General features: G+C 51.4%; 1 protein-coding gene across 3 annotated transcripts; it reads left to right on the forward strand.

Moving 5' to 3' along the window:
• Positions 1–11,267: 11,267 nt before the first annotated feature.
• On the forward strand, positions 11,268–16,005 carry PJA1 (praja ring finger ubiquitin ligase 1). 3 transcript variants are annotated; one of them, XM_044235064.1, is made up of 3 exons: positions 11,268–11,383; positions 13,345–13,865; positions 14,430–16,005. In XM_044235064.1, exons 2-3 carry the CDS (start codon positions 13,573–13,575, stop codon positions 15,556–15,558), a joined length of 1,422 nt encoding a protein of 473 aa, XP_044090999.1. In that variant the 5' UTR covers positions 11,268–11,383; positions 13,345–13,572; the 3' UTR covers positions 15,559–16,005. The 3 variants fall into 3 exon arrangements, with proteins under 3 accessions (XP_044090999.1, XP_044090997.1, XP_044090998.1); XM_044235062.1 differs by having other exon boundaries at positions 13,345–16,005; XM_044235063.1 differs by having other exon boundaries at positions 13,671–16,005.
• Positions 16,006–70,687: the final 54,682 nt, after the last annotated feature.

The raw sequence follows: 70,687 nt of genomic DNA on the forward strand, positions 1-70,687 counted from the left end.
GTCCAGTCTCTCTGTGACCTATTTCTTCTATGCTTCTTGGGTAAGAGCTCCAGAAGAGCCATAACTTTTTCAGCCATTTTCAGAAAATTAAAATAATCCTCCACCGATTGCTCTCAGGAATTAACATGTCCAGTCCAGTGTCACAGATGAAAGACACTCCGGACATCACTGAGAGTTAAAGTTTTCCCTTGTCCTCTGTTGGGCCTATGAGGCCCAGAAGCAAGGCTGTCATAGATGACGGTGCGGGGGGCTCCCTTGTTCCTTCCTTCTGGCTGCAGAGGAGGCCCCGGTAAGGATGCACCATTGTTTATTTACCCAAGTACTCATTAGTGGGTATTGAAGTCATTTCCAGTTTTTCACTTTTATAAATAATGTTGTGACATCCTCATACATATGCCTATCAATACACACTGGTTAAATAGTTTCTTTAGTGTAAATTCCCAGAAGTCAAGTTGCCAAGCTATGTGTATTTAAAACGATGAAACCTCGCCAAAGGCAAGGGAAGCAAGGGCAAAAATGAACTATTGGGACTTCATCAAGATCAAAAGGTTTTGCACAGCAAAGGAAGCAGTTAACAAAACCAAAAGACAACTGACAGAATGGAAGAAGATATTTGCAAACGACGTCAGTTAAAGGGCTGGTATCCAAAATCTATAAAGTGCTTAGCAAACTCAACACCCAAAGAACAAATAATCCAATCAAGAAATGGGCAGAGGACATAAACAGACATTTCTGCAAAGAAGACATCTAGATGGCCAACAGACACATGAAAAATTGCTCCACATCACTCGGCATCAGGGAAATACAAATCAAAACCACAATGAGATACCACCTCACATCAGTCAGAATGGCTAAAATTAACAAGTCAGGGAATGACAGATGCTGGCGAGGATGCAGAGAAAGGGGAACCCTCTAACACTGTTGGTGGGAATGCAAGCTGGTGCAACCACTGTGGCATACAGCAGGGAGGTTCCTCAAAAAGTTGAAAATAGAGCTACCCTATGACCCAGCAATTGCACTACTGGGTATTTACCCTAAAGATACAAACGTAGTGATACATAGGGTTACATGCACCTGAATGTTTATAGCAGCAATGTCCACAATAGCCAAACTATGGAAAGAACCTAGATGTCCATCAACAGATGAATGGATAAAGAAGATGTCATGTATATATACAATAGAATACTATGCAGCCATCAGAAGAAATAAAATCTTGCCATTTGCAACTACGTGGATGGACCTAGAGGATATTATGCTTAGCGAAATAAGTCAATCAGAGAAAGACAACTATCATATGATCTCCCCAATATGAGGAAGTGGAGATGCAACGTAGGGGGTCTTAGGGAAAAGAATAAATGAAACAAGATGGGATCAGGAGGGAGATAAACCAAAAGAGACTCTTAATTTCACAAAACAAACTGAGGGTTGCTGTGGGGAGGGGGCTGAGAGAGGGGGGTTGGGTTATGGACACTGGGGAGGGTATGTACTATGGTGAGTGCTGTGAAGTGTGTAAACCTGGCGATTCACAGACCTGTACTCCTGGGGCTAGTAATACACTATATGTTTATTAAAAAATTATTAAAATAAAAGGATTCTTTAAAAATAAATAAATACAATGAGGAAACCTCTTTCCAGAGTGTTCTCCACAGCAATGGTATCAGTCTATGCTCCTAAGAGCAGAGGATGAGAGGGCCTGTGAAAGGTCTGTGTATGTATTTCTGTCTCTGTCTCTCTTTCTCCTAACACAGATCCTGGCACATACAAAGAAGACTGGGCTGCATTACATATTGAATGAATGGCTGATGAGAGTGGGCTTGGCATCCTGAAGCCCACGAGGGAATTGTAAAGTCTCTCCCAACATCATCTTCCCTCCCTTGCCCCTCACACTTCTGTAGATCCAACATCCTGAACTGCTCTTGAACCTGTCCTTCCCTCTCCATCCATGACCAATGAATTCAGGCCTCGCCATCTCTTGCCCTGAAGAGTTCCTTGCTGGTCCTCCCATGTCCAATTGTGCTATCTCAGATCCGTTCTTGACACCCCCAGAGTGAAGGCCCTGAAATACCATCCAGTCAGCCTCCCTTCCCACCTCCAGAGACCGACTCCCTCGGGCCCTCTCCACAGGGCAGGCTGTTGCCCTGCTCCTGTCACATCTCCTGGGGGCTTCGCCTCCCCTGCCTTCTACTCCAGCCAGTCACATGATGCTGCCCACCTGCCTCCAGCACAGCAGGCTTTGGCTCTTTGCCCATGGTTCTCTCTGGCCGCACTTTCCTCCTCTTTTTTTCCTGTGAGCCGACATGCATTGGTTTGTAGCTCCGCAGCATTCATCCTCTCCTTTTCTTACACTCCTGCTTCTTTACAGTGACTCGCCTGCCTCACTGGGGTAAGGTTGGTGAAACACTCAATCTGTGTCTTCCTGCTACCATGGGAGCCAAAGGGACATAGCCTTCTTCTCCCCAGTCCGGTCTCGCCAGGGAGCAGCCATAGGATGAAGTTTGGTCACTAGACACTCTCTTTAGACTTTGGATCTGAAGCAGGTAGTGGAAGAATAGAAGAGATCATTTTTTAGCTTTATTTTATTTTATTATGTTATGTTAGTTAGCATACAGTACGTCATTAGTTTTTGATGAAATGGTCCAAGAGTCATTGTTTGCATTTAACACCCAGTGCTCCATGCTATCTGTGCCCTCCTTAATACCCATCACCAGGCTTACCCATCTCTCCACTGGGTTCCCCTCTGAAACCCTCAGTTTGTTTGTCAGAGCCTCTCATGGTTCGTCTTCCCCTCCGATGTCTCTTCCTTCATTTTCCCCTTTCTTCTCCTAATGCCCTTTGTGCTATTCCTTATATTCCTCAAGTAAGTGAAACCATATGATAGTTGTCTTTCTCTGCTTGACTTATTTCTCTCAGCATAATCTCCTCTAGTTCCTTCCATGTCGATGCAAATGTGGGGTATTCGTCCTTTCTGACGGCTGAGTAATATTCCTTTGTACATACGAACGGTATCTTCTTTACCCATTCGTCTGTTGAAGGGCATCTTGGCTCCTTCCACAGTTTGGCTATTGTGGACATCGCTGCTAGGAACATCAGGGTCATTTTCATCCATTTCAGTGGCAACTGTCGGCGTTGGTGGTATAATGGTGAGCGTGGCTGCCTTCCATTTCAGAGGCAATGCCTTCCTCTAACCCTCCCTACTTCCTACCCCTCCCCTACTCCTTCCCACCACTGCCTTTGCTTCTGTCTATACCGAAACCTGGTTCTGTAGCCTTTTCCTTGATTGTGTGAACTCCTTGAAGCCCACCCCCTCAGTTCCACAAATTCCTTTCTCTCGTCAGTTACTCAGAGATAGCTTCTGTTGCTCGTGACCAAAAGTTTCTGAGAGAAAGTCCAGCCCAGATGTCTCTTCCTCTGAAAAGCATTCCCTGGTTCTCTGAACATTCTCATAGCTCCCCGTGCAAAGTGCAACCCCCTCTAGGGTGTTTTTTTTTTTTTCTTTCTGTCCCTTCCACTAGAGTAAAAATTCATGTTGGTCTCACCATGGTAAACTCAGTACCTGATCCAGAGCCAAGCATTGAAGGCAACCAACATGGAAGGACTAAACTCATGAACAGGCTCTCGTCCTGCCACGAAAACGATGTCAGTGGCTGCCTCCTTTGTGGGACTTGTGGGAATAACATGAGCGGATTTCTGTTTGGGGCTCTCGTTCTGTCTGCGCTGGGGAAGATGGAGTGGGGGAAGGCAGGGAAACAGACAGGTGTGGGCGGTGGGAGTGGCAAGTGGGGCAGCTCAGGTGGGAGATGCAGGTGAACTGGATTAAGGTGGTTACAGTGGGAGCTGAGAGGGGAAGGGGCTGACTCTGGAGACCGTGAAGCAAGCACTGGAAGTGAACACAAAACTCAGTAGCTTCTGGTAATTCCCAAAGCACAGGCTGGCCATTTACAATGCCCCCCCTCACAAGGAGGTGGTGAGGGAGCACATGTGCATGTGCACAGGGGACCATTAGGGAGGGGGGTCACACCGTCTCCAGCATCCCCCTCCCGCCACCAGCCACCACGAAGGCTGCCTGGCCCATTTTCTAAAGAGCTTCCCCAGGATGCAGGGGAGAGAGGAGAAGGGGGGGCAGCCACCCACACCACTGAGCAGAGGTGAGCTGAGGAGCATCCAGTCCTCTTGTCCCGCTGCCCTCAGCCACCACAGGCTGCCAGGTGCCTTGTTTGGGATGAAAGCTTTTAAAAACCCATGTGTATGGATGGTCATGCATTCATTTTTGTTCATTTCACTAATACTCACTGAGCCTGAAGCACGCAATGCGCCATGGACCCTGATCTTAAGGAGCTCTGGAGCTGGCGGGGGAGAAGATGCGTAATCAGGCAATTAGGAACCAGTGTGAGCGGGAGGTAAGCACTGGTTGCTATGGGAACACGAGGAGAGGCCACAGCTGCTGCTCCTCTCTGAAGAGTGGTGGCAGGCGAAATCAGAGGCATGAGGCAGGCAGACCTGCTTGCCAGGCCCAGGTCCACACTGCCCGGGCGTCTAGTCCGGGACAAAATCTTTTGGCACAATGCAACCTGTCACCTCACTGCCTCTCCAAAGAAATGAGAAAGGCGAGCATGATGATACAAAGGTCAAATGAGACCCTGCGTGTTTGTGCATGGCCCCTAGCTGATTGAGGCTACATGGTCGGTGCTAGGAATTTTTTTTCAAAACCTATCTGTTGGGTGAGTGTTTCCCAGGCTACCAGCCACCAGAGGTAGAGCTGTGAACACGATGGACAAGGCCCCTGCCCTCACAGAGGTTATAATAGTAATTTGAGAGGAGAGGCTGATTAAAAAAAAATGCAGCACAAGTAATTACTCTTGTGATGAGGACCATGATGATGCTGCCAGAGTGGTTCAGAGTAGGAGTACGCCAGGGGGGCTGGGAAGAAAGACTTCCTGGACAAAGTGACATTTCAACAAAGATCAGGAGGAATTAGTCAGCAAGGAGGTGGGGACGCTGCATTCCAAGTATAGTGAACAGCATGGGCGATGGTGCTGAAGCAACAGGGAGTCTGGCATGTTCCAGGCAAGGAGAGGAGGTCAGCGGAAACTGGGGTGGGAGGGCACAGAAGAGGTGGGAATGGGGGAAGCAGGGCGCCAATGAATCCGAGCCTCTGGGCTGTGGTGAGTTCTCACTGGATCCTAGGAGGACACCAACCCCCCCCTCTGCCCAAAGTGCCAGTGTTACCCTGACTCCCATAGCTGATCAACTTACCTGTCAGTACCTGAGGTGGGGTCAAGATCAAGGGGCTTGAAACTGGTAGAAGTTTCTGGAGTACAAAAGGGCCATCTCAGTGAGATGTTTAGGCCCCAGCTTATTTTGTGAGTGGGAGCACGGAGGCCCAGAGAGGAAGAAAAACTTGTTCAGGGTCCCCTGACCAGCAAAATTGTCAGGTCTGGAACCAGAGCCCGGTCTGAGAGGCCACCCAGGGCTTCAGGCCTCAGCCCAAGTCTGAAGTGAAGTGGTTTTTGTTTTTGCTTTTGTCTTTTTCGGGAGATGCCCTTGTCTCTCCCTCTCAGTGTAACCAGCAGGGTTTCCAGTCCTTTCTTGCCTTCTTGCACTTCCCCAAGTGTTCTTCTTTTTAAAAAGGCACATTTTCCATAACCTCAGCTCCTCATTTGCTTATCCTCCACCCTTCTGCTGTGAATGGGGTAGCCAGGGGCAGGGCTTAGATCCCAGGCTGGGCCCAGAGAAACTATTCCTGTGCCAGCCACACATACATCGTCTAGGCTTACCATGACTTCTGCCCTCACCAGTCCCCCCAGTCATGTTCCATGAGCAAAGCTCTCCCTGATGACATGGCCACACCATTTTCCTGCCTGGGCAGGCCCCACCATACACTCACTCATTGGCTTTCAGCCACCATCTAATACCATCTCTCCATTGCCGAGATGAGAACAGTGAGGCCCGGGTGGGGGATGGGGATCCACCCAGGGTCCCGCCTGAAGGATCGCTGTGCTATGTTCTGGCCTTGTGACTCTACCTATCCCTACCCCCTGCCCTGCCCTACAACCTCCCAGTATCTTCGGCTGGCTCCCTTCTGTCTCTGTTGATAGAAGCACAGACGCACCAAGGGTCAAAGGAAAATTCTGTGGAGAGAGGGTGGCCCAGCACTTCCTGAGCAGAGGCTGCAGGGGGAAGAACAAGGGGAACCTGTTCTCTGCCTCTCTGGCTTAGCTGGTGTCACATGCCATCTAGTCCGCTACTTGCTCCCTGCCACTCGGGGCCTGCCGTTCAGCCATGGATAAAGTGCGCTGCTCTAGGCCTCCATCAGGAAATGCCCCACTTGGTAGGCCTCCTCTTCAGTCAGGAACTGAGGCCACCACACTCTTCCTGCCTCAGGCCTCGAAGTAGCCAGCTTTGGAGCTGATGGTCCTGGCCTCAAATTCCAGCTCTACCACCTCTAGCTGAGTAGCCTTGGACAAATCCCTTACAATCTCTGAGACTCGGCTTTCCCATTGGAATGTACAAATTGCTACCTTGCCAGCTAACTATGAAGATTAAATGAGCGAGCGTATGTAAAGAGCCTGGCAGATGATAGGGGTTTGACAAGTGTCAGTCTCCTCCCCAATGCTCTGGGCTTGCCTCTCCAACCCCACTCCCAGCAATCTCTACCTGGTTTCTGCCAGAGATCCTCGGGGAGAGGCTGGCACCAGGTCTTGGCGAGAGCTTCTTGGCTCTGGAGAGAAGAGAAGAGAGCTGTATCCCACAATAGACAGTCCTAATCCCTGACACTCAGCAGGAGGCACACAATGTGAAGTTAAGCCAGGGGAGAGGATGAAGGGCAGGAGACATTGGAGGGATGGAGAAGGCGGCAAGTGGCTTTGTAGCCTGTGGGAAGTCAGGACAGCAAGGAAAGGGCCAGACGGCATGGGGGTCCATCCTGCCCGGCCAGGCAGTACCAGACAGGAGAGACAAAGGAGGAAGCTTCTGAGCTGCAGGCTGCTTGAACCTCTTCTGATGGTAGCTACTCTTAGGCGATCCTGGGGCCCAGCATCTCTGTGTCATCGGGACCCATCCAGGCTCTAACATGAGACTCAGCCTAGCCCCATCCAGCTTCAGACATCTGGTCCCCCACCCCACATTCCTGCTCTGTCCCCTTTACCTTGAGCCAGGGTCAGAGTTGATTGCCCTCATTGTCTGTCTCCACAGCCAAACCCCTGATGCCCATTCCAATCAGAGTTCCCTTTGGATCCATTATTCCCTAACACACAGTCGTCCCCAACCATCACTGGCTTCGACCTTACAACTATTCTTCACAAGGAATTCCTCTCTGTCTCCAAAGTCATCAGCATTAATTGCTACAAAGAGTACTTAACTTTGAGGCTCTGATGCATGTGGCTGAAACGTATCCACTGGCTCCCCTGTCCCCTCTTTCAGCCCAGAGCATGGCCGGAAAGATGCCAAGCAGGGGTCAGTCGAGTCTGGGGCCAGCAGTGGCCCTCCATCTCCAGCTCTGGTGATGACTGAGTCTGTGGCATGGATCAGAGCTAACACTGCAGCTGGGATCAAGGCTGAGTTTGTGACCAGGTTCAGGGCTCAGCCTGACCAGGGTTTGTAAGTTTCTTTCAGTCGTCAACAACAGAGTTCAACTCTCGCTAACATGGGCAGAAGATAAGACTGTATTTCAAAGATCCTGGGGTGGTCTTCAGAATTGGTTGATTCAAACATGACTCAGCTCCAGTCCTCTCAGTGTCTGTGTGTCTCCTTCTGACTTTCAGATCCCTAGGAGAAGAGTCTAGTTGACCCAACATGGGTCAGGAGTCTGTGCTCCAGGCTCAGTCAGGCTAGCCATGGTGTAGGGCCATGCATTGACTGTGGAAATGGGAAGGGCCCCAGCCTTGCGGGGAAAAGCAATCTGGCATCATCTACTAAAATTAAAAGGCTACACATCATTCGATGTGGCAGTTCTAGTTTTGGGACATTATTCCATGGAAATGAAGGCCCTGACACCTCAGGACCTAGAAGTACAAAGACATGTAGCACAGCAGTGTTCACAGTGTCAAAAAACGAAACAGAAACAAAACATAGAATCATAATCATCTATCAATCAGTTGATGGCTGGACAGATTATGGCAAATCCACAACATAAATACTAGGCAGCCACTGAAGATTAGTAATTCAAGCCCTACCAGTTGATTTCAGGGTGTATTACTTAGTAAGTACAGCAAGAAGGGCAAAAATCTATAGATAATCCTATTTTAACAAAAAAGGACAAGCAAATACCCATGAACACAGCACACATGTACATATATACACATAGCATACATCTACCTGTATATGATTATTCACATATAAAGAAAAATATGAAATAATGGATACTAGTTACTGAACTATGGTTATGGGGAGCAGTGATACAGTTAGAGGAGAGAGACAAGTTCGCAGAAGAAAAGGCTGTAATATTCTATAGGCATATATATATATATCTCTATACATATATGTATATATATATACATATAGCAGTGTATATTGTCCCCAGGTTTTCATTTGTGCTTTACTTTACTTAGAATTGTTTATCTATCTCTATAAGTTTTGCCTATCAGGAGATGTAATTAAGTCTTTTCTTTTTTTGCTCCTGCATGTTTTGTCAAATTTATAGAGGTCCTGTCTCCAGGATGTTAAAGAACTTTCTCTTGTTTATTTTAAGTACTTTTATAAATTCATAAATTTCATATTAAAGAAAACACCAATTAGGAGAAGATATTTGCAACTGTACAAATATAACCGACATCTGGTCTCTGGGATATAGAAAGAATTCCTAGAAATAAATAAATTGGTGCAATCACTTTGGAAAATGGATTGGCAATACCTGTTGAAGCTGAGATGCTCCAATCCATGTCCTGGCCCAAGTGAGCCCCACTTCCTAGCATTTCTGCCCTTGTGTAATCCCCTCTCCATGAGTGTGAGCTAGACCTACTAATTTATTTTTAATAAGTAAAATATGGTAAAAAGTGTTAGGATGTCTCTCCTGAAATCTACCTTGAAGAAACGTTAAAAGAAATTATTCAGAAAGAAAAAAAATGATATAGGTCAGCAACTTGTATCTACATTTAAAAACAATAGGGGATTTGAGTAAGAATAAATGAAAGTATAAATAAGATAAAAGCTTGCATTTTTCTTCTTCTTAACTGAACTAACAAATAACAGTAAGTTCAAAAAAATAATAGCAATGTAATGGATGATAATGGTTTATGGACAAGTGAAATGAATGAAAGCAAAGTTATAAGGGGCAGGAGGGAAGAATTGGAAATACTCTCTTAAAAGGTACCCACACTACCCATGACTACACCAATTGTCACTTTAATTGTGAATGGTCTAACTACACCAGTTTAAAAAGCAAGGGACAATCAGAATGGATTTAAAAAAAGAGACCCAAGTATATGTTGTTTACAAGAAACCCATTTTAAATATAAAGACACAGAGAGATGAAAAGTAAATGGATAGAGGAAGGTATACACACTAACATTAATAAAAAGAAAGCTGGAATAACTGTTAATTCCAAACAAAGCAGATTTCAGAACAAGAAACGTTATCAGGGATAAATCTGGATAAATAATAATAAATAATAAATATTAAATTTTTTATTATTTAATAAAAAATAATGACATATTGTCATATATGTCATAACGAATGTCATATATGTCAATAACAAATATGATATATATATAAATAATGACATAATGATAAATAATGACAAAAGGTATCAGTTCAGATCTGAGAATCTGAAGAAAATAAATTTGCTCAATCTGTATGAAAGGTACATGCAAAAGTGCATTTTATACTCTACTTTCCTGTGTATTTGAAATATTTTAATTTTTTGATGAAAAATGCATCCTTTCTTGAGTACAGAAAATGTATATAGATTAGGTTTACTAACTGTGTTATTCAGTCTCTCTATATCCTTATTTATTTTATAGTCTATTTGGTTCATTTATTCCATAATATGTGTGGTTAAGTCTCCCACTATAATTGAAAATTTTCTGATCTCTCTTTATATTTTAACATATTAGCCTCATATACTTTGAAATCACACTGCTTGCCATAGAAAGTTTACTGACTGTGTCTTCTTTCTCTGTGAATGAAATGAACTGTTTTGTTCTCTTTAATGTTTTTTACTTTGAGTCCTTGGATTTTTTTGATATTAACTTTGCTACATGTCTCTTACCTTCTCTTTTCTTTTCTTCTTTTTAAAATTCCTTCCTTCCCCTCCCTCCCTCCCTCCTTCGTTCCTTCCAGTATTTAAGTGGCATATTTTCCATTTCTATATGTGCTTTACATGAAACTCATATAAACAGTGTATAACCAGATTTCGAAAAAACAAAATACTTAAAATGAGAGTCTGCTTTTTATAGGTGTTAATCCATACTACATACTGATATATTTGGATTTATTCCTGCCCTTTTAAAAAAACACCCTTTCTTGTTGCTTCCCACTCCATTTCTGCCCTTTGATAGATGGATTTTTCTCTTTGTTCTACATATTATTTCTTTAGTGGTTTGACAGTTACATATATATCCTATTTCTATTATGTTGTGACCCCTGATATTTCTTGTTCTTCTATTATGCATTTTATTTCCAAGAACAAAACTTTGCTATTGTTACATTAGATGTAAATACTAAAAATACGTTGTAAAGTGCAATTTTAAAAAACCAGGAGTTCAGTAAAATTATACAAATCCAGAAGGTATAGTTATAATATTTTTAAGCTGCAATGCGATTACCAGATCCTGATCAGGTATTGCGCTTTATGACTGATGATTTCTTTTGGATGGAGAAGCTTGATTTTGTAATTAACAGCAAGAAATTCTACTGTAAACAATTCAATTGCTTCAATTATCAGGTTGAAAAAAATTACAGCCCTAGATATAATTTCACATTTTCCATACTTCTAGTAAAAGCCATAACATATAACATAGGGTACGATATATTATTATAATTACTTTAATATTGGAATTAATCAGAAAGAATTTTTAGATTTCATCTTCAAAAAAAAGGACAACAGAAGGGAGTTTGGCGAAATGTTTAACATTTGTTAAAGCTGGCTGTTGGTTACATTTTTTGCTGTCCTTTTCAGTATCCTTGACGATTTCATCATTTAAAATGAAATAATGCTTTGGGGCCCACCCTGATTTGTCGAGAGCAGCTGCCGCCCCCGCCACATCAAGGGGGCGGGCCCCACCGACGCCACAATCACTTCCTCCGCCGCAGTCGCCGCCCGCCCTGTTGCTGTCTGCCGGGGGAGGAGCTGGAGACCAGGAGCAGCGGCTCTGGCGGTCGTTCGGTCGTGGCGGTCGGAGGTCCAAGAGCTCTGCGCCTCTCGAAAGTGTGACGGTGTCCGGACTGGGTGAGTGAAGGCTGTTTCCTTCCTCAATTCCTCCAGACGGGGCGGTGGGACGGGGGACCTGGCATGGGGACAAGGATTCGGGGTCCTCTTGTGAACAGATTTTTCAGGCTCGCCCCTCGGGAAGGGGTGGGGCGGACGCAAGACCTAACTGCAGAGTGAGGCCTGTGTCCCACGACCTGTCTGGAGGCTCCCTCCTCCGTCTCCCAGCCCCTTCCGTGTGGCGTGGCCCCCACTTGAAGGGCTTTAATCCCTGTTTGAGAGGGGAGTGGTGGTCGGGGCCCTCTCCTCCTTCCTCCCTTCTTGGTCCCTTTGCGGAGCACTCCACGGCCTTTCTTCCCCCATTTTGCAGTTGTTTTGCTGAATAGTAAATTGCTAAGATTTTTAGGTAAATATATTATTGTTCCCAGGAAAATAATTGTCGGAAAAACAAATTATTCCCAGGGAGAAACTAGACCCTCGCACGCCTTTTCTTTTTTCCCCTTTCCCTGGCCATCTGTTTGGATTTGCCGTTTGAGCCCATAACGTTTCCCCATCCCTCATTATGACATTGCGGCCCCCTCCCCCTGCCGTGTCTCGCGTGTGTGGGCAGGGACCTACACATACACGCATGCATGCATGGCACGCACACACGCATGCGCGCACGTGCCCGCAGGCGTACATACGTACACACACACACACACCCCCCTTCCATTGCAGCCCCCTCCCTGCACCCCCCCCACTTAAGGTTCTGGAACATCCCCTTCCCCTTGCACACATGGATACACACACATACATACCCTCTTGCACACTGTCACACCCTCAGTGCCTTTCCCTGCTTCTCACGGCCTGCCCCATACACACCTCCAGAAGCAGCCCCCTCCTTCTTCGGCCTCTGTATGCTCTGGTGAGTGCACACGCACACAGTACACACAGACACCACTTCGGGGGCTGCCTTAGCTCCTGCCTGCCACATACACACATTAGGATATCCTTTGATTGCTGGCCCCCTTTCACATGCCACATACGTACGTATGCACCCTCACGCTCTCATTCACACAGCCCTCACAAATGCTCCCAGCCCTGCTCCCTGCCTGCTGCATCTGTGCACAGACAGCCTTCCTCTGCTGTTCCTGGCCGTGCATGCACTCACATTCACACTCACACTCACAGAAATCCTCGCTCAGGGACAACAACCCCTCCTCCCTGCTATAGCCCCCTTCACAAACACATATTTCCCTAATTGCTGACCCCGTTCCACCCAGTGGCCACCCACACATCCCTCTCCCGTGCTGTCCCTCTCGTGGATGCATTTGCTTGCACTGACATGTCTCTATTGTTGCCTCCCATTTCACTGAACATGCACGTGCAGACCATAGGCCGCCCCTGGCCAGTGCCACCAAACCTTTTCTTGCCTGCCACAGACACGTACAAAGGCGTCCTTGCGCCGAGTTGCAGCAGCTGCACATACGACCACGCACGCACACTCTCTGTCATGCTTGCACACACCCCTCTCCTCTGAAGTCACCCCACCTGCACCTGTCGTTCTCCTGCCCGCATCCAGAACAAGTCTCATCCTGTCTGACGCTAATGCCTCTCCCCAATACACCTGTCCCCTCCCCCTACAAACACAGGCCTCTCTTCACAGCATGATGGCTGGTTCTGCCCCCACTTCCACCTGCCCCTCTCCTCCTGACAGGCACCTCAGCACTCACGAACATGTGGTGATCTATATTTTCCACCCTATTCCAATTTGCATTTCTCCTGTCTGTCTGCAGGGCTCAGAAAAGACACAGACACCCCATAAAATAACCGCACCAGTCTTTCCTCTTCCACGTTGGCATAATTCCACAGTGCTTCACCCACCTTCCCAGGGTCCAGTCACTGCCCCTGCCCCCAATCTTCTGTCAGATTCTCCCGTAAGTCTGGCTTTCCTATCAACCCAGTTTTGTAATCATTTTGCCAACATTAAAAATGTGTTCCAGGTCTACACCTGACAGTCACTGGAATGCTACTTCAGGCCTTAGAAGAAAGTGAAACTAATTGTAAAGGCCCCTTATTCTTTCTGTTACCTGCCTGCTGAAGTGGAAATAGATCTCCCTGCTCTCTTATTCCGAACTGAGTTGGCGCTCCCATCTCCAAAGCTTGTGCAGGGAGCAGGAGCCTTTCCACTCAAGGCCCAGCTGTATTGGAAACCCTGCTAAGGCAGAGCCATGGGTCAGGAATCTAGCAAGCCTGTGTGGCCCAAGCCAGCAGGAGGGTATCAGTCCAATACAGGCAGGAGGTATGGAAGAAGGCATGCTTATGTCAGTTTCAGGCCATCCACGAGCCAGCAGGAAAGGATTTCCAGCCAGAGAAAGACGACCTCGGAAGTCCCAATGCACAGATCAGCCCCCAGTCAAACCACCAAGAGGAGCCGGTCGCCATTTTCCATCACTCGTCGTAGTTGGGAAGACAGTGAGAGCTCTGGAGCCAGCCTGAATGTTGATAATGAGGACTACTCCAGGTACCCACCAAGAGAGTACAGGGCCTCGGGTAGCAGAAGAGGAATGGCTTATGGACATGTTGACTCTTTCGGGGCAGATGATAGTGAGGAGGAGGGGGCTGGGCCTGTTGAGCGAGTGCCAGTGAGAGGGAAAACTGGCAAGTTTAAAGATGATAAGCCGTATGACCCAGAGAAAGGGGCCAGGTCCTTGGCTGGGGTGCCCCCACAGTTCTCTAGCTTTAAGCGTGATGTGAGAGAGGAGCTTGACAAGTTAGATCCAGTCCCTGCGGCCAGACGCTCTGCTAGCAGAGCCGAGTTCCTGCAGCAAAGTAGCATGGCCTCTCAGACATCTGCTGAAGGCAAGGTGGCAACCACCGGCGACAGCCTGGAGAGGCAGAGGCGGGAGCAGAGTTTACCTGCACGTCCCAGCAGGGCTCCTGTGAGTATTTGTGGTGGGGGGGAAGACCCCCCAAAGAGTGCAGAGGAGCCGGTGGTGAGGCCCAAAATCAGAAATCTGGCCAGCCCCAACTGCGTGAAACCAAAAATATTTTTTGATACTGATGATGATGATGATATGCCACATAGTACTTCCAGGTGGAGGGATACGGCCAACACGGCTGAAGGCCGCTCGGACGGCCTGGCAAGAAGAGCCAGAGGCGAGAGTTCAAGCGGCTACTCTGAGCCGAAGTACCCCGAAGACAAGAGGGAGGCCAGGAAGGACCAAGTGAAGCCAGAGAAGGTGCCAAGACGCCGACGAACCATGGCCGACCCCGACTTCTGGACGTACAGCGATGACTACTACAAGTACTGCGACGAAGACTCCGACAGCGACAAAGAGTGGACTGCTGCTCTGCGTCGCAAGTATCGCGGACGGGAGCAAAATCTGTCATCCAGCGGGGAAAGCTGGGAAACTCTGCCGGGGAAGGAAGAGCACGAGGCTGAGCAGGTCAGGGGGAACACCCGCGCTGGGGCCAGCTCTGGTGCCGGGGCCAGTGGTGGTAGTGGTGGTGGCACTGGCGGTGGTGGTGGCGGCGGCAGCGGCGGCGGCGGTGGTGGCACTGGCGGTGGCGGCAGTGGCAGCGGCGGTGGCAATGGCCAACTTGAAGAAATCCAAGGAGCATGTCTTCGAGAGGAGGAGCAGGTGTCCCCGAGAGGAGGCGAAGTTCCTTGGCTCCAGTACAATGAAAATGAGAGTAGCAGTGAGGGGGATAATGAATCAGGTCAGGAGTTCCTGCAGCCCGGGGTGTTCATGCTGGATGGAAACAACAACCTTGAAGATGACTCCAGCGTGAGCGAAGACCTCGAAGTGGATTGGAGCCTCTTTGATGGGTTCGCAGACGGCTTGGGGGTGGCCGAAGCCATCTCCTACGTGGATCCTCAGTTTCTCACCTACATGGCACTTGAAGAACGCTTGGCCCAAGCGATGGAAACCGCCCTTGCGCACTTGGAGTCTCTCGCTGTGGATGTGGAGGTGGCCAATCCGCCGGCCAGCAAGGAGAGCATCGACACTCTCCCCGAGATCCTGGTCACTGAGGATCACAGTGCAGTGGGGCAGGAAATGTGTTGCCCCATCTGTTGTAGTGAATATGTGAAGGGGGAGGTGGCAACCGAGTTGCCTTGCCACCACTATTTCCACAAGCCGTGCGTGTCCATCTGGCTTCAGAAGTCGGGCACCTGCCCCGTGTGCCGCTGCATGTTCCCTCCCCCACTCTAAGACCAGGGCTCTTTACTCCTGGTCAGATGATTGTCCCCATCTGAAACCCGCAATACCGCCGGAGCCCTCTCGAAATTAACAATTGCAATGAAAGCCGTGATTAATCTGCACCTGTTGATTCCTTGTGATTATTTCCAATGTGAAAACGGTTGTGTGCGATTGCATTAAAAATCACACTGTCTATCTTAGAGGTTAGGAAAGGAAGACTAAACTTTCTAAACGCTACTTGAGATTGCAGTAAAAACATACATTTTCTAACCAGAAAGTTGAGATAAGTTGCATTTGTTTTCTTTGGTAGACTATGTTGCTGTTAACCGTAACGTCAAGTTTATCTGTTAACTATGTCCAGAAGGCATCATCATTTCTGTTGCATGTTATGGGTTAATGTTCCTGTAATTGCAGTGCCGTAAAAGCTTATTAAAGTTCTCCTTTTGGTTTTACATGGTACAGTGGAATTGTTTGGTTTTGTCTAAAATGGTGGTACTAAGTGACTTTATAATTGATCCCTTGCACCTGCATCAAAAATAGGGTTTCGTGGGTTGTTGTTTGTTTGTTTTCTGGCATTCCCAGTAGAAAAACTTGAGTGTCACTGGAAATGCTGACCCCAACAAGAGCAAGAAATTAAGGGTGACAATTTCTATAAGTAGGAATACAGTGTATGATTGTCAAACTACTCTAGGGGCAAAGGTCACATAGACAGTACCCTGTCAGTCTGTGGGAAGGAAAGAGACAATGAGAAAGTGTGTGGGAAAATAAAGAACAATGGTAGAAACATATCCAAAATGAGTATGAGTTAGGAGGAGAAGGAATTAAAAAATCCCCTTTTAGGAAATAGAAACGCTCAGAACAGGGCACCAGGCTGGTTCAGTTGGTAGAGCTTATGACTCTTGATCCTGGGGGCGGGTGGGGAGGTGTGTGAGTTGGAGCCCCATATCAGGTGTAGAGATCCCTTAAAAAAGTGAAACCTTAGAAAGAAAAGAAACTCTGAGAGGAAGTGGGCAACCCCTCCCCAAATAACAAATCTCTATGCTGACTGTATACATTGACACAGTGACACAAAAAGGATTAGATTAGAAAAATATATGGCAGACAAGTGCTGTGACAGATATTGATACCCACTTACACAGAGTGAACAGGTTTTAACATTTGGCCATATTGGCTTCCAGTCCTTCTTTCTCTCTCCACTAAATAGAATCAGGCACAAGTGATGTTCCTCACCTGTCACATTTACTTTCCCTCCTCCACAGAGGTAAGCACTACCCAGGAAATGGTATGTTTACTTCTCGTCTGTGTTTTTAGACGTATGTGTGTCTATGTATATGTATATGTGTACATATATATGTATATGTGTGTATATATCCGTAGCCAATATAGAATGTTTATGTTTTCTAAGTGGGCATAATTGATAGAAAGTATGTATTGTTCTGGAACATGATTTTTTTTTCAATGAGTATTGTTTTTGAGATTTAACCATTTTGATACATATAGCTCTAGTTTATGTACTGCTGTATGATAGACATTCAGTTGTATGAATCATCACAATTTATCCATCCCCTTATTGGTGGGCGTGTAGGTTCTTCCCAGTGTTTTGTGGCAATCAATATACTTAAAAGATGTCTCTCTGTGCACGTGTGTGAGTTTCTCTAGGGGTAAGGATGCGGAATTGGAGTTCCTGGGTCTTTAGGCTTGGAGGGGAATTTTGGGGTCCTGCAGGCTTAAGAGTCTTTCTCCTAACCACGTATCGCCAAACTGCTTTCCCGAGCAATTGTACTAATGCATGCTCCTGCTGACAGTTTATGGGAGCTGTTCTTAGCTCCAACAGCCTGGATATGGTTAATGTTCAACCTCACGGCTGATCAGTGACATACAAATGAACAGAACAGTGAAACACACTGTGTCCATCAGAAAGCCATGGTTTTTCTTCATGATAATATCTCATTTGCGCTAGGAGAAAACCAGGAAACACAAGTGATAGCAGGCTTGTTGGAGAAGGATTTGGGGGTTAGCTACCTTTCAAGATGCAAAATGGTGCATGTCTCTGAGCCCGACTTAGATCCTTGGTGGTACAGAGCTGATACCATATAGCCGTTAAAAATTATATGTGCTGATACGGAAATATCTCCAAGGCACACTGTTAAGTAGGAAAAAATATTGTGGAGCAGTTATATATTGTCTTCATGTAAAATAAAACCTTGCAAAACCAAACTATAGATCATAATGTACCGAAGTGTCTGGAAGGCTGCATACCTAACGGATGGCAGTGGTTACCTCTGGGGAGGGACAGGGGGTTGAGGAGCGAGGAAGGGGGCTTTAGATTTTTTTCACCTGCCCTCATTAATTTGCTTGATTTTCTAACAGTGGCACTGATTTTCATAAATATTAACAAAATAAGTAAAATCAAAACAATTCCCAATTAAAAGAGAGAGAGAGAGATGATGCTGATTCTCTCAGTGCAAGTCCAGAGACATGGGTGGAAGCCCTGGCAGTCCTTTGTTTCTGAAGTGGTCAAAGCTGATACTGTTATTTTGTCCCTCACAGCCATTGTGTGACCCCCCTTGGCCTTCAGCCAGCACCTCACCTGTCACGGTGAGTCAGAAATCTGTGACCTTAGAGGGCTCTTGACAGGCAGGCCTGTGGTGGTTTGCCTCAGGTTACCTTGGCTGTGCCCTGACTGGCACCACACCAGGGGGTATGGGAGAGGCACCCTTGGGGCTGCTCTTATTTCCCTTAGAGACATAATTAGTAAATCCACGGAAGTTGGTTGGGGAGCGGGGTGCAGGGAACTCCTCTCAGGGCCTGCAGCCCCCTGCTGGTCTTGGAGAGGCCTGTTGCCACAGTGGCTCCTGCTGGAGGTGAGGCGCTCCTGAGGAGGGACAACCCTAAGGCCTGAGACCCTGGGCCCCAGGCTCCGAGTTGCCTGGGCTTGGGCCTGGGACCTCAGTTAAGCACATCAGACCCTTGTGCCTAATACCTTAGGTCTGGAGGGGGAGGAAGTCAGAGGCATCAGGGTCATGAAGCATTTCCTCTCATGCCACCTTGGTGGCAGCCACAGTGGGGGACTATGCTGCCAATACCAGAGACCCAACAGTCTGTGTAAGACGTGGCTATGTCATTGGACGCCAAGTTCCCCTTTTCCCACCAGTTTCTGATTCCCCGGCCTCTCCAACTCTTCCCCAAGCTCCCCCATAGCTTTCCAATAAAACTGTTTTGCTTAAATTCACCAGGGTTGGTTTCTGTTGTTTCTAACTGGGAATCCCAAGTGGCACACTTGCCAACCCCATAACCCAGTTTTGTGCCTGCTTTTCAGTCAGATGAAATACCCAGAATGGCAAGGGGTCAGGCGATTTCTGTTGATAACACAGTGGACCCATTATTGGCACCTGGAGCCATGGTTCTAGAACATGCAGGCCTCGGGCTACTACACACGAAACAGTCCTTTCTAAGAGTCGGTGATTTGGTGTATTCATGAAAGGTGCTGCCTACCACGCTAGACTCCTTAGTGTCTGGACTTGTTTCCTGGCTGTGGGATAAAGAGCCCCACATTGTGGCCACTGATTTGGAATATAAAACACTATATCTTACAAGACAGGACCTCACATTCCTGAGGTGGTCCCCCTAGCTAACACTATAGCTGAACTGTTATGGGGCCTTTCCTGGCTCGAAGGCACTACCTTCTCTCAGCCCCTCTGTTCTAGCTACATCCTTCTACATTGGTGCCTGGACCTCTGACCTGAAATGCCCTTTCCAGCCCTTTCTAGTTAGTTCTATCCATCCTTTAAAAAGCCCTGTTCATGTGCCAGGTCCCGAGAATGGTATTTTCTGACACACCCAACTCCTTCACTCTCTTGGTCCCATCTCTGTGAGGTCTTGTCAGGAGCTCTTATTTCAGAGTAATTTCCACAGCCCAGGCTTCTCAGTGCTTGCCTCAGAAGTATTCAGCAACGTTTGCTGGCTGGAGGAATGAGCTCCTCTCCCAAGGCAGGCATAAGGCAGGGGTGTGTTAAGATGAGGCAGGAGAAACCATGGGGTCCTGGCCCAACCAGGAGCTTCTGAACTGGCCTTAGCCCCACGCCTACCCTCAGCTCCTGCTGGCCCTGCCCCCGCCCTGTCCCGCCCCTCCCTCCACCTCCTCTTGCCACCCTCTGTCCCATTTTCTGCTTGTCCTGCTGAGTTCCCCAGTGTTTCAGAGATGTTCTTCAGGCCCAGGGCCTATGGCTGAAAAGTGGTGCTCCTCTTGAAGATGGAGAAATAGGAGGAAACAAGCAGCCTCAAGACACCTTTCTTGGGCCTGGGTTGAACCTCTGTCAAACACGGAGTGAAGAGGGTGTCTGTCCATCTGTCACTAGTCCCGGCCTCGGATAAGCTGTGTCCTGGAGCCAGCTTTCAGCCTGACTTGGCATTCCTGTCTGTGCAATGGGACCTTGCCACTAGGCTGTTGCTGCTGGCTTCTGCTGCCCCCAGCCTGCCTCCCACCCTACTCCCTTCCTCCAGTTAGAATACCAGCGAGGCTTCCTAACCCCTTATATGTGGATACAATTTCACCCCAGACCCCTTCATATCCAGGGATGTCACTGGATCTTCCGTCCCCCCTGGAAGGTGAATGATAAGGATACCAAGGTTCAGAAAAGTGATGAGCGTTCTGAAGAGACAGAGTCTGTTTGGCCAGGGAGGGCAGCAGCCGTCCCGGCCCCAGAGTAGTGAGGAGCGGGTAGGGGTGTCGGGTCCTCAGCGTCAAAGTCCAGGCCGGCCCCAGCTGGACTCCACTCGGGTGCTCAGGTCACAGGCTGAATAGGCCGCCAGCTTCCTGACAGCATACTGCAGGCCCAGGGGCCACTCAGATAAGAGGGTGCCTGGCATCTGGATGGGAAGAGGAGAAACAAGACACAGGATTGTAGAGGGGTTCTTCCACAAGAGCTGGGGACTGGGAGACAGCCATAGCTTATAGTGGGAAGAGTGTGGCTGAAGCAGGGCATTGGAGCCAGCCTGAAGGGAGGTAGGGACTGGGCGCCAAATGCATGAAGACAAATCTCCAGGGACCCAGGGGACCCGAGGCCAAGGCGCTGCTCGGCCCAGACCATACTTGCATTCAGGCAACCCCGTCCAGCCCAGGCTGCACTCAGAGTGGAGGATTCAGAGCTGACTGGGTTAGAGCTGACTGGGTTAGTTCAACTGTGGTGTGTTGGACGGGAACCTGCAAGAGATGAATAAGGCTTACTTAGTCCTTCCCTCAAAGAGCTCATAGTCTAGTGCGGGGAAACAGATGTGTAAAGAGAGGATGGCAACCCTCGGTGAAAAGTGCTACACGGAGGCAAACACGGGGTGACGTGGAAGCAAAGAGCGTGGCTGGCCGCGCCGGGAAGGGAGGCTTGTCAGAGGCATCCCAGGTGTGGCCACTCTGAAGGCTCGGGCAGGCATTAGCCAGGTGAAGACAGGTGAAGAAAGGGAAGGAGGGAGGGTAGCATGGGCCCCTTGAAACATTATCTGTCGGGGAGCATGTCAACTGGTGTGTTTGAAGGGCCCTTCAGTGAAATGTATTAGCATTTAAAATCCGCACACCCTCTGACCCAGCAATTCCACTAGTAGCATTTCTCCTACATGAGCAAAAGCGCGAGGTTGTTTGTACAAAGATATTTACTGTTGCATTGTTTGTAGTAGCGAGAGACTGGCAAGCATTTCCCTGTCCATCACTAGCGGCCCGCTTAAATAAATCACAGCACAGCCATCAGAGGTTTCACTAGACAGCCTTTATCCAGATGAGGCAGAGCCACAGCTCTTGCCATGTAAGAATAGTCAAAACCCAAGGAGTTATAAGAAGGAGGCAAAGAAGAGTGAGGACAGGGGTGCCCGGGTGGCTCAGTTGGTTAAGCGTCTGCCTTTGGCTCCGGTCATGATTCCCAGGTCCTGGGATCAAGTCCTGCATCAGGCTCCCTGCTCAGCCAAGAGCCTGCTTCTCCTTCTGCCCCTCCCCTAACTTGTGCTCTCCCCCTCTCTCAAGCAAATAAAATCTTAAAAAAAAAAAACAGTAAGGACAGTTACCATGCATGTTTCACAAGAGATACACGTACATCTGTGCTTACCTGTACAAAGAATATCTGGAAAGATAAACAAGAAACAGGAGTTGAGGTCAGGGGTGAGGAGGAGCCTTGATTTGTAGCGTGTGCCCTTTTGTCCCTTTGGAGTTTGTGTGAATTAGATGGGTTGTTTTTGTTTTTTTGGTTTTTGACCATGTGTATACGTGATCAATAGAGAGAGCTAGAGGGAGAGAAACACACAGAGTCAGAGACAGAGAAGGGAGGGAGAGACCTCTGCAGGAGGACAGAGACCTCACACAAAGGGAACAAAGTGAACAAACTCACAGGGTATGAAATAGTATGGTGTGCGCATACACCCTGGGAATGGGCAATGTTGGCCCAAGCAGGCCCTACAGGGAGCAGAGGAAGCACAGTTCAGCTTTGCCTCATGAAGACATGGAGTGGGAGCTGGGGGGTGGCCCAGCATCCAGAGTGGGTCCACCATCATCTCAGATCTCCAGGTTTTGTACGTGCATAACATGCTCAGGAAATCTATCATCACCTTGGCTGACCGTGGTTCTCTGTGATGGGATGATAGGTAATTTTAAAGTTCTTTATGTTTGGACGGCATTTCTCAAATTTTCTTCAATAAGCAGGTGACCTTGGAGAAAAAGTGAAAACAAAATCGAAATGTCACTGGAACCCTGATTCAAGGCTCTCAAGGCGGGCTCTTCCTGAAGGAAGCCAGGCAAGGCCCTCCATAGTCAGCAGCAGAAGGGGCTGACAGAAAGACCAGGGCGTTAGGAGTCAGACCTTAATCTGAAACGGTTTTCATGCTAATTAACTGTGAGTGGTGAACAAGGCACATACCCTCTCCACCTCGGTTTGCTTATTTATAGAATGGGACAAAAGAACGCCTACCTCAAGGGGTGCTTAGAACGAACAAACGAAATAACAAGATGGACAAAACCCACTCTAAAAACCCAAGGTGATCGTTGTTGTTGGTTGTTACCATTTCTACTGGCTCTTTTTTCCCAGGCTGTAACAGCAGGAGCCCAGAACCCCGCAGAGAAACCACTACTCTCTGGGTGGAAAGAATCCCCCCCCCCACCACACACACACACACACACACACACACACACACTCATTCTCTCTTCAGCAATTCAGCAAGGCTGACTCCGGATGGCTGGGCCCCGGTCTGCCGAAAAATACTTAGCAGAAGCCCAACATTCCCTTTGGAAGTGGAGTGCGGCAAGATAGGGGAGGAGGAGGAAGCAAAATGTTTGCTATTTTTTTCTGTGCAATTGACTCTGCCGGCCGAGGCCCTTTGCTCACGGCTGTCTGTGTGCACAGATGGTGGTGGAGCCCCTCCTGGTGAAGGGCTTGGCTTCCTGTTGAGCATGCCCACCCCATTCAGGCCGGCTGAGGAATGTGGGCCGTCCTGGCTGGATGGGCTCAGTGTCTGCCCTGGCCCCTCCCTGAGGCCCGGCCTGACCCCTCCTCAGGCCTAGATGAAGGAGCTTCTGTGTCTTGGGGCCCTGCCTGATTAGATACGGCTGAAACATTGACTCCTCCCTCGTAGGCTAGGCACCAGGGAAAGAAAAGCACAAGGCTTGCCCAGAGTCCTCTCAGCTCCGAAAGTGGCTGGCCTCAGAGCTCATCTGGGTCTGTGGGAGTAGAAAGTTGATGCCAGTCTCTTTGTTCTAAGTGGATGAGTCCTGGAGTGCTGGCTAGGTTCAGGTCAGCGAGGGGTGGGGGATTTCCATGGGCCATGGGATTTCCATGGGAAAGCCTAGATCATGTATATACACAAACACACAGATCTGGTGGACTACCAATCGTGGTCCAATTCAGTTCTGCAGAGGTAGACCTTGTCTGTTGGTCACAGGTGGGTCACCTGAGGTAGCGGGTGGTGAGCCCCATGGGGACCAGAGCGGAGTATAAGGGGTTCTTTGCCCTTTCCGTTTTGTTTGTTTGTTTGTTTTTCCCCTCTTCTCTGCATCCGAAGAGCTGCTTGACTACTTCTTAGCTCTGGGCCTTGAGTGAGTCACATCACCTCTCTGAACGTCAGTCTCTTCATCTTTAACATGGGCATGATAACCTCATGGAGCCACCTCGAGGAGGACATGAAGGCATAGCGCAGTGGCATGATGCAGGAACCGCTTTAGAAGTGGCATTTCCTTCCTGTATATATTAAGCACTTCCTTTTGTGGAGTGCTGGGCAATCCAGAAGTGACCAAGATGGTCTCCACCCCCATGCAGTCTCAGGGGTTCCAGTCCCTTTGGCCTTTAGCCCCACTTAACCCCGTGCCCTGCTTCTGATCAGGGGATTCTGGCCTGTTCCCGAGACTCCGGCACTGCTCAGGTCAGATGTCTGAGGCCCAAACTGCTTCTTGCTGACCCAGGCCCTGCAGCCTCAGCCTAGCCACTAGAGCCTGTAGCCTAAAGACGGCCCTTCCTGGGCAGCCTGTCAGTCTGCTACCAAACACTTCCAGAAGTATATCCTGTGATTTTCACAATAGCTCTCCAACAAAGGTGCTCTAATCACTAGTCTCCAAGAGACCTGCTTTCAAGTCCCAGGGCTATCTTCTACAAGCATTGCAACCTTGGGCAAGTGCCTCCACCTCTCTGTGCCTCAGTGTTCTCATCTTCAAAATGGCAGTTAAATAAGAGTAGCTCCCTTTTGAAGAGGGCAGTTAAGTATTAAAACGCTGCCTGAGGCATATTAAGCTCTCAGTTCTTGTTAACTGCTATCCTTAGGAAACCAAGGCTCAGAAGAGGAAATGACCTGCTCAAGGTTACACAGCTGAGAAAGTGGCAGAGCTAGAGCTCTTACCCTAGCCTTCCTGATAGTAACGACTCTGCAACACAGTGCTTCATACCCTATTTCTAGATTCTGGGCCTGGACTTCCTATTTAATTTGCATTTCCATTTAACTTACTCCTCACAGGCTACTGCCAGCTAATCAGGCCTGTGTTGGATTTCCCATGCTGCCTTCTTGACAGGGCCATCGCAAGGGCCTGCTGCTATCAGCTCGCAATCCGATCCATTGCCCCTGCCCCCAGGCAGGCCTCCCTCCTCCCTCTTGGTTCCTATAATTTGGTTGATCATAGGGCTCTGCCCCACTCCCTACTTGAAAGAATAAAACTCACAATGCTAATAGAGAATAACATGCTGGCACCTTAAAATATCGACGTATTCAATCCTTGGAGGTAGGTGCTATGCTCACCCCCCTCTTCCATGTGAGACATTGAGGCACAGAGAGATTAAACGGTCTGCCCAAGGCCACACAGCTCTAAGTGGCAAAGTCAATTCAAATCTGAGCAGGCTAGCTACGGCGTCGATGTTCTTAACCATTACCCCCCAGAAGGAACAGTTTTAGAAGCTGGCTGGCCAGTCAGCCAGCCCTTTCCAACCTCCATGAGTCCAGCCACGGGTGACACAAAACTTCACAGGAGCATAGGCCAAGCCGGATCTGTTCACAGCTGAATCCTCAATGTCTAGCCGGTTCCCTGGCACAAGGTAGGTGCTTAGAACAGCGTTGCTGAATAAGTGAATGAATCAATGAATCAATGAATGAAACTAAAATAGGGTGGGGCCATGAGGTGGGGGAAGAGAGACAGATTGGAGAGATGAAAGGGAAAACTGAGCGGATTAGGACACTGATCCAATTCGGGGTGTGAGGAAGTCTTGGATGACTCCCAAGGTTTTGGCTTTTGGGTGACTCAATGGTGAGGTCATTTACTGAGATAGGAGGGACAGAATGCAGGGGTGGAGACAGCAGCACTGATAAACTTGGTTTAGGATATGGAGTTTGGGGGAGCCTTTGAGACATAGGGGGGTATGTCCAGGAGGATTGGAGCTTCCAAGAGGAATTTGGGTCTCCTGCCCAGCCCCCTCCCATGGCTCTGCCCCCTCCAATCACACTTGAAACCGCTGGCCCATTGGCCTTACCTCTTCCTACTGTGAAGGAAAGGAAGGAATCTTTGATGGTGGGAATGGGGGCGGTGCTTTTCTAAACCAAACAAACGCATACACAGTGCCTGCTTGTTGAGGATCAGCTTGCCTGGCTCTTGGCACATGTAGGCTGGCTTCCAGGGCGGACCCCCCTCCCACCACCCGCCGGCCCCTGCCGCCTGCTCCCTGCCAAGGTGAGCTCTGACAGGGCGACTTGTCATCTTTTCAACACCTCATTTTTCCCTCCTTACTCACTGCCCGGGGAGAGGTCCTTCCTGTTTGCACACCTCAGGGGCTAGGCCAGGAGGAGGAACAAAAACAGCCTTCATGGTGCAGGGGGGAGGGGAGGGCAGGAGAGGACTGGGGGGACAGGACGAGAGGGAAGAGCAAGTGGAGGAAGCGCAGAAGGTTGGGGACCCACCTTCTGTCTCCCGGCTCATCACGCTCACGCGCGCGCGCGCACACACACTGCACAGTGCACTCACTGCGTCCTGGAACTGGGAAGTCTGATTCCCAGGTCAGCCCAAAGGGGTCAGGATTCCAGCTGGGTTTAGAAACTAGCTATCCTGTCTTCTCTGCCTCCTGTCCCCGCCCGCTCAGCTTTGAGCTGCCCAGCCCAGAAACCGCTGCTCTGCTGTTTCAGCAGCCGGCCAAAGCCCAAGGCCTCCTTTTACCAGCCCCCCCAACCCTTTCTCTCTGGGTGTGCAGCTCCGCAGTTCTGCACCCCCTGGCCCCAAGCCCAAGGCTCCGAGAGCCGCAACCCCCCCGAACCCCGCCCCCATTCCCCCTCTGGCAGGACCCCTCCCGGGAGCCCCGCCCCCGTCAGCGGCGGACCCGCAGGTAATCCCCTCCCCCTTCCTGCCCCCGCAGCTCCAGCCCCTTCCAATTAGCGCAGTCTCGGATCCCCTCTGCTGGGAACTGGGCCCCCCCCACTCCGGCTCCCTCCCCCACTCGGGTCCCACGTGGGGAGTCCCGCTCCCAGGTCTGGCCGCCCCATTCACAGCGCCCTCCGCCATTGTCCGCGGCCTGTCACTCACGCATGGCATTAGCATTTCTAAAGCCCCCTTCTCCTAGTCGCTGCTTTGGCTTCAGCCTGGGCCGGGGAACTTAGCCCTATAGAACAAGGAACAATTACAACTAACCTTCAAGAGCACTTTAGAGTATATAATTCACGTCGCTATATAGCCATTTAATTTACTTCTCACAACAGCCCTTAGCAGTGGGACACGGACGTCCCGAGAAGCTCAGTGAGTTGTCCAAGGTCACAAAGTAATTTCTAAAGCCAAGATTTCAGCTCAGGTTTGTCTGCTGCCAAAGGCCACATTCTTTCACTACACCACCTTGCCTCTTTGTCAGGCTGAGCTTGCTTCTGCTTGGCTGGGCTTTCTTAAAAGGTGGGCATGGTGGCTTGATATTCCTGCCGAGGGAATGCCGGATTCAGCCTGCTGGGGAGGTCCTGGGCGGTTTCTGTGCTGCCACTAACCCAGGGATTCACTGGGCAGGCGGTGACCGCCACAGGCCGCCACCTGGAGAACAAAGCCTGGCCCAAAAGGAAGCAGGGGGAAGTTATGGCCACTTCCATATGAGCCAGATGCCAGGCTCATATCCCAGCCCTGCCCCTTGGCAGTGGGTTGGCCTTAGATAAGTGACTTCATTTCCTTGGCACCTATCTCGGAGGGTTATAGTGGAGTGGGAAGTGGGCTCATATGCATTGAGAGACATAGGGCAGTACCTGGATAGAAGTACATGAGTCAGGGGCGCCTGGATGGCTCAGTGGGTTAAAGCCTCTGCCTTTGGCTCATGTCATGATCTCAGGGTCCTGGGATGGAGCCCTGCATCGGGCTCTCTGCTCAGCGGGGAGCCTGCTTCCTCCTCTCTCTCTGTTTGCCTCTCTGCCTACTTGTGATCTCTGTCTGTCAAATAAATAAATAAAATCTTAAAAAAAAAAAAAAAGAAATACATGAGTCAGTTAGCATTACTACGCGCTCGGTCCACGATGCTCCTGGGGTCAGGAGCAGCATGGCGTGAGCAAAGAATGGCTCTATTACCAGACAGTCTAGGATTCCATTTCTGACTCTGCCCTTCACTGGCTGTGTAACTTTGGATAAATGACTTACACTCTCTGGTCTTCCGCTTCCTCGGCAGTAAAACAGAGATAGTGATAGTTCTCACTTTCCAGGGTTGTTACGAAGATTAGCATTTGCCCACGTGTTTTCTCAAAAGGTGGAATAACAGACACTATATGCTTTAACAGTCATTGCAAATGATTCTGTTCAAGATCGTATTCAACATCTGTAAATCCTTTGCCTCTTCTTGCCTCGCCTCTGACTCAGGGGTACCCCTCACCCCACCTGGGCTCCAGTTGCTCTCCAGATCTCTCTGCTTCTAGACCATAGTAGATGCAGCATTTTCTGAGCTTGCCCTTCTGACACTAAACATGCAGACGATGGTCAGAGGACACAGGAATCTCCATGTTTGTACCCTTGTTTTCCTCGGGGGTGGGGGTGGAATAATCCCTCACAGGGTCCCAATATGAAATTCACTCCCACCTATTAGGTCCAGCATGGGACCCTTATCCTCCCTGAGACAAACACTCTGGGCCACAGGAGGGCAGAGCAGGCTCTGTTTGGTTGTACCTGACCAGGAGAGGGGGCCAAAAATCTCAGAGGAGGGAATCGTTTTGGCTTTAGCATCTATAGCCGGAGCTTAGACCCAGTCTCAAAACAATGCCTTCAGGGGTAATATCCAACCAAAATGGCCCCCTCTTCTGTGTTCTGGTACCCACTGACAAGGTTCGATACCTACAGGTGCCTGTGTTGTTCTGTCCCACCTTCATAAACAACGCCTTGAATCACCAAAGAAAAATCACTTCATGAACTGGAAATAGAATCTCTATTTCAATTCTACAGATATTCGACCCTGGTGATAAGAAGGTCACTTTACTCCAATGGTGATTTTAAGCAGTCAGTATTTTCTTCAAAAGAATCATGAATTGGGACATCTAGGAGGCTCAGTCTGTTAAGCATCTGCCTTCAGCTCAGGTCATGATCTCAGGGTCCTGGGATGGAGTCTTTCACTGGGCTCTCTGCTCAGCGGGAGCCTGCTTCTCCTTATGCCTGCTTCTCCCCCTGCCTGTGCTCTCTCTGTCTGACAAATAAACAAAATCTTAAAAAAAAAAAAGAAAAAAAAAAAGAATCCTTTGACTAGGCCAACATTGTTCCAGTTGGGTTATACCTAGTCAAAATCACTTGGAAACTCCTTTGTTTCCTCAAATCTCTAGATCCCTACTAATAACATTTCTCTAATGGCTATAGGTTTTCCGTTTAGGCCAGTGACTCAGCTGGGCCAGGAGTTGGGGTGCGTGGAGGGGTAAATTACAGAATTCCCAAAGGTATGTGTGGTCGATAAAAGCATATTCAATATAACTATTTTTCCCCCCGGGTTGTCTAATGTCCAGAAAGCCAAGCTTATATCAAAATCATTTTGGTTGGTACGGGATACATAGAACATGGAAGGTGGTGTGCACAAATGAAGACTGAGAAGCTTTGAGCCAGCTGGGTTCTCTAAGAAGGTAAAGACCGACTGCCTGGCGTACCACTGGGCTGGCTCACTTCCGCTCAAACCACTCCTGTTACTGGAGAGATGACCTGACCCTCTTTGCATAGATCGAGGAGCATGTGGCAGTCTTAGGCCAAATCCCAGCTTCTAGTGGCCATGAGGAATGAGGGGCCAAGCTCCATGAAACCGGGTAACCGGGGAAGTTTCCAGAAGAGGCAGTAGAGACCACAGATTTATGTTCTGGAGACCACGAGGCTCTGCTGGTTTTCATCATGCTTGAGTGTTTTATCCTTTCCTGGACTTTCTCTCTACTGAGAACTGGGTACTGTGGGGATGTAGGGGAGATGGGAGGGATGTGGAGTAGGTAGGTAGGAGTAGAATGTTCAAGGTGGAAGAGTCTTCAGGCCAACCTTCTCGTTCTACTATCCAGAGAGAGCAAGGGGTTTACTCAAGCTCACTAGGGATCTGGTATCAGCACCAAGGGCAGAACTCAGGAGTTGTTTTACTTATCCTCTGTACCCAGGGCTTCTCTGAATCCAGACTCTGCTTCTAGATCTGTGCTGTTTAGTACTGCAGCCTCTCGCTGCCTGTGCCATCTGGGTGCTTCACGTGTGCCTAGGTGGAATTAAGATATGTATGAGATATGAGTGTAGGGGGTGCTTGGGTGGCTCAATCGGTTAAGTGTCTGCCTTTGGTTCAGGTCATGATCCCAGGATTCTGGGATCGAGTCCCGCATCAGGCTCCTTGCTTCAGGAGGAAGCCTGCTTCCCCCTCTCACTCTGCCTGCCATTCCCCCTGCTTGTGCTCTCTCTCTCTCTGTCAGTTAAATAAATAAATAAAATCTTGAAAAAAAAAAGACATGCTGGGATTACAAAGTACAGATGCTGAAATGATATTACTTGGGATATTTTGAGTGAAAGGAAAGGTATTAGGAAAAATTAATTCCACTTTTGAAAAATACATTTTAAACTTAGCTACTACAAAGTTCCCTGTGTGGCTGGCATGATATTTCTATGGAACAGTACAGTGCTAAATCTCCAGTGGACGTGACCAGGCTCTCCGTTCTGACTAGAGGCTGGGACAGGGCCGGGCAGGAAATGGAGAAAGGTCCCAGCAGACGCCAAGAAGCCAAGGCCTAGCTTGACAGCAGGAGGACTGGTGAGCCCAGGCTCAGCGGCTGGACAGGAGTCAGGCAGACAGGTCTTATCTGGTAACGAGACTCGGATGGAAGGTCGTGGAGGCAGAGCCACAGGACATCGGGCTGGGTGGGAGGCCTGACCTCAGTCCCGGGAAGCCCGGGCAGTAGCCTTTGAAAGCAGTGATTACATGTCGGAGAGCCCAGTCTCTAAACTGGGCTGCATTCCAGTTCTGCCACTCGCTAGCTATGTGACCTTGGACAAGTTACTTAACCTCTATTGCTCAGGTTCCTCATCTGTAAAATGAGAGTAACGGTAAGATTTCCTATGTCACAAGGTACATATCAAGCTCTTGGAACGGTGCCTGACACAGAGTCACTACTCAAAACGTATTAGTTAGCATTATTCTCCTTACCTGTCAGGGAAGCAGGCTGGGATCATAACCCTCTTCTGGCATCCTTCTGCAGTCCTAGAATGGGCCCAGATTTGTGGGACTAGCTCTGTCAGATCTGGGGTACCAAGCCAAGGTACAAGCTGATGAAGTGAAACCACTTCCAGAAGATGCTGACTGTCCTCGAGCCAGGCGTCCAGGTGAAGTTTCAGCCAAGGTTGGGGAATCAGGGGCCTGGAGGGGGGGTGGCTCCATGGCCACAGATGTGGTCACAAGAGGCTGCAGGCCCCGGAAATGGGGCAGCTCAGCCCCACTCAGGCTCCTGCTGCCCTTTCTGGGACCATCTGTAGATAGGAGAGGCTTTGTCCCAGCCCTGCCATACACAGGGATTCCACGCCTCAGCACTGTAAGGAAAAAATCACATGGAGACATATAAATCCCTCTGTCTATAGCTTAAATAACAAAACTCAGTTCTCACTGCAAAGCAAGAAGCAGCATTTAACTGCTCCAAATGCTGCCGTTTCTGTTTGTGCTTGTCTCTAGGCTTAGAGAGCTTGTATAGGCAGACACAACACTCCATTGATATTCTCAGTCATGTCCAGCAGTTGAGCTCTTCTTCCCCCTTGATAATGAGGTTGCAGCCCGGGTCTGGCCCAGGATTCTAGTTGAATCCCAGAAAGTATGTCCTGCTCCCCTCCCTCCCTCCTCCTCCACATGACGTCTGAGGCCCCGCACTGAGGAAAGCACAAGTGTCACTAGTAGACTTGGAACAAAAGGGTTTGAGGAAATACTTTTTAATATCTGACCTAATCCAGCGAGGTGTGAGACACTGGAATAGGAGACCAAGCGAGGCTGAGATGATCTACTCTGAGGAAGGGAGTGATTTCTGGTTTCCCCATGGCTGATATTCCCCTCAACTTCAGAAGTGGGAGAGAAGACTTGCCCATCTGTTTGGAATTTACTGTAAGAAAAAAGAGAGATGGGGAGGGAGGGAGGGAGGGAGGGGAAAAAAAAGGGAAAGAAAAATGAGGAAGATGTGTGTGTGTGAGAATGAGTGAGTGAGGGAGAGAAAGGAAGAGGATTCCTTCTCTTTGGCCACCAGCTCCCCAAACCTATCCCTTAGCAGCCCTGGCATGAACACCAATAGTCAGGAATTTTCTAAGTCTCCTGGGGCAAGGGCTTCAAGGGGAAAATGTGCCATTGGTGATTGCCAGGCTGGTTGTCTGAATGGTAGAGTGAGGCTTGGCTCATCCCCTAGACCAAAATAGCAGAGCAACAATCACCAGATGCTTCTAGAAAGAGGGTATGCACATACACTGTGTGTGTACTTGTGCAAGCACGTGTTTGTCATGGGGGACATCTTCAGCTGAGCCCCATCGGGAGCCTACAGGGCGCCCAGAGACAGCTTCAGCCTGGCCTCTGGTAGGCATGGGTGGAGATGACGGCTAGGGCAGGTTCGACAAGGTGACAGGCAGATCAGAGAGGAGGGATGAGTTGAGCTGAGACCACAACAGGGCTGGGCATGAGACTCATAGTGCCCTCGAAAAGGCTTAGCCAGTGGCAGGCTGGAAGCTCTGTTGTCGGCAACAAGGTAACCTAAGGCCGGGTGATTGCCACATGACCACACTGTCCACAACCAATTGTGGGTGTTTGAGGCTGGCCCCGGGGAAGGGGGAGCACTAGCAGAAACCTCCTTAGAGGGGCCCATGGTTGCCAAACAAATCCAGAGACTTCCAGACTTCAAAGATTTCCCATCAGAGAGTATGCCCAGACCCTAGGTTCGGGCTGGCATGAGACAGACTGAGAAGGGTAAGGGATCTGCTTTTTTAAAAAATGAGAACTGACAAAGGGGAACAATGTGAAGCCAAGGGAGCACTGGCTGGGGAGCAGGGAGGCCTCCATTTGAGATGACTGAATCCAGAGTCAGATCCACTGTGAGACCCTGGGCAATGACTTCCCCTCTCTGGGCCTCAGAGTATGTCTGAGTGAGGGGGCGGGCTCCATGATCTCTAATGCCAGGCCCGATGAAACCAGGGCTCACTGAATCAAGATATCTAGATTCTCCTCATGACAGCAGACATCTTTGAATCCTTCCCATGTGAGACTCAGTTGGACCTCCCAGAGCAATCATCCTTCCAAGCACACCCCCTCCCCACAACGACCGGACTCTTCACAAAAGTTATCTTTAAGGCAAGGGGTGAACTATGCCCCCACCTCTGCCATCTCACCTGCACTTCTGGAAGTCCTTCCTGTGTCTCCCTTTTATCCCTTCTTTATGTTAGGGCTCGCCTGAAAGTAGTGTCTCTAGGGTCCCATTTTTAATTTCTTTTGTTTCCCCCAACCAAGCAGAGGAAGAATCTGACTGCACATCTGTTTGGAATTTGGGGGTGGGGGGAGGGAAATGAGGCAGCTCGGCGGCTTCTCCTGTACTCCCTGAGTTCCAGGCTGGGGAGAACCGGGATGAGAGCCGGGGTGGGGGTCTCCCTGTGCTGCCCCCCACTCCCACTGCCTCCCACCCTCCATGGTCCTTGTCAGCTGCCTTCTCAGCCTGTCTCATCTCTGAGACAAACAAACAATCAGGAGGCAGACCTGAAACCTTTTGCTGAGGCGGCAAACAGCATGGCCGGGCTCCGGCCTTAATGGGCCCCAGTCCCGGCCTGTCTGCTCCCTCCCGGCCTGCCTGCCTCCAATGTGTTTCTGATTTGTACTGAGCTAGCGGCTCTGCCACGCTGAATGTGGCGGCTGCCTCGGCCCCGCCTCTCAGGGATCCAGGGGTGGGAAGGTTGGGAGAAGCCAGAAGCTTGGTGTAGAGGCCGTGGCAGGAATTCTGAGATATATACGCAGACATGGCCTGGGGAAGGGGGTGGAAGTAGGGATGGATTTCATCTAGCTATAAACAAACATGCTTCTCATTTAGGGACCTACGGGTGCCAGTCACCGGATCCTCCTTACCCATTTTCCAGCGGGCAGGCAGAGCAAGAGCAGGGATGGTGATGCTAGGGAAGTAGATTGGGCACTTTCCGAGGAGTGCCAGTCTCTAGGGTGGGTGGGATTCTCTGAGGATGCGAAAGGCAGAGGTGGGCATGAAGAGAAGTTCGGAGAACTATTGCCTCCAGAAAAGATGTAAGGGTATGGAGACAGGAAGTTCTGTTTGCAAAATAGCAGCAATCTTTTCGACTCCCCTTGCCCAGTCCTAGAATGGGAGAATGTGGGCTGTCACGTGGCCATTTACTGTACAGCCTACTTGTCCCAGGGAGCAAGTGATCATCAAGAAGGCAGTCTCTGGGGCTGGGTGGCCTGGCCCTGGGACACTAAGGGAGGGCATCATGTCATCCTTGCTCCTTTACCTTGCACGCTTACCCCCCCCCCACACACACGTATGTGTTTCCTTGCACAGCTGGGTTGAGCAACCTGGCACATTTTCCTTTGCCCTTTTGGCTTGGTCCTCCGTTTAGTGATACTGCCTGATGCTGAGGAGACAAAGAGGGTGGCCACTTTTGGGGGCCACAGTGGTTCTGAATGTGCTGATAAAATTGGTTTCCTTAACTGTGGGTTGCGGGGGGGAGGGGGGTTGGGAGAAGGGGGGTAGGCTTATGGACATTGGGGAGGGTATGTGCTTTTGGGTAAATTGGAAGGGGAGATGAACCATGAGAGACTATGGACTCTGAAAAACAATCTGAGGGGTTTGAAGTGGCGGGGGGGGTGGGAGGTTGGGGTACCAGGTGGTGGGTATTATAGAGGGCACAGCTTGCATGGAGCACTGGGTGTGGTGAAAAAATAATGAATACTGTTTTTCTGAAAATAAATAAATTGGAAAAAAAAAGAAAAAAAAATTGGTTTCCTTTATCGTTTGCCCCCCCTCCATCTTTTGTGAGTCCTTGAGGCCTGGCTTGTTCTCTACTGGATTGCTTTCTACCTGGAACTGGGGCTGAGACCGGAGTCAGGGTCAGACTTGAGTGGAAGCAACTGGCTTCACTCTGTAGACGTTACTAGGGTGGATAGAGACATCCCTTTGGCCCTGAATTTGACAGTCATCCGAGTCTTACCACTGCTCTCTCAGCCTGGACCCAGCCTATAGATGGGGTTTGGTGGCAAGCTGGGCCCAGAAGGTAGCGGGGTTCAAGGCCAGCTGGACAAAAAAAGGTGAGGGGCCGTGGACAGCCTCGGGTTGTGTTCACAGAGGAAAGCCCTGTGAGCTGATGAGGCCTGTCTGGGCCGCTGAGACATGAACGGGTTCTGTCCTCGAAACCTCCTTTCCAGAACCCCCATTCATGGGAGTGTCGGAGGGAGGGGGAACAGAGCATCCTCAGGAAAGCAGCCCCTGGGACCCTGTGGCTTTGTGGCTATTTATTCCTCCTCCTGCTTTTTCTTAAGCCCTAAACGTTTCTCACAGTGTCTAGCCAGTTCCAGTTATATAAGCAGCATTGTGTGTTAACGAGAAAAATATCCATTGGTGGTGTGTGGAATCCAATGGCCTTTGTCCCCCAAGCCACCCAGTACTTCCCTTCTAGCTGAGGCCAGGCCCCGCTGTGAGCTGGGGGATGGAGACTGTCTTCATAATCACTGTTTCTGTCACACGATGGGACATGGATGCCAGGACCCTGTGTGTGTATGTGTGTGCGTGTGCGTGCATACCTGTGCGTGTGGTGTGGTGTGTGAGGAACACACACCTTGCCCCATAGACTTTTGGGGGTGAGGGCCACCGGCCTTGACCTCAGCAGTGTTCCGGTGGACAGAAGGGTTCTGGCAGACACCTCCTTCTAGTATGTACTGTCCTAACAGGCAGGGGACCCTTCTTCTGCTTCCCAAGAGAAATTCACCTCTCCTCTTTCTGTATTCTTGTTCCCCTCCCTTCCTGGTTTCCCTATGGCTCTCCCGGGCCCCAGAGGCCACTGAGCCACTGGCTGAGGGTGCTGTGGTAGAGGCAACAGAAACAGACAGCAGCTAAGGTAAACGGCAGGCTCCCCAGGCCAGTGGAGAAAATCTTGAGGCTGAGCTGAGCCACCAGCGGGCTGCAGGATCAGGGAAAACTCATTCCTGGTCTGAATCTCAGTTTCTCCTTTTAAAGCATGTGGGAGGGGGAGAGATTAGATTAGATGGCTATGAGGGGCACCAAAGCCCAGGAGGATAATGAGCCAGGGCCCCACCTACCAAGCCCCACTGTGCCTGGCAACCTAGTATCCCTAGCGGTGCCAAAGTGCTCCGATCCTTTTCTCAAGGCAGCAGTCCCTTTAATCCTTCCTCAGGCCAGTAGCCACATCAAGCCCGCCCTGGCTGCGAGGGTGCCTCAGGCCCAAACTTCTAAAGGGAGACAGAACCCACTCATTCATTCATTCACTCATCCATTCATCCGTCCCTTTTTTCCATTTAGCCATCCTGCATGGACCCCCAGGGTGTCAGGCACTGTCCAACCCCACCCAGCCTGAGACACTAATTACCTTTGTACCTCTGCTGTCAGAGGCCTCTGTCTGGCCTCCCCTCAGCTCAGCAACTTCTCACCCCAGCTCTAGGGAGCTATACCCCCAACTCCCGCCCCTCCCCCACCCTGGCCCAGGCTTGTGTCCGGTGGCCCCTGAGCTCACACTTTCTGGATGGCTGCCTGGCAGCTTTTTTTCTAGGACAGGTCCCACCTCAGCCAGAACCAGCCTCCAGGACTCCACTCCTAGGCTTAACTTTTACAGGCTATTTAGCCCTGTCTCCATTTCTCTCCTGTTCTCTCTCCAAACGCTCCAAGACTCCTCCTCCCCTCGCTTTGCTTTATCTAAGGTGTGGAGAGGCTCCAGGCCTCCTGGCGGAGCCTTCTGGATCCAGCCTGCAGTCAGAGAAACACCACATAATGCACACCCCAGCCCCTTGGCCCTGAGCCTCCAGCTGCTCCCCCCTGCCCCCCGCCCAGGAGCACCCTCAAACCCAGCTTTTCTCAACCTCGCTGTGTACTGGCCTTTCCACAAAGCAAGACCCTTGGGGAGGGGCACCAGCAAGGAGGGGCCTGTGACTTGGTGCCAGGTGGGTTTTGCTCTAGGGCAAGGCTGGTGGAGAAGATGGGGTGGGGGTGGTGGGTAGGTGCTGGGGAGTGGGGCTGGAGGAGTCTGTCAGGGGACTGCCAGCTGGGGTATGTGTCAGAGTGAATGGGCCAGTGCTCGTCTCCATGTGTGACCCTCCCAGCAGCCGTCAGCCTGCATTAGCACACACATGGGCGAGCCTGCACGCGGGCACGGTAGGCAGCAGGGTGCGAGGGAGGGTGGGAAAAACAACAACAGCAAAATACTGGCTGCAGGGCCAGAAGAGGCCCTTATCCCCCGTCTAAGCCTCAGTTTCTCCATGTGTCACGTGAGAGGGCTGAATTGGAGGTCTTGAAGGGCTATTATAACTCTATCATGCTCTGGTTCTTTTATGTTCTGTGCACTGGGGCAGGCTCAGAAACTTCCTTTCTGGAGAAAGACATGACACGCAGAGTCACCTCTAAAATATCTATGATACGTCCTGTCCTTCACTCTTGTGTCCGTCTTAGACCCCCCCCCTTCTCATCTTTGTCTTCCTAGAGCCAGTGTAAGGGCAGAGGCGGAGGGGAGAAGGGTTGGGTTAGGTTGTGTTAGGCCTCCTAGTTCAGGAGGGCCGGGGGGCGGGGCAGGGGAGGTATCCAGGGATGCCATTCCTGCACAGACTCAGAGAGGAGGCTGCTGGAGGGAGCACGAGGAGCCCACACCTGTCGTGTCACCGCCACCCCTCCTCCAGGATGGCCTTGAGGGCCTTGGCAGTCTAGCATGGGCTGGGCATCTCTGGAGGCCAGAAAACCCTGTATTTACCCAGAGCATGGGTGTTATGTTATCTATAAAAATAGCAAAAATTGGGGGCACCTGGGTGGCTTGGTCGGTTAAGTGTCTGCCCTCAGCTCAGGTCATGATCCCCAGGTCCTGGGATCGAGCCCCACATTGGGCTTCCTGCTTAGCAGGGAGTCTGCCACTCTCTCTCCCTCTGCCCCTCCCCATTCTTTTCTTTCCCTCTTGCTTGGTCTCTCTCTCAAATAAGTAAATACAATCTTTAAAAAAAGTTGCAAAAATTTCTGAAGGTATTTTGAGTCACACTTTCTCTAGGAGTTTAAGCATGCATTTATTATTACTGTTTTATTGGGAATGGCTTATGGGGGCTGGCGGGGAAAATTATAGGAGGCTAAAATCTCCCATGCCAGCCTTGAGTGCCACCACAACAGAACTGGATTTTAATCCTGACCTTACGATTAGCTTCGGTGCATGACACTGGCCAAGTGACTCCCCTTTTCCTGTGCCTCAGTTTGCCTGTTCGTATGATGCTGGAGGGGCTGTCGGGGGTGGGGGTATGTTTTTCACTGTCCCCAAAGGGCCAACCTAGCCAGCTTTCATGTGCAACAAATCCACCACTTCTCCCAGGACCTGGGGCTGTGGAGGAGCTGCAAAAGGGAGGTCAGTTCTATTCATATTCCAGTGAAAACAAGAGGCCGGCAGGGAAGCATACTTTCTGAGTCTTCATTTGAGGTCAGAGAGGTGAAGGAACTTGCACAAGGTCACAGAGCAAGTGGGTGGCGAAGCCAGTCCAGACCAGTTCTTCTGGGTCCCAGGCCAGTGCTCCTCCATCGTTCCCCACCCTTACATAACTAAGTTACCATGGGGTGGGGGGGTTCTAGGAAAATGGGTGGGAGTGAAGAGAGCTCTTGAGATCCACAGCTGGGTCTGAGAAGGTTAAATTCCCAGCTGGAAGCATTCAGTGAGGCCTCCAGAAAACGGGCAGTCCTTACAACTTGCAAATAAGTACTTCAGGCCACAGGAAATGATCCCAGACCACAAGGCCCCAGGATTGCACCAGAACAGTCCTGCCTGCGTGTCAGCCAGCATGTGGGAGAGGCAGCCTGGGGTGGGGCGGGAAGAGGCATCCTACAGACCTCGGCCTTAGGCCCAGCTCTGGGATTCTGCTAGCTGAGCAAACTCGGGCTAGTGACTGCCCCACCTCCACTCCCCCCAGACCCATATGTAAACTGGTAATCATAGGCAGTAGCTCTGCCATGGATAAGTTATCTGCTGGATAACTAGGTGGACTGGCAGATGGGCAAAGACATTGCAAACTGTAAAATGCTGCTCAGACGGGAGGGACTGTTCTGTTTGCAGAATGGTTGCTTGTATGTATGCCTGACTTTTGGGTAACTTCGGAGGAGGTCACCCTGGAGGGCCCATGTTCCAGGACCAGACTCCCTCTTGGAAAGAGGGAGGAAAGTGGGTGATTATTCAGTGTGTGTGTATGGGGAGGTGGTGAACGGATGTGCCCCTGAGGTCGGAGACAGTGGAGCTAGGGGTCTGTGGAGCTGCCTTTCATGTGGAGGCTAAACGGATGGGTCCTGAGGGCAGAGATGAGGCCTGTGGGCACAAATGCCATTCCACAAAGCCCCCCCACATCGCCAAGCCTCGCAGTGACCACAGTGGAGCATGGGGGACTTGGGGGAGGGGAGCGGGGCTTCTGGCCTTTTCTCTGGGAAGAATCTCCTTCCAAGACTATCCCAGCTAGAACACAGGATTTCCATTTCAATGCTCCCTGGCAAGCTGCCCTCCCCAGAAATCTGCTAAAGGCTCACGGAAAAGCCTTTAAAAACACACTAATTACAAACAATTCTTCAGCTTCTCCTGATTTTCCTCCCGTGGTGCTTGGGGTGGAGGCGGGGGGGGGGGGCTCGGGTTGGGAGGGGTCACTAACTCAAGACAGCAGCTTTTGTGTGTGGAAACCCCACCGGAGCTCTGAGCACTGACCCAAGGGGCTCCTTGGGCTCCTGCTTCCTTTGGGGTGCCCAAAGCCTGAGTGAGACCTTGGTTTGGAGAATCCATGAAAGCCTAGAGCGGGTAACTGGGTCTCCAAGAGCCCTGTTGTAAATGAGGCCCTCACAGGAACATCAGGTGACACAACCTGCCCTCACCTGGCTAGGCCTGGACACCAGGTGCCGGTCCCCAGCCCTGCCCTGCCCTCTGCTGTTGCTGGGCCCAGTATGCCAAGCCCGTGTAGCCTCTCGGTCAGGGCGGTCAGAGTTACAAGGGTGAGAGAAGAATGGATTCTCTAATTTCTATCCGTGGCCCCTCAGGGAAGGAGGGGGATGTCAGGTAATGGTTTCTGAGCTCTCTAAATCCAACAAAGCTCTTTCTTTATAGTGGCTCTCCACAGTTCTGGCCTAATCTGGGAGAGAGCGTGGGGCATCTTGGCTAAGGTTTGGCTTGTCCACAGCAACCCTAAAAGCAGGGTGCCAGCCCTGGAGGGGGTCATTCTGGACCTTTAGGAAGCCAACTGAAAGGAAAGCCACTAATCTGTTCTGAGCAGCCTCAACTCATGTCTTTGTTTATGAAAGGATGCAGTGCCTTGGGAGAAGAGGGACGGGTACTATTTCATACCTCTCAGGCCTCTGTCTGATAGTAACAATAATGGCCAGCATGCCCAGAGCACGAACTCTGTGCCAGAAGCAGTCCTAAGCACTTGACATGTATTCCCTCATTTAATCTTTGCAACCAGCTCCACAAGGAAGAAACCAAGGCCCAGAGAAGTGACTTCTGAGGGGTCGGCTGGTCAAACAGCTGCCAGATGAAGAAGCTGGGCTTGGAACCGAAGTAGGTGGTCTGACTCCCAAATCCTAATTCCTGTGTCCGCCATGATTGGCACCTGCTCCCCACGCCAGCCACTCCACACATGTCCTCTCATGTAAAATTCTGTAAGACATGCACAAATCTTCTCTATTGCACAGACAGGGCAAGGAAGACGGGACAGATCTTTCTCAGGGTCCCACAATCGGGAACGGGCAGAGGCAGCATTTCAAAACCTGGCTCTGCCTGCTTCTTGACATGCTGACTTCCCTCCAACGCCTTTGTCACGGTTACATGGTTACAAGCATTCTAAGAATTCCGATGTAATGTTCTATCTGTTGAGAGCTCACCGTGCAGGAGGCATTTGTCTGTTCTTTTTTTTTTTTTTTTTTTAAGATATTTATTTATTTGACAGAGATTACAAGTAGGCAGAGAGGCAGGTAGAGGGAGGGGGAAGCAGGCTCCCTGCCGAGCAGAGAGCCTGATTTGGGGCTAGATCTCAGGACCCTGGGATCATGACCTGAGCCAAAGGCAGAGGCTTTAACCCACTGAGCCACCCAAGTGCCCCGCATTTGTCTGTTCTATTTGTGCCATTTCACTGGGACTTGCACCTGTGGTGTGAGGCTGGGGGTGTCACTGCCTTTGGTGGACAAGAACACTGAAGTCCTAGAGACCCTCTCTTTTGTCTCCTCCCTCTAGGCAAGACACCCCCAACCACTGCAGTATTCACATACCCGTTTCTTTGGGTAAGAACCCTCCCCAGTCATGGTCTGATTCTCCTGAGACTTCCAGCTGAAAGGAAATGGGGGTTTGTTCAAGACTTTATGTATCAATTCAATGGCGAAGCCCCAGCTCTCCCACTTCTGAGCTAGATGACTTGGGCTAAGTTGCTGCTCTGTCTGAGCCAAGGCTACCTCATCGCAGGTGTGTGAGGCTGACCAAATGACAAAATGGGATGGCAAAGCATTTTTAAACTCTGGAGGACCATACAAAGGTGAGTTAGGGTTTCTGAGATAAAGGTACTCATCTCTGGGTTTTCATCTCTAGCATTCTGGCATGACCTCATCACACACGTGTCCAACACATGCGTTGGCACTGCTATTGAAACCCACATACCAGCACCAGTAAGCTTCAAAAAGATCGGGGAGGGAGGGGGAGAGGATTGTCCTTGCCCCTGAGTTGTCTCTCTTTTAGACAGAGCATTCACTAGTTCCTTTAAGTCCTTCCTTCCAGGACAAGATTTCATGACCCTTTCCTCCAAGGCAGTTAGGTGAAGTAGAAAGATCATGGGCTTGGAATCATGCAGACCCGGGGTTGAAACCCATGTTTTGCCAGTGTCTAGCTGTGTGATCTTGGGATGTTCCCCTTACTTCCCTGAGCCTCAGTTTCTCTATCTGCAGAATGGAGATGATATCCCTACTCTCCGGCTAGCCCGAGTCTCAAATGATAGGTCCTGGCTAGGGGCTAGGGGCTAGGGGCTAGAGGTGCAGAGCTAAATTAGACCTCAGTCCTTTATATCAAGTAGTAGGAGGGGAAGGTCAAGCAGCGGGCAAATTGTCTCAAGTGCCATGATGGAATTTAGCCAGGGCTCTGGGGGCCCAGAAGAGGGCCGCTTATCCTAGTCTCAGAGGAGAAGGTGGCTTCAGAGGGATGGTAATGTCTAGGCTGGTCCTCGAGGAGGGAATAATAGCTAAGAACAGCTAACCCTTATGCAGCCCTGAATATGCATCGGGCACTATTCTAAGGGCTTTCCATGCATGATCTAATTAACAAGCATGCCCTTCGAGATGAATACAACTTTAGGCAAAAACACATGTTGATATCCCCATTTCACAGATATGGAAACCAAGGCGCAGAGAAGGTAAGTGACTTGCCCAGCTGGGCATCAGAACCTGCCCCCCACCAAGTTCACACTCTTAACAACGCCCACCAAGCTGGCGATGTGATTAGGAATTCCCTGGGTAAAGAGGAGGCTGGGGAGTATTGAGGTTGACATGAAGATTGTGGCACATGGCGGGACTAGGCTATCAGTTGGGTAAGCAGGGTCCTTTGTGCATCCGACTGAGGAACTTAGACTCAGACTCTGGGATGACCAGGAGTCACTGGTGGATTTTAATTGGGGAATTAAGTGCTCAGATTTGTCCGCAGAAAAAGTCTCTGTGGCTGCAGTAGGGAGGCTGGACAGAGGAGGACGCACTCTGGCGGCAGCGAAGTACAATAAAGGTTTGAATCAGGGCAGTGTTTGTGGGGATGGAATGCTCGGGATGGATTCCAGAGCTATTAAAGAGGTAAAATTGGCAGGTCATGGTAATTAATTAGATGCGAGGGATGAGGGAGAAGGAGGAGCAAAGGTTTCTAGGTTGAGAGCCTGGGTGGGTTGTGGGGCTGCCCCTTGAGAAACGAAAAAGGCAGAAATGTGCCCCCTGAGTATAAGGTTCTGTTTGGGGTGAGGTGGGTTTGACATGTCCTTGGAGACGACCACTAGGGAAATGTCAATACTGACTAAAGCTTGGGAGAGCGGTCCAGGCTGAGGGGACATTTGGAATTCACTTGCCTAGAGGAGGTGGTAGAAGCCACAGGAGTGGCTGAGCATGGTCAGGAAGCGTCTGTGAGGAGAGGCTTACGAGAGGCTGTTCGGGAAGCCCAGTCTTTAAGGGGCATGCTGAAGAAAAGGGGCCCAGGGAAGCGACTGACGAAGGTTGGTCAAAGAAGTAGGAGGAGAGCCAGGGAAACCACAGCTACATAGAGAGTATAGAATATGAGAGTAGAGATACTCAGGAAGCAGGAGGTGCTCACAGAGCCTCATGTAGCCGAGCAGTCCATGGAGTCAAGGATACAAAAGCATCCTCTGGGTTCTGTAATTAGATCTCTGAGGTCAGGTGACAGCCAAGTAGGGATGGGAGCCTGATGGCAGGGCGTCTCATGCAGTGAGTAAGGTGAAGAAGGAGGGACAGGCCGGCAAGGACCCTGGGAAAAGGAGATACAGAGCATCAGCTAGAGGGAGACACAGGGTCAAGGGGGAACCAAGAGCATATGATAGGAATATCAGGCCCTCCCCTCCCGGCTTCTTTGCTCCCTGCCCACCCCCCACCACCCCCAAATTGGGTCTTTGCCCTGGGCATGCTGGGGTTTGTCAATGCCTTTCAAAGTGCCGGGCCCTCCACCTCTCCTCAGGCTCCCTCAAGTCTCGTAAGCAGAAACCTCCCTTCGTTTGGCTCAGGAATAAGCCCCTGGGAAAGCCAATGAGACAGCAATTAGACCAGTTGCAACGGCCATCCGCTCACATCTCTGTGCCAGGGCAGGCCTGCTGGCACCCTGCCAAACTCTTCTGGGCCAGCCCCACTGCCTGGTCCTCCTGCGTAGGCCCCATGGCCGCCATCTGTGGAGGAGCCTCCAAAGGGCTGGAGACTTGGGAGGTGGCCTTGCTTATCTCTCCGGCTTCTGCCCCAGCCGGATGTCTGGGAAGCTAGCAGCCATCCAGAAGCCTATCAGCTTCAGGACCAGGCCGGGGCCCACCAGTTTCAGGACAAGGAAGGTAGAATGAAAGCTAAAGTGTGGGATTGGGGTTCCCCCCCAGCTCCGCCCTTTGCTTCTTGTGGAACTCAAGATGACACCCCCTTACCAGTCTCCTGGGTCTTCCTGGCCACGAAACTTCAGAGGATTCTGGTTCCTAGAAATAAATCTGCCTTTGTCTGCAGGGCTGGTCCTTTAGGGCTTGTGGCTTCTGCCTGCTATGCTCCGTGGCTGCTGGGACCTGATTTTTCCAGAGTCTTTTCAGCCTTGGTGGGAAGACGTCATTACCCTGGGAATCGTCCATGTCCCATCACTTACCCCAGCCATGGCACACTCTTCTCCTTTCCTGTTTCTAACTGGTACTGAGCTGATGCATTTTACAAATATAAAATGTTCCTTTATCTCAACAGCATTCTCTAGAATGAAGGCTATGAACACCCCAGTCTACTCTACAATGGAAAGACCCTCCCTCCCTTCCTCCCTCCCTTCCTTCTTTCCACAAACATCTCGGTGTCTAACTCTGCTGAGTCATGGAGAAATGTATCAGAGATCACTCCTGCCCTCATGGACTCACCATCTGGTGGGATACACAGACATAGCCACTGGTAATGCGACTGTCCTAGTTAGGTATCATGCTGGGAGATCGTTCCAAGCGCAGGGAGGGAGTGCGAGGGAGGCAGTGACAGAGTTCTCACTAGGCACCAGGGAGAACTGCAAGGTTAGTAGGTGTGTGGGAGGCGGACAAGGAGGCAGAGGAAGGGCTGTGGGAAGAGACCCAATGGTACACAACAGCCTGGTGCTGTTGGGGGATAAGGCTTGAGTTCTGGGTACCATTTATGATATAGATGGGGGAGGCTAAGCTGTGGAAAAAACGTCCATCCCCAGGGTTTTACCCTCATGAGGTGGTGGTGAAGAAGCAGGGGAGAGCTCCATGAGCCACAAGTTTAAAACTGGGGTCACTGCGGTGGCTGTGGGTGTCAAGGGCATCTGGGCCCAGCGGAGATGGAAGGTTGGGTGGCCTGGAGCTGGGCTGTGGCTGTAGAGTAATCTGGTACCTGAACCTTGAAACCCTCAGTCTTCTCATCTCTAACATGGGCATAATAGCACACAGTTTATAAGATCGGTGTGTAGGAGAAATGACATCATGCCTATAAAAGGGCATTGAAAATTGGAAGCCCTGTATCCATGGGAAAGATTGTTGTGATTGGGACCCCTCTTCTGGCCCCCAGCTTAGAAACTACCACCCGAAGGAAGCCTGCCCTGCTTCTTGCCAGTGGGAAGGCATCACCCTATTTCTGAATGCTCCATGTAGAGCATCCGTGAGTGCCTCGAAGGCGAGTCCCTGTCTGATGTCTCTCAGCATCAACAGGTTGTAGCCCTGCAGAAAGAATCTCATGTGCACTTCTCTTCCGGGCACCACTCCCCCACCCCGACACGGCTAAACAGATGAGGTCAGGCAAAGGTCCAGGGACCCACACTTGGAGATGCCCCTGTGGATGCAGGTGTTCTCAGGCATGGCCCACGAATGCCCACATTCACATCTACCTCTCCCCTGTGCATAGCCTGCCACCATGCATGTGTGTGTGCCCTTCCGGTTGCTCCCCCTGGAATCTACTGGACCCAGTACCACCGGCTCCAGCTTACAGATGATGAAGGTAAGGCTCAGAGAGGTACCCACAGCCAGAAAAGCCTCTTAGGGGAGTCCCACTGCGCACAGACTTCCCCAGGGCACCATTTGTGCCCACAAGCCTTCCTGGGCTGACTGATTTCTGTCCCACACTGGACACCAGAAGGCTCCTGTTTCATCCTGGGAAGCACTCACTGAACTGGTCACTTGCTGTGAGGGTGTTGCTGCTGCTGCGGGTGGGGGGTTCGGGAGGATGGGGTGGTCAGGCGGTGGTGGAGTTGAAGGGGGGGGGCGCCTGGGTGGCTCAGTGGGTTAAGCCTCTGCCTTCCGCTCAGGTCATGATCCCAGGGTGCTGGCATTGAGCCCCGCATCGCGCTCTCTGCTCAGCGGGGAGCCTGCTTCCTCCTCTCTGCCTGCCTCTCTGCCTACTTGTGATCTCTCTCTGTGTCCAATAAATAAATAAAATCTTAAAAAAAAAAAGAAAGGGGGGAAGCCTGATCAAAACCATGTCACAAAGGAGGGGCAGAGTGGGGGAGAAAGAAAGAGAGAGGAGAGAGAGAGAGGTGTTTCCATTCACAAAGAAATCATTATGGTTAATTTAATTCATTGTAGCGTTTAATACAGAAAAGCTTTTCTACAGAGACTGGGCATCAGGCCAACATTTATATATAAATGGGTTTTATTTTAAAAGGGAATGCAGTGAGGGGAATAGACTAGGCTTATCCCTCTCGTTCCCTCTCCTCTTTCTGGAGCTACCTTTCTGAACTTGTGTAGATGAAGAATTGATTCTCCCACTAGGCAGGAACCCCCTACTCCTCACTCCTGTGGCCCAGAGGGTTTTTTTCTTATTCCTCTTACTAAGACTGTTTCCCCTGCTTTCCTCAGGAGCATATGGAAACCCCAGGCTAGGCCCAACTCAGAGCTGCACTGAGAAATGCAAATCCTTGAATGCTATCCTTAAGAGAGCTCTCATCCACGACAGGCTCTTCCGCTGAAGCTCAGAAGAGGGGAATGACCTGACTGTGATCATGGAACTTGGTCTGTGCCAGTAACGGCAGAACTCAAACTCAGGTCTTCTGTTTCTCTGTCCAGCATCCCAGAACGTCAGCCCCCTGCCCTGTCAGCTCTTCAGTCTGTGCCCAGAGTTTCAGGGGCCTAGCACTGCTTCCCCCTGCACCTGACTCAGGACCAGATCCACCTTTCTAGGCAATTTCTCATGCCTCTGAAATGTTCCCCTACCCCCATTACTCCTAAAACTGCAGCCCGCTAATCAACTAGTTCACACCATGGGGTCAATAGCAAATAACAACTTGCTGTAAAGTGCTGGGGGTGCAATTTCAGGCTCTCTGGACTTCTCAGAGGCTGGACAAGAGCTGTAGGGGAGAGGGAGACCTGTTAAGAGCCCATCTCATTATGTGACGAACCATTTATCCAGCAGCCTGTTTTGCCACATGTTCCCGGAGTGCTGCTGGTCTGGGATCACGGTGTATATTTTTTTAAAGATTTTATTTATTTATTTGAGAGCGCAGGCGCAAGAGTGTGAGTCAGAGAGGGGGCAGAGGGAGAAGCAGTCTCCCCAGTGAGCTGAGCAGGGAGCTTGAAGCGGGGCTTGATCCTGGGACTCCGGGATCATGACCTGAGCCGAAGGCAGACACATAACCAGCTGAGCCCCGCCCCCCAAGGTGCCCCTGGGATCACAACATATTGATGAACACACTGCCATGGGTTGAGTGGCACTAGCTCTTAAAAGAAGGTGGCCAAGGAGGCCCTCCGGGATTTTCTTCTCAGCCCTTGGGCTCCAGCAATAGGGGTCCAAGACACACCTGGCCAGCCCCCTTCCTCCCCCTTTATGTAGCCTGGCCCCCAGGGCAAAGGAAGCAAGTAAGATGAGGGGACATGGAACCAACATGAGCTCCTTTCCCTCTGTGCCACGGGGTCTTCCTGTGATAGACCCACCCGCACATGGCCTTATCACGGGGATTGCATAATGGACCTCTAAAAAAATGAAAGGCCATGCCCAGGGCCATGGCACTAAGATATAGGGGATCTGGACTGATATGGAAGTTTGGTGACCTTGAACCTCATAGCCAGCCAGAGCCCCTCCATCCCTAGACGGAAAGGACCAGCTTGGGGGTTCACCAGTGTCAGGGGATGGAGCTTCTGCTGCACACAGGAGCAAATAACCTCTTGGGTGGGCCTCCTTGAGCTCCCCTCCAGACTCACCAACTATCCATGGGGAGGGAGCTGATTTGCCCAGCAGGCTGAGCATGAGAATGAAGCCCAGACTCAAAAGAAGGGGCTGAGGCCTGGCCAAGGGGCTCTTAAGGTCCAAGAGGGCCACTGGAGAACAACTAGAGGGGGTTGGGGGGGCTGGCTTCCAGGCCCTCAAGGAGGCCAGGAGTCCCCGGCAGCCCTTCTGTGTATCCCCAGGTTTCTCAGTGGCCTGGCTGGTATGTGGGGTATTTGGGGTTCAAGCCCAGCACAGTCCCACATCTGGATCCTGTTAGCTCTCCACGTTCCTTCTTGGCCAGGAAGAATGTGTGCAACGCCCGAGGAGCTGCTGGACTGCGGTCTTGCCACTCAGACCAGGCTATCCAAGCAGAGTGGCGGGCAGCAGGGCCCCTGGGGAGGGGCTTCCCAGGCTCTCCATCATCGCGCCGCCACCACCACCAGTAGCTCCCGGGTGGAGCAGGGCCCTTTCAGCAGGCGCTGGCTGCTGCATCAGAGGGAGCCAAGCGGTTGGGCTGCACCCGGGGAAGGCCTGCTGCTTCTGATTATTGGCTCACCCGCTGCTCTTGCCCCACCACCCTTCCCTCTGCAACCAGAGCGGATGGGAGGCACCGAGATGCCCCCTGCCCCACCAAATACAAGGATCTGGAGGGGAAGGGGTCCTCTGCCCTAGTCAGGGCAAGGCAGAGCTGACCTCCGCCGACCTCTACCAGCTTCAGAAAGCAGGCTCTATTTTCTCCGTTCCAAAGCTTCCCGAACAGTCTCCTCTCTGAAGAGCTCCAGCCACAAGCAGCCTCAGTTAGAGGCAGCTATTACAAAACAACACGGAGGCCGTGCAGTCTTGTATAGTAGAGCACAGCGGTTACTGAGGGAAGGTTCAGGAGCCAGGCCCACCTGGGTTTGCACGTGGGCCCAGCTCCTCCTTAGTCCTGTGACATGGGGCAAGTGACTGAGGCTCTCTGTGCCTTCGATCTCTTTCAAACCTTCATAAGATCACAAGAGCAAGAGGTCCCTGGGTCATGGGGCTGCTGTGAGGCTTAAATGCGTTAACACTCGTAAAGTGCTTAGAATAGTGCCTGGCCCATAGGGAGCACCCGGCCGCTTATTATCGTTAGAGTTTATGTACATCCTTTGATTCACCAGAGTGTACAGCAACTTTGTGACCTCGGGGTGGCCAGAGGAAGCTAGCTAGGGGAGGGCCTCACCCCAGGTCGCATCACCAGTAGGGGCAGGGTTGGGACCCGGCAGGTGTCTGTGCCCTGTTTCTTTCCCACCACCTGCCCTGGCACACACCTCCTCCCATCGCCTGTGGTGGCCCTGGAGAACAACAGCAGGAAGGAACTTTCACCCAGGCTGAGATTTGCCGCTTTTGCCACCCAGCTGGGGGGCCATGGAGAATGACAGGTCAAGCATTTCTACAAGTTGAGTCCAGAGAACTGCTAATCCCTCGGGGCCATGGCTGCAGAGAGATAATGTAAACCTCAATGCCAGAGGCCAAGATCTGCCTGGGGCCCTGGAAGGACCCACCCAGGGTCCCCCAAGGCTCATCTCGCTAAATTGCAACACGCCAAGTAGGAGTGAGGAGCCAGGAGTCCACGATGCAGTTGGGTGTCTGGAAAGGACTTGTGTTCTGATAGTTGTGCCCTGCCAGTCATGGGGGAGAGGATGGAGGCAGTGTGCCACGGCCAAGGGATCCCGGGCAGTATTGCAGGGAGCTGGTGGGAGAGCCTCCAGGGAATGTGACCACAACTTACCTTGTCTCTGCCCACAAGTCGGCTGGCAACAAAGGCCTCCAGCACCCATTCTAAATAGAGGTCAGAGATTTGCTGAGGATTGAGTTCTGGAAGCAGGAGATGGAAAAGGAGGGCAAAGAGAAAGACAAGAGGATGCTGTTGATAGAGAGCTCTCAAGGCAGATCCCCGAAGGGCTGCTCAGACAGCAGCTGCAGCTCCTCCCACACCACTGGGTGGGGGCGGGGGGCGGCGGAGCAGAGCATAGCCGGAATCCTGGATTCAAGTCCAGATTCAGCCACTTGGTAAACGATGACACTGGACAAGTCACTCCCTATCTCTGAGCCTTCAGGTCCTCATCTGTATATGGAGGTAATAATGCCTATTTCTCAGGGCTGAAGATGGTGACATGAGCAAAGAGCCAGGTATGGAGCCAGCCCCAAAGAGGAGCTCAACACTGACTCCCCCACGGGCCCCGTGCAGCCAGTGCCCATACTCTCAAGCACAGACAGCTTTTTGGGTCTGTGTCCTAGCTTCCCTTGTCATGGTCATTTGTCATTTTGGGCATCCTGTTTTTTTGTTTTGTTTTGTTTTGTTTTTGTTTTTGTTTGTTAGAAAGAGAGAGCACACAAGTAGGGGGAGTGGCAGGCAGAAGGAGAGGGAGAAGCAGGCTCCCCACTGAGCAAGGAGTTCAACATGGGACTCGATCCCACAGCTCTGGTCTTATGACCTGATCTGAAGGCAGGCACTTAACTGACTGAGCAATCCAGGTGTCCTGGCATCCTGAGATCTTTTGGAGAATTTAACCTGTCTCGCTTTATGTTGTCTTAGTAGGGGGTGATAGAAGGCAACTGCTTCAGATGTCAATTGGGCTGACACATGATCGGAACTCAGCCAAAAAGATGCTCCCTCTTCCAGCAAGAGCCATGGCAGAAGGGTGGGGACTGGCTATGCATGCTGCCTGGCAGCTAAGGTATCCTGGCCAGGCCATGCTGATTACAAGACAAGGACGGCCCTTCCCGTGTCTTGGATGCTCAAATCTTCCCTGCCTTCCACTCACTCTGAAGTCTGCTTTTGTAGCTTCCGTGAGTTCTGAGAGTGCCCCTCTAGGAGCCTCAGTACAAATTTCCTTTCTGCTCCAGGTGACCCAGTCTGGTTTCTGCGTGTGCCCTCCAATCCCTCTCTCCTCCATCCCTCAGCAGACTGCAGGGGCAGACACCATCCTCTTGTCCCCCAGTTCCCCCATCAGTGCCCAGCATGGTTCGCAGAACACACACTCCCTCGCACACTCCTGGCCTCCAACTAGGGAAGGAAGCTATGCTTTGCAGATGCCTTCAGCTGGGGGAGACCCTGCTTGGCAGGCAAGGGAGGAAGCCATCTGGTGTGGAGGCAGGGGTCGGGACGGATGACTTCCGGAGGTGTTTGGGCACCTCAGCCACCCCCGGGGAAACACATGTTCAGTCCTAGCAAGGGTCTGGCCCAGAGTGGGCGCTTTCTTACTTCTTGAAAGAAGTAAGTGGTTTTGTAGTTTTCCTCTTGTTGCACCAAAAAGACAAGGGTCAGTAAAGAAGCATCAGGCTCCCAACTAAGGGCCGGCACCTAGCGGAGTAGTGCAGGGGGCCAAGGAAAAGCAAGAAATTTGTTCTGTGCATCTGCACACATACATAAGGAAATGCATAGATGTAGAACTGGCTTCATTCGTCACAAATCGGGTCCTCCTTTATATGCGTGCATGTTTTACAACTTATTTTTTGATCTCAGCTGTGGGCGTGGGGCATCTTTCCATTCTGCATGTGTAGATCTATCTTGGGCTTTTGAACAGCCTTGTTTGGATCCCCAAGTGTGGAATAGTTTATTTAGTCGGTCCCCTATTGATGGCCATTTAGGCTGTATGCAATCTGCCTGTCTTCTATGCGCCGTGATTTTCCATCTATCACTGTGCACGTTTGAGTCTATTATCTGTAGGATAATGACCCAGGAGAGGAATACAGGGTTAAATAATCATACAGTATCTCCTTACAGCTCTGTCCCCCCAGCTAGACTGTAAGCTCTGGGTCCACTGGGAGAGAGGGTGATAGATGAGGAAGAGGTTAAGGAAGTGACTACAGAAACCCTCTGACTTGCAGGTAGAAGGAAATTTGTTTTCCACCTGTCTTTACTGGGTAGAAGCATCTCCAACACGATTCCGGCCTTCTGAGGACACAAGGCATCGAATCAAGAGCCATTTTTTGGTCCTCTAGATGAGGCCCACCATAGAGGCACATCGTGGGAGAATCCTGGCTGGCTTGAGCTGAGCAGGGAGCCAGCAGCCTCCCTCCCCATGATGAGCTGGGCTCACAGGCAGGATGTCTGAGTCGCACATCCACCCTCCTCTCTATGTGGACCCTGGGATCTGTACTGCCTCCAGCCCGGGGCCTTCCTCTTCTTCCCTATTTGCCTGCCAGAAACCAGGGTCTCAGCCACCCCACCCCCCAACCAGGGCTGCACACCTTCAGAAAGCACGCCTGGACATGGTACAGGGCATGGAGTCCAGAAAGCTTGCAAAGTGAGGAAGCCACTGGCAGCACCTGAAAGGGGGTGGGTGGAGGGGAGGCCAGAAGCTGGGGATTTTTCCTTAATAACAACCTGGTGCCCCAATTCATTGGCGGCTCTGCCTGCCTGTGAGCTGGCTTGCCCCTCTCCCTCCTTCCTCCTGGAGGAACCTTCATCTTCAAAGCTTTTTGGGAAACAGTTAATTAACCCCCAAGCCCTATTGCCTGCCCAGAAGGCTACTGATTCTCTCCTCTCCATGGGGGTTGGGAAAGGGGAGGACCAGTGAAACTGAAGCCTAAGAGAAAGGGTGTGGAGCTGAGACCCAAGTGATCCCAGGCTCCCAGACAGGGAAGCTGCCTTCCCCTCCTGTTCCCCAGCCCCCGCCCCTCAAATGGCTAGGGGGAACCCCTTCCCCCACCAGGGGGCAAGTTAAATAGAGAAGGGGTTAAGAGTTCAAGAGTTTCTTTTCCAACAATGTTTATTTTGGATTAGTTATAACAGTTCTCTGTGCCTCAGTTTCCTCATCTTTAAAGCAGACGTAGTAAGAGCACTAAGTTTTTCAGGACCCTGGGAACAACTGGGACATGGGAAGAGCAAATGCTGTGACAGGGGTATGTTCAGATAACTGAAAGAAAGAGCCTGTGGGAGCCGTCTCATGAATGGAGTTTGGGGGGCACTGAGTGGAAGAGTGGGGTCTGGAGGGGGCAGTGGGTGGGAGGTTGCACCCCTCAAACTCAGTGACCAGCACTGGGAAGGAGAGGGGTGTTGGTAGGGAGGAGGGGGTGGAGCCTTGTTTCCTGGCACCATCTTGGTTTTCCTTGTCTTCACCCACTCTTTCTCTGCTCCAAGTTTCTCTCTCTCTCTCTCTTTCTCTCGCTCTCTCTCTCTCTCTCTCTCTCTCACACACACACACACACACACACACACACACACACATCTCTACATTCACGTGCATATATATATACACAGACAAAAACATGCGCATGTGTGCACGCACACACACACGCACAAATGAGCAAAAACAGCCCTGGAGGATGTCTCATAACTTCCTATATGGCTCTTCACACAGCATCCAGCCCACAAAGATGCCCCCTGCCCATGTGTGCAAGGCCTAGATGAAGCCAGGAAGGGACAAACAGGAAGCAGGTGGTGAACTGAGTTGCAAAGGAAAGGGCCTCCTTAAGTAAGCCCAGCTTTCCAGTTCTTGTTGACCTGACTACCCTCCATACTTTGGGTCTCTTTCTTAGGGTGAGCACCACAGTTCTTCCATTCCATTACTTCTCGGCATGTCCTGTCCTCCCTGGGAGACTGAAAGCTTCCCAACAGCGGCACCTCCATAGTTTCTCTCTCCATGTTCCCGTTCCCGGCACGCCAGACATTAGCTATGAAGGGGGGGGGTTATCTTCACACCCCACTGTGAAGTCATCCTCATCTTCCGTGTTTCACACATAAGGAAACTGAGGCTTGGAGTGGGGAAGCAACTTGCCTCCAGTCGTGCAACTAGGGTGAACTAAAGCCGGGACTCCAGCCAAAGCCAGGGTCCCTCTCCTTCCTCTTACAGTGCACTGCTTTTTTTCAGGGAGTTCCCAGGGGGCTCCCTGGGCTGGGCGTGGAAGCTGGGTGGGGCCAGCACCTTTTCTTCGGGCTTCAGTGAGAACAGACAACAGCCTGATTTGCACGAGGAGCTCAGAGGCAGCAGCCATCCTGCTTGCAGGCCTGGAGAGACAGGGAGCAGCTGGGAAGGAGAAAGGTCCAGAGAAGGAAAGTTCTGGCCATTGACCACAAAGCCAAGAATAAACCGGCACTGAGCCAGGCCCCATGGGGTGAGCTGGGAGAGGCCTGCTGGTGCCGTAACCTGCTTGGGCACAGGTCTGGGGGTCAGAAAGTGGTGCTTACAGTGTCGGTGAGAAACTGAGGCCCCCTGAAGCCATGCCAGGGCCTGGGCCACTGTGGCCAGGTGCTGTGGGCGGAAAAGGGGCAGCCTGGCGCCTGGGGGGAGGGGTAGCTAGGTGAGCAGCCCTCATGGGGACTGGAAGTCCAGAGCAGGAGGCTGGAAGGGAAACCTTCAAACACTAATTGGTAGTTGCAAGTAATTAAAGTAATTTACTCAGATTATAAAGAAATTTCTTAAGAGTGATTAAGCAACTCTGGCTGTGGATGGTTGTTGGTAATGACTTCCCCAGGGGGATTAGCACACTTGGTAGGGTGTAATAGGGATGCTCACGCCCGATGGGTCCCAATTCCTCGGCGTCAGGGGCGGGTCGCTGAAGCTGGGAGGTGCTGGGGCACTGCTGAGATTCACTGGTAGAGACCGACAGCAGGCCCGAGTATGCTCAGGGCTCTGGCGTGGGCCGGGCGCATGTAGCCACAGACCCACGTGCAGATGTATTCGAGTGTGTGACATGGACTGCTCTCACACCCAGCCCTCAACCTGGATCTGGACCTGCATGTGTAGACATTCCCTCAGCTGTGCAATGAGAGCCCTGACAATCAGGCTCCTATAGACACAGCAAGCTGTATACATCAGTCTTCTGCAGGCCTGGGCAAACCCCCACCCCACATGTCTCGGTGTCATACCCGCACCTAGACATTGCAGAGAATGCAGGGCGTACACATATTTACACAAAGAAATACACATCCACAGATGCCATGACACATGTGGATGGACACATGTATACAATCACACCAAGCTCCAGATGTCTACCTTGACCTAGACAAATGGAGCCCAGAACACATGTAGACTCAAACACATATACGGGACCAGAGTCTCATGCACAACTGTAAATCCACCTAGATGTCCAGCTGTCACGTATGTCCACATACATGCACACACATGCATGAGCGCACACGTGTGTATACACACACTGTTTTGCAGAGTGCCGAGGGCAGCCACCCAATTTCATACGGTATTCAGAGGTGGCTGAGTCAGGACGTAGGTGTCCTCCGGAGCACGGCTTCCTGGACCCCTCACCTGGTACACTCCTCCCCAGGTCACACACCCTGTGAACTGGAGGAGGGTTCACACTGAGGAGCCCTCCTGCTGTGGGATGTAGATTACAGGGCCTAGATAACAGGGCTGAGGCTCTGAGCCCAGACCATCACTTTCTAGACACGTGACCTGTTTCCATCTGTGTCCCTTCAAGTGTCTGACACTTAGCTTCCTCACCTGCCACATGAGGATAATAATGAATATTTTCTTCCTCCTAGGCATGTTTGCCATGCAGACGAAAGAAAAGAACCAATACAGGAGTATTTTGCATGCAGTAGGCCAGCGGCCAATGAGAATTTCCTTCTTCTGAGACTTGGTGGAACAGCCTCAGCTGCCCCTTAGCTAGGGGAAAACCTGCTCCAAAACCCCCTTCATAAAGTTGGTGGGAAGTTGCTTCTGCTGTGCTCTCCAAGGCTCTCAGGGGCCCAGATCATTGGCCCTCGAAATTGGCAAGTCTGATCAAAAGCCATGAGTGGTCCTCGGGCGCCACCTCCTATGGCTGAATAACCTTGAGGAGCTCCCTTCCCTTCTCTGGGCCTTGGATTCCTTCTCTGTCCCCCCAACCCCTCCACCCCCCACCCCCCACCCCCACCCAGAGGGAAGAAGGGACAGGGGGAAGGGATGACCTGGATGATCCTTAAGCTCCCTCCCAGGGCTGCCATTCCAGGGTTCATGTAAATGACCCACTTGAGTCCAGGCGAATGTGAATGATGGAATTGCGATGCCTATTATTGTGCCCTGAGAGGGTCTCTGCTACCCTTGGGGCCTATTGATGGCGAGGAGGGATGGGGGTGGGAGCTGAGCGTGAGGGCGCCTTGCTGGGGAATATAGGAGCCCCAAGCTCAGGCATAAAAGAGGGAAAGAATGAAGCAATGTCCATGGGACCATGGAAGAAAAGGAGTCTGGGAAAGGCTTCTGAGAATGGCTGCCCCAGCTCTATTTCCATTTCAATGAATGCCAAGGGCAACTGGAACTCTACTCTCTTGACCCTTTGAGGCTTCCCCACAGTTATTATTCTGGTGACCATCCCCCGCCCCCAGCCCATGCCCTGCTGCTGGTTTCTCTGTCCAAGTAGTCTTAAAGTCCTTAAAACACAAAAGGTCCTGGGGGAATTGTTGCAAAGACGGCAGGGAGGAGAGATGCTGAGGACAGTCTCTGATGGGCAGAGGCAGAGAGGGTGGGGCTGCTGGAATGGAGAAAGAGAGCAGAAGCCTCTGCTGACAGTTTGCGGAATGAAGCAGAGGCCCTCTGGAGAAAGGGGAGGTAGTCTCCTGAGGTGCTAGGCCTCAGGCACTGTGGATTCCCAGGTGCCTTCTTGCCCCCAAAGGGCCTAGGTCTCCTCACCACACTGCCCTTCTTTTGGCCACGTAGATTCTCAAATTTATTGAGTAGCCTGGTGTGTGGTATCATGGTACCCTCCCTGGGGACAAGTACATCCATTCTCTTGCTTCAGCCTCTCAATAGCTCTGTGAAGGTGGAGGGCAGCCTCTTCAAATCTCGGCAAGTACTATCTTGGCCCTGGTAGAGAATTCTGGATGTCGTGATGGACCTTCACCTTGAATGAAGCCAGGCTCATTGTCAGTCACTCCTGAGCCTACGGCTCTGCCACCTGCTCTCCTAGAACCAGAAAGGGCTCTGCTGTAAATGCTAGGTGATCTGCTCCTAGAGCCTTCTAGAGAGGATGCTGCCCCCTAAACCTAGGGCCTCAAGTTCCTGTATCACTTGCCTTGCTTAGGCCAGAAACCTCGGTCTCTCCAACTGCAGTTCTCATCTACTCCTTCTCATCCTGCTGTCAGGGAGAGGGGGAACAGCTGGTTCCCATCCTCCAAATAATAAGCCTTCCATGCAAATCATTTTCTAAAATCATTAAGGCCACAAAGATTCTATTCAGCTGCAATGTTTGCATTGGCCCCACCCTCATTTCCCAGAGACTGGAAGACATTCACTCGCAGAGACGCTGGTACAGAGACATACCCAAGAGACTGAGAGATCTACGGTCAGAGGCCTGTACAGATTTTCCCAGAGAAAGAATAAGGAAGACAGTTTTCGAAAAGTCATGAAAAGCCCCCTCCCCGCTGTCCCCTGCCCCATCCCCCACCACCCTCAGCCCAGAAACCCAGAGCTTAGGAGGGATTTGGAATCTTGGCACTATTTGGAAGGCTCCTGAGAAGCTGTCTAACCCCAGAAGCAAGAACAGGGCTGGACCAAAGACTTCCAGGTGACCAGCCCTGTGCTAAAAGGGAAGAAAAGAGAGGAAGGGGTGTCCCCTGCTATCGGGGGCCCTTGCGGGCTAGTGGAGGACATAGCACCCACTCAGACACACACGCCAAGTTAAATAATACAAGGTTTCCTAACCATCATGCAAAAGACATCACGAGATGATGTATGCTCTGTGCCAGACAGAAGAGCTTGGGGAGGAAGTGCCAGAGGACCAAAGAGAAGGGATAAAACACACAGAGTCCTTTCCTCCTCCATCCCTGCTACACAGTGTCCTTTCCTTCTCCATCCCTGCCATCTCTGGCGATGAGGAAGAGCCACTCTCCTCTCTCCCAGCTACAAAGGGGTCATCACCGTTTGGCATTCCAGGAAACCTCTATATGGACCGGTGCCTAACCTGAGATTGTCCCAGTACATTGGGTCCAATGGTGGTAACTCAAGGCTCTTGAGGACCCTAGTCTCTTACTTAGGGTTGTTTGGATGCACAGAGTGGGTAAAGTATTGGGGAAGACAGTAGTACCCCTGTAAGATGCAAAAGGAGGAAAAAGAACAACTGCTAGTCAGGGAAATTAACCAGATGAGGAAACAGAGCTGTGGCAAGATGAAGGGATTTGAGCATGCCTGGGCACAATGTTGGGAAGAGCTGGAGCCTGGACTCCAACTTAGATCTGTCTGGCTTCCAAAAACCCTACTTTTCTCACTCCCCCATAGAATAAGTAGGGCTGCCCCCTCCCACTTATTCTACAGCAATGTGGGTCTGCCCCCCCCACTTATCCCCCCACCCCAGAAGACCAGATTTGCATCACTGTGCAGTTGCCAAGGCAGGAGTGAATCCCTCCTCATGGGATCCCAGATTACTTTCTCTGTCCTGAGGGACCTCAGGCTGCCAGGTCAGACATCTCAGCCTTCTGGGGAGTCAGAGGCCCACCCATCTCACTCCCAGATAGGTCTCTTGCCCAGGATGACGGGGGTCTGTCTTCCTGGGCACAGAAAAGAGCCTCGCCAGCTTCCCTTGGTCATCCAGCCTCTTGTCCCCCAGCAACTACAGGGATTTCAGATGCAAGAGAATTCCAGAGTCTGGCACAGCTCTCTTGGCATCTGAGACTTGGTGAAGCCAAACCTGGGGATTGCCAGCGACCAGAGTGGGTTTGAACCTGCTGTCTGGCCTGGGCGTCTTTGTGTCAAGACACCCCCAGAGAAGTCCTCTATGTGGCCTACCCATCCCTGCCTCTTCTGAGACCTAGCTGAACAGAGGTCCTCGGGAACTTGAGCATTTGGGTCAGCTTCTGGCGGGAGGGATGCTCTCAGGGGAGACTGGGGGCCTTCAGGAGGTACCTTCATTCTCAGAATTGGTGTGGAGAGCATTTGCCACACCACGGAAGATAGCTACCTGGAGCCCAAAACTCCAGCCCCTGCCACCGCCATGATTTCTTTTACCTTGATCGTCACTGTGTCCACTTGCGTCACTACCCTCACTGACTGAATAAAAGCCAACATCACTGTCCTCACCAGCCTTGAGTTTCCCATCTGTACCACCACCGTTATCACCAACAAACCACCAACGTTGCCAGTCATATTCCCCGCTCTTAGCTCTTCCACCATGTTCTCTGGGGAGTACACTTACTTATTTAAAAACCTAACTGTCATTGCTCCCCATTCAGAGAGGATACTAGGAGTACAACTCCTGCTCTCGAGTCAAAGACTGAGAAGCTAACACAAACCCACATGTTTGGGACCCATCAAAACTAAACAGTAACCCTGTCATGCTATGGACACATTTGGAGATGAATGCTCAAGGTGGGGGCCAGAGCTTTTCTGAGATGGATGAAATGTGGGACTTTGGGTCATGTGCTCTGCTCCTGGCTGATGTGGGCACTCCATGGCTGAAGTCCCAGCTGCAGGCTGGGGGAGGGGCAGGTAAAGAAGGACCGTGCATGAAGGCCACTGAGCCCGGGGTAGGCAGAACCCAGGAGAACCACCTACTAGAAGTATAGGCAAGGCCTGGGGGTTGACGGTCCCTGAAGCCTTGAAGTTTGCTTGCTCCCACGGCTGGCTCCCATGAAGACCTGTGCCCACATGTCCACAGTGAGGAGGTGACTCATGCCAGGCTCCAGGGCAAGGTGTGAAAGGCAGTCTAGGACATGCCTTCCAAAGACTCTAAAAGGGTATGTGAGCATGTGAATATGAGAAGGGGAGAGAGGGGAGAGAGAGAGAGAGAGAGTTAGAGGTAGGGAAATATGCCCCCCCCTTTTTGGGGAACAAATCTTGGGAATCAAGGGTAATAATGTGTCAGCTCCAGGCCAGAGAGAGTAAGGGGCTCCCTGTCTTGCACTGCTAGGGAAAAGCTTTGCAAGCCCAGGGCACCTTCACCCAGATGGCAGCACCAGCCTCTGCTCCTCGAGCTGCCCCCACCGATTTGGTTATGTTCAAAAGGAGAAGGAGCTGGCAGTGGCCATTCTCTGTTTATATGAGTGACAAATGTCCTCGGGGATCCTTTTACCCCTCCATTAACAATAAGCCTCTTCCTTCTCTCTCCTAGATGCCAGTTCTCTCTCAGGACAGGGCTGCCTGATAAAAATCATTGTCTGTTTACACCCTGATGGGATGTCTGGAATCTGACTTCAAATAACCCTTGGCTGAGGAGTCGGGGTGGGGGTGTTGGAAGTGAAACCAGGTTGGCCATGAGTTGCTAATTGTTGAGAACGGGTGATGGGCAAACACATGGCGGCTCGTGGAACTCTCGTGTCTACTTTTACATGTATCTAAGATTTTCCATAATAAAAAGTTAAAGCAAAACAGAACAAAGCAAGGCAAAACCCTCAAACACCATGTACGTATTGAGCCGAAATCATACTTTCCAGTGGTTTCTACCCACATGTCCCAGGTATGCCTTCTTGGACCATAAAGACCACCCTTGTTCCCTCTGCCCCACATTGGCCTTCAAGGTATTTGGACAAAAGCTTGGTCTTTGGAGCTAAAGCAGATCTGGGCCGTGCACTGGCTCCGCGGCTTCCTAGGAGTTCCTTCAAGTTACTCCACCTCTCTGAGTCCGTCTCCCTTAGGGCCACTGTGGGGGTTCCACGTCTGGAGAGCCCTCTGCACAGTGCCTAGCTCAAAGTCAGTGCTCAGTGTGATTGAGCCTCTGCAGAATGTTGCTATTTTAGGCCAAGGTTCAGGATCCCCCTTGGACAAGGTAAACAGCTCCAGTCTCCGCAATGGTTTCTCACACATTGTGGTTCCCCAGCCCGGGTGACCTCCCCTGCCTGTTTATCAATGTGCCTTGGCAAATATGGGGGCCTATAATATGGCCCCGTATTCCAGATGGCCTGGACACGCGGAGTACAGTAGAGCTATTACCTCCCCGCGTCTGGGAACTGTATTTCTATTCATACAGTCCGAGATTTCATTAGCTTTTTTTAGCCGCCACGTCACACTGTTGGCTTCTGTGGAGCTTGTGGTCAGCTCAAAGCCCTACGTCCTTTTCACACATGCGGCTGTTAAGCCCTGTCTCCCCAGCCCCATATTTGTGCAGTCGGGCTTTGACTCTCAAAGCAAGACTTTCTGTTCACTCCTGCTCGAGTTTATCTGGTGGGTTTGGGCCCCAGGTCCCAGCCAGTTGAGATTTTTGTTTTATTTTTGTTTTCATTTTTCAATTCAGTGTGTTAGCTGGGCCTCGCGGCTCTGGGTCTTGGGGCGTTTCCTGGTGCTTAGGCCTTCTGCGTTCTCCTCCAGATCATCCGTGAGCTCAATGTGCGGGATGGGATGAAGCCCTGGGCCCTGTGGCAGCATGCTAAGTAATTCCTTCCTTGTTGACATCAATCAAGGTTCTTTCAGTTTCTTTTAAGATTTTATTTATTTATTTGAGAGAGAGAGAGAATGAAGGAGGGACAGAGGCAGAGGGAGCAGCAAATTCCCTGCTGAGCAGGGACTCCAATATGGGACTCCATCTCAGGACCCTGAGATCACGACCTGGGGGGAAGGCAGACGCTTAACTGACTGAGCCACCCAGGCACCCCAAGACCCTTTGAGTCCTGGTGTTGAGCTCCAAGTGCACCTCGTCTGACCTTTTCCAGTCCACCATTTTCCATCTTGTTGACAGGAACAGTGTGAGGGTCCTTGTCAGAGCTTTGCTGCACTCCAGAGACCAGCAAAGTCACAAAATAAACTGAGGACTAACGGGCCCTGGCCTGTTTATAAGGAAACCCCTGCTTCCTCACCTCCTGGCTTCATTTGCAGGTTTCCCACCAACCAGCAACTTGACAATTCTCTAGAATTTTGTTAGGCTTCCAGACGGAGCCAAATGGCCTAATACCACCAAAGTTTACCTTTCCTCCCTGTTGGAAAGCCAATATTATATTTGTAAATCTCCTGGTCTCCATGAGGTCTTAGAGTCATGATGATGGTTCCGACCTCATATCGGCAATTTCTTCTAGGACCCTGGACCCACCAACGATGTCAGTGGAAATGGCAACGAATGCATTCAACATCGCTGGCTGGGCACCGTGCTGAGCTGGGGTGGAGTGAGATGCCAGTCCTCTACTCAGCAAGCTGACCATCCAGTTGGAGAGGTGAGACATGCCAACAATCTTAATAAAAGGTAGAAGGCGGCAAGTGCCAGTGAAGACAGTGGATACAAGGTTTAGAGGTCTGGAGGTAGAAGAGCTAATCGGCAATGGGGAGGCAGTCAGGGAAGGCTTCACGGAAGAGGTCACCTTGGAGCCGAAGACTCTGGGCAGGTGGGAGAGCCCAAGAACAGGCATGGATGTGGGGACCACCCTTGAGTCAGGGCTGTCTGTGCCCTCCTATCAGCTCTGTCACAGGCCCCACCCAATGAGGCCTCAGTATCGGCATCCGGGTCCTCTGTACCTTCAGGGACCAGCTTTTGGGGTCTCTCTCACTCTTGTGTTGGCTCAGAGGTGCGGGTAGTCCTCACCAGGAGGCTTCCCTCTGGCCCCATAGGCCTCAGGACCCTAGGCCAATCTTCTACTGCCTTCCCATCTCCTTGCTTGATGAAGCCTGTCCTGTCCCCTTTTTTTCATGAGGCAGTAGGACATAACCCAAGAGCCCTCTCTGGCTTTGAGGTGGGAGAGCTGAGTGCGTGTTCTGGAACTCTCAGAACAGTCTTTATTAGACTGCACATTGCAACTCATTAGCAAGTTGAGCCATTGATTAGGTGAATCTTGACTGGGATTCTGAAAGAAGGAAATGGAGTATCCCATGCAGTGATGATCAGTACTGTTTCCCCAGACATGTTTCCATTTTGTATATCCCCGTTTGTATATGTATACACGCATATACACACACGTACACGTGTATACATATGTGTGTATGTATACACACACAAGTTTCTTTGTTGTACCAGGCTTGCGATAAAAATTTTAAAAAACCCTCAAAGCATCACTCTGTGGTCTAACTTGACCATGAACAAGCCACTGTCCCCTCTGGTTCTCCTTTTTTCTTACCTGGTAAATAGGTACCATAATCCCTCCCTCTCTCCTTCATGGCTAGGGGGGACGTCTATGAAGCATACCTCTGGAAGCACCCTAGAGACGGAGATGACCCTGTACGCAGGAGTTGCTGTTGTGACCGTTGGTGAATTCCCCTGAGGCTTGCCCCCTCGTGATGCTTTGCCGGGGCATCTCCCATGTGGGGCTCTTGGACTAGAGTGGGAAGGCCCCAGCAGGGCTGCCTTGGCTGCGCCCATCTGCTCCCAGTAGGGTGCCAGGAGGGGCAGACAGGAGGTACTCATCCCAGCTCTGGGAACAGCAGAACCGGGGCACCTCCTCCTGGCTGCTGCCCCCGGCAGGCCTGGCTTCATTTGCCTGGAAGGTGGGACTTTGCGGGAGGCCCAGAGGGCAACTTCTGAAGGGCCTGAGCTTGTAAGCCAAGTGGACAGGGAGGGAGGGAGGAAGTTGCAGAATCTATACCCTGGGAGGAGGCCACAGAGACTGTGGGCTTGGGGCACAGACACATCTGGGTCTGAGGCCCTGCTCCATGGCTCTTGAGCTGTGAGAGCCTCAGTGAGTCCCTTGGTCATATTAAGGCTCAGTCTCCTCACGTATCACACAGAACCGTGAGTGCTACCTTGCAAAGCTGTGCTACCACACAGAAAGAAACACATGGAGCAGTTCTGGCCCCTGTGAACCCTGCCCACTTTCCCCCATTTTACTCCAGTACGGGGGGCGCAGAAGAGAGGCCTGCACATATATGCGAGTGTGTGTGTCTGTGTGTGTGAGGTCTGGGCACACGCGGGCTGGTGGGAGGGTACAGCAATATTTCTAACCCCTCGATAAAAGCAGCCTCCATCCCATTTTGTCTGTTTTCTCCAGTCAACATTCTCGCGTTCGAACTCTGAAACATCATCTCTCTCCCTGAGCTGCAATCCAGCAGAGCAGCACCGGAGCCCCGGGCCCTCCCATCAGGACGCTGAGCAGAGCTCCAGGAAGTGTGAGTGTGAGACCTGGGCACTGGTCACTGCTCTCTGTGGGTGGCAGCTGGTGAAGTTTTAGAGTATAAGTGAGGTTCGGTGGGGTGAGGTCCAGAGCTGATAACCAAGAAAGAATTCTTGAGGCATCTTTGGTGCAAAATGGTGGTTTATTAAAGCCCAGGGACAGGGCCCATGGGCAGAAGGAGCTGCTGCCTGTTATATATTTGCAAGATAGGAGGGGGTCAGGAATAGAGTACGTCTCTAAGGAATTTTGGAGGCAAGGTGTCCAGGACCTTGAGGGGCAAGCTGTTGTTGGGAAAAGGTCATTTATTACCACCTAATAAAACTTTAGTCTTGAGACCCTTCAGATGTATACATATGGGTGGGCCATATGCTTGGGGATGATTGCCAGCACATATCTTGGAGGGTTTAGAGATAAAGGAAGTTTACACAGGAATTTTTATGTTAAATTAGACTTGCAGGTTCCTGGTTGGGGTAGGGGGCCATCAGGCTAGGATTGCCTTTTGCTCTTAGCAAAGTATTGAGGTGGAGGCAGTTGAGTGCCTAGAGTGCCCTGCTCAGGCCGCCCAGGCCTCCCAGCGTCTGAAGCCTTGGGGGAGGCGGGAAGGAACAGGCCTAGGCAGGTGGGCTCCCGTTCCCCTCAACTCCTACCCTTGGGCTGTGGAACAACTCTGAGGAAGGTGGATATGGATGGATAATCTGGCCCAGGCCTGGGAATACGCCATGTGCGCTCACTGAATCATTAGAGATAGAAGAGGCGCAAGTTGGTGCAGGGTCCCGGTCTGGGTGGGGGCACAGAAAATGAGCAGTGAGCTAACTGCTTGGTGGGAGATGCTGGGGTGGGGACAGCGCCCTCTCTGGGGGGCCCTCCAGTGTATGTGCCTCTTGCAGCACAAGTTCCCTAGAGGCTATCTCCGTGCTGCCTGGAGAAGCCACTCCATTTCCCACCCGTCCCCTCCTCTTTCTGCTGTGCAGTGTTCCTGCTACTCCTCCTCCTCCTTGAAGCCTACTTGGCTGTTGACACCTCAGAGATATTTGTAGATCACTATCTCAGGAGGCCGTTGGCCTGACTCATCCCTGCGCCCAGCCCTGTCTGCTGGCTCCTTTCATCTTTCCCTCTCAGCCAATCCTTCTTCACCCTTAATCATTTTCTCTTTCCCTCTAAATGCCCCTCAGCGAATCTGGCTCCCCACTTCTCTACCCTGTTCTTTACTTGGGAATTCTTCAGGGTAACCCCATGCCACTGTTTCCCGAATCTGGCTCCCCACTTCTCTACCCTGTTCTTTACTTGGGAATTCTTCAGGGTAACCCCATGCCACTGTTTCCCGGAGCACAAAGGCCACGGGAAGATGGCTCAAGGTTGTGATTTGGCAGCACCCTGCTGCTGTCCCAGTTTGGTCAAACAGCTTGGCTTTGCTGGGCCTCAGTTTCCTCTCCCGGCAAATGAGCAACAATGGTGCCAGCCCTGCCGACGTCACACAGGCATGCAGTGAGGCACAGAATGAGGTCAAGCCCATGAACAGCCTTGTAGAGACTCAGATGGGACTGGCTAGGACCCGAGAAGAAGGAAAGAATGCCCATGAAGCTACCTCTAGACTCCCTTCGGCCCCACCGCAGGCCCCGCAGCCCTGCCTGCTGGCTCGCCAGCTTGTAGCCTCTGCTTCTGTCTCTCTTCATCCCTTCTATGTGTTGGTCATTCCTCTCCCCCGGTCTCTCTTTGTAGCTGTCAGTGAAGAATACCTTACCTACCAGCTGTTCTGCCAGCCTGGGGCAGTGCCCACCGTGCCCCGAGGGAGGGAGCCAGCACGCCAAAGGCTACAGACCATGAGACCTCAGGGAGGGTCCAACTCTACCTCCAGAGAGCCCCAGAGATGAGAAGGGCTTGGGCACAAGGACTTGACCCAGCTTCTCCCCAAGTGCCTGGGCTGCAGTCACGTTGGAAGTGTGGACGGGCTTGCATAGAATTACTGTGTTAGTCTCACAAGCCAGACTCATCCCTGATAATTTCCCTCTTTGGATGTTGTCCCCGTTCTGCTGAAGGCATGTTCTGAGCTGGCCTGGGCCCACTCCCCTTCTCTGGGTCTCCATGTTCCCATCTGTGCAATAAGAGGGGCTGGGCTGAGACAAGGACGAGGACCACCCAGCTCCGAGCTCTCTGTGTGACCCAACAAATGCCACGTTGTCGGCCATGACTCTTAAGAGGCCCTGGGAGTGTCTCTCCTGGGGCCAGCTCAGGGCGGCTTCTCTGTGATGACCTCGAAACTCAGCAGCTCTGCTTTCCAGTGGGTCTCTGAATAGGTCCTTTACTCAGAGAGTCCACACAAGTTTCCCAGAGGAAGAGAGCTATCAGGTGGAGACAGGCATGGGTTTGCAGAGGGTGGCTTCAGAATCCTGAAAGGGCAGACCCTCTCTTAGTGGGCAACGGAGGCAGAGAGTCCCGGGTTCTAACCCTAGCGGCTCTGCCACTGATGCCTGGCAGTCCTGGACCAGTTACTTCCCTCACTTAGACCAAGTGCTGTGTCACCCAGAAAATGGGGGTAAAGAGTCTTGCCGTCACAGGATAAAGAAGGAGGTGGTGGTGTGCTTGATGCTACGAAAGATTGCTGTCTTCCTTCCCCAGTCTTCCCTGGGCAAGCTTTCCTAGAGCCCTCCTCTTTCCCTCCCCCACTCCTTCTCTGTGCTGCTTAAAGCAGGCATAGGCCCTCTCTGAAGCATGGCCAGCCAACTGGGGGCCTGGGGTTCACACTTTGTGCTTCAGCGGCTGCAGAAAGCCTCTTGGGAGCCACACAAGGGAGAGAAAGGGAGAGAAGGCAGGGGCCAGGGCAAGACAGAGACAGGTATAGAAAGATACTGGTAGGGAGAGAGACAGCGGGAGAGAAGCAGAGAGACAAAGAGAAAGATGGAAGAAATGCCATAGAGACAGACACACTCAAGGACACAGAAAGACGGACAGACGTAGGAGCAGGTTGTGCAACAGTCAAACAAAGAGAGAGAGGCAGGGGCCGAGAAGAGAAGCAGAGAGGGCAACAGATGCGCACAGATGGAGAAGAAGGCCGGGAGCGAGGCAGACAGGGATATAGAGAGGTACCAAGAAACAGAGGCCGGCAGCAAGAGAGCCCAAGACAAAGGGAGAAGGAAACAAAGGCAGGAAGCCAAGGCGATAGAGACCTAGAATGGGAAAAAAGGGAAGGGGAGGGGGGAGGGGCTCGGGAGAGGAGGGAGGGAGGAGGGGGAGGGGCTCGGGAGGGGAGGAAGAGGGAATTGTTAGTTTAGGGCTCAGCACAAGGCTGACACAGCACATTCTCTACACTCTCCTCTCCCTCCCACTGCCGGCCTCCAGCTGCCCCCATCCCTTTCCTTATCACTGGGCCCTTGGCTGGGGAAGGGGCCCTGTCCCCAGCTTGCTCTGCATATTCTTCTAGGCCAAGGTTAGCTAGGGCAGGCCAGCCCCTTCCCTACCCTTTTCCACCTCCTCTGCAGCCTGGGGCTCAGGTGGGGAGGAAGCAGGTGACCACCCCAGGGAGAGAGGGCAATATTCCAACTCCTCCGCACTCTAAAGAGGAGGCCAAAGGGCAGGGGTGGGGGGATGTGCTAGGCTGGTTGACCCCATTCATTTGCAAGCTCCCTCCATACTGTCATCTCCTGGAGGTCTGGCCAGGTCTCAGGTCTCAGGGCTCTTAGGTTCGAGGCCCAGGATCACTGGGGAGTCCAGCCCCACCTCCGACGCTGCTCCCACCCCTGGGAGCTTGAGGCAGCCAGCTTGCAACTTCCTAAATGGAACTAGACCCCATTTGCCCCAAACCAGCATGTTGGATCTCTAGGCCTGGCCTTTGAGGAAGGCGAGGGGCTCCAGAAGAGAGGGATCAATGGTATGGCCAGGCAAATGGAACAGAAGTCACCGAGCCTGCCTTGCTTGCGGAGCTGGGCTCTTTACGAAAATGAACGAGATCTAGGTTCTGGTGGTGGGCTTCCTTTCTGGGCAGCTCCTTGCCGCTCTGCAAAGTTTATGCCCTGGCAGAAGGAAAGAGAGGGAGTCAGGAGGGCACACGGAGTCTTGGCCAAGTGTCAGTGGCTGCTTGTGGTCCTGCTGCTTGGGGCATTGGGAGTAGGGGCAACGGGAACAATTGGCAGAGATACAGAAGACCCAAGCTGGACATTGGCCTCGCCCACCTTCCTCCAAGCAGACATTTCGAGATCCTGAGGAAGGCCACTCTGGGTTTCCACCCCTCCCTCTCCGCTGCAAGAATCAGCTGGCTGGGATGTGGGATACAGAGCTTACATCCTAGTTAGGAGGATCCTTTGAAGGAACTGACATTCTTTACCCTGTGCACGTGTGGGGGGGCATCATTTTCCTCTTCAGAAATTTGAAGAGCTGCCATTGGACAGAAAGTTGACAAAAAATCGTGGATTTGGAGAAAACTCACCAGGTCCATCCTTGAGGGGAGGGGCCTGCCTGAAGGCCAGGGCAAGCTTGAGGTGAGTGTGCAGGTCATGGTACTCTTTTGGCCCCTCAAGCTGTCCCCCTCTCCCCCATTAAGGAGTGTTTAGAAAGCAGAGTAGTCCTGAGGAGGAAGGGACAGGGAGAATAATGCAGACTATTACCAGCGAATCCCTGTTTGATAACCAGAGTGGGGTCCAAGAAGGGAAAGAAACTGAGCCCCCTGGGAGGGGGTTGGGGGGTTATGCAAGGAGGAGCCTTGCAGAGCATTAGCTGAGAACAAGATGACGTGGCCTTCAAGCCTCCTCCCACCCTTAACACTCTGGTGCTCCAGTGAGACAACTGATAAATGGACTAAGAATCTTCTTTTTTTTTTTCCCCCATTGCAAACACTCTTAAATACAGAGGAACGAAGTGGTAGTTTTCTGGCATGGAGGGGTGTTGGGAGGATAGATGACATAGATGAAGGGGATGAAGGCGTACAAACTCGCAGTTATAAAATAAACAAGTCATGGAGCTGAAAAGTACGGCCTGGGGAACACAGTCAATAATATTGCAATAACATTGTTTGGTGACCGATGGCGACTACACTTAATGGTGACCATCAAGTAATGTAGAAGACTGTCGAATTGCGGTTTTTTACACCTGAAACTAACACAACATTGCACGTCAACTGTACTTCAATTGTAACAGGGAAAGAAATGGACCAAGAATGATAGCAGTCCTCTGGGCTACAGAGGGCCGTGTGCCTGGGGGACTCCCTGACTCGGCTCTTTGATTTCTTCGTTGCCGTACTGGCCAGCTCCCACTCTGAGAGGCTTGGGTTGGGGATCCCTCCCAAGGTGTGCTGGAGCCTAGGGGCATCTCACTCAGGCTCCCCACCAGCCCTCTTGGTGTGCTGCCTAGTCTTCCTGCGGGCTCTCATCCTAATTTTTCTCTGGGTCGGCGTCTAGGTATTTCCTTTGAAGAGGTGGAAGTCAAGGTGACCAGAAGGCAGCCCGGGGTCGGGTGGTAGGTGCTGAGGGTGACCGAGCAAGTCCACAAACTACCTGGAGAAGTGGTGTGCAGCCTGTTCCTAGAAGCCTTTGGGAAAATGCTGCTTGGCCCCTTGGCTAAGGGAGCTGTGGTGGCCTCAGAATCTGCAGGGGGAGGCCCATGGATCTGTCTGGGCCACGCCAAGCAGGTGTCTCCTGGGCTGGGGCCAACTGGCAAAATACCCACTGGGCCCCAGCTGGGCCTCAGATCTCGGGGCTGGCAGCTTCAGGGGGGCCCCCACCCCAATTCACCTGCTGAGGCTGACTCGAGTCTGAGCCTGGCCCCACCTACTGTCTGGCCAGGTGCGGCAGGGTGGAGTGCCCGTGCTCAGACCTGAAATGAGGACCACATGGCAGTGTGAACCCCACCCACGCAAGGGGCCTGGCCCCATCCGAGTCCAGAGGAGTGTCTCTCACCTCTGGGGCCTCTCCCCAAGTGGGGAAGGAAGGGGACCGGCAGCCATTCCTTTGGACGCTGGACAGGCCTTTTTCTAGTCTCATTTCTCTTTCCAGTTTCTCTTTTTCCCTCCAAGCCCTGGCCTAGTGGCCCAGGGCCCTTTCTGCCTGGTTGGACTGATCCTCTCTTATCTCCGCCCTCATCAACATTCCTCATTCCAGCTTCCCCATTCCGAGCTGGGACACATACCTGAAGGGCAGATCAAAGGCTCACAGCTGCTCTTGTCAGCTCCCATTAGACCTCAGCTGAGAAGGGGAGCCCACCCTGGCAGGCTGCCCTGGCCCCTTCACCCGGCCTTCCGCATTCAGAGGCGAGCTCATCCCAAGGTGGCACCTTCCAGATGCTGAGGGGGCCCTGCCCCTGCCACCCCTTCCCCCTCTTCTCTCTGAAGAGGAAAGACGGCCTCTCATGCTGACTGGGAAGCGAGCCCGGAGCACGGGGCCTGGGTAGACTGAGACAGACGGCCGCCTGCCCCATGCAAACCCTGGTCCCTATGGGCTTGTTAAGGTCTCTGGGGAGGGCGGCCCTAGTCCCAGCCACCCTGCCAGAGGTTCCGCCAGAGGACACGAAGGCCAAGAGCCCGCTCTACAACTTGAAGGCAGGCCTCACAGGAGCATCTCAGGAGCTTTGAGGGGTCCTGGGCTTTCTTCCCAGCTCTATTATGCCAAGGAAGCCTCCCAGGGTCTTGTCTCCCTCCATTCCAGGTGAGCTGGTCCTCCCCCAACTTCCCCAAACACACAGCACGTATTTCCCCACACCTCAAGTTTTTGCGCTCATTTCCCCACATGCTCAGAATGCCCTTCTCCACCTGACAAAATCCTATCCCGCAGGAAGAAATTGGATGCCAAGCTACAAATATACAACATTCATACACACACACACACACACACACACACACACTTATAGATATAGGTACATAAAAATAGAAAAGCTACATTAAAATGATTTATACTTGTTGAATACTTACTATGTTCCAGGCACTGTCCTAAGTACTGTATTACTTACTGAATCTTCATAACTCCTCTACAAGGCAGGTAACATTCTTATCACCATTTTACAGATGAAGAACCTGAGGCCCAAAGAGGGTCCTCATCTTGCTCTGCGACACAGAGCAGTGAGTGGCAGAGCTGGCTCCAGATCCTGCGCTTTGAGTCCTCACGCTCTGCTGCCTCTCTTGCAGCTGCAGCAAGAGAAGCCGATTGGGGGCTTACATGCCTAAGCTGACAGTGGCATTCTCCAGGGGGGCAGGATAGGGGTGATTCTGAGGAGAGAGCA

Source organism: Neovison vison, chromosome X, assembly GCF_020171115.1.
Source record: "Neovison vison isolate M4711 chromosome X, ASM_NN_V1, whole genome shotgun sequence".
In the NCBI taxonomy this organism is placed as follows: Eukaryota; Metazoa; Chordata; class Mammalia; order Carnivora; family Mustelidae; genus Neogale; species Neogale vison.

Excerpts from the sequence above, each read along its gene's own strand:
- PJA1 (XM_044235062.1), top strand. The coding sequence starts at position 13,573 with ATGGGTCAGGAATCTAGCAAGCCTGTGTGGCCCAAGCCAGCAGGAGGG.